This window comes from Pseudophryne corroboree, chromosome 6 (genome assembly GCF_028390025.1).
Source record: "Pseudophryne corroboree isolate aPseCor3 chromosome 6, aPseCor3.hap2, whole genome shotgun sequence".
In the NCBI taxonomy this organism is placed as follows: Eukaryota; Metazoa; Chordata; class Amphibia; order Anura; family Myobatrachidae; genus Pseudophryne; species Pseudophryne corroboree.
Genome location: NC_086449.1, coordinates 179757789 through 179829877, shown reverse-complemented (window position 1 = coordinate 179829877; position 72089 = coordinate 179757789).

Here is a 72089-nt window from a genome sequence, read left to right as displayed (position 1 = left end):
GATGAACTCCATCCATTTTTTCATTTATGTAAGAAATCTATTTTTCATGTGAACATTTTGTAATTAGCGCCATTTGGTGTACCTTATTGTTTCTTGTTTGTTTGATCTTGTGACGTGTGAGGAGTCACTTATAGGTTTACTAAGGCTGCAATTTACTATTGGCGCTGTGCACAAATATTATCCTTTTGAACAGTTCACCACCCAGGCTGACAAGACCTGAGTTATCCGCTTTGCAGCAGGATGACTGCTGTGATATTTCATCTTCCTCGCAAAGGACTGTTGGACAGTCAATTGCTTACTGGAAGTAGTACAAGTGGTCTTCCGACTTCCCCTCTGGGATGACGATCGACTCCCAGCAGCAACAACAGCAGCACCAGCAGCAGTAGGCGTTACACTCAAGGATGCATCGGAGGAATCCCAGGCAGGAGAGGACTCGTCAGACTTGCCAGTAACATGGCCTGCAGGACTATTGGCTTTCCTGTGTAAGGTGGAAATTGACACTGAGGGAGTTGGTGGTGTGGTTTGCAGGAGTTTGGTTACAAGAGGAAGGGATTTAGTGGTCAGTGGACTGCTTCCGCTATCATCCAAAGTTTTTGAACTTGTCACTGACTTCTGATGAATGCGGTCCAAGTGACGTATAAGGGAGGATGTTCCTAGGTGGTTAACGTCCTTACCCCTACTTATTACAGCTTGACAAAGGCAACACACGTCTTGAGACCTGTTGTCTGCATTTGTGTTGAAATAATTCCACACCGAAGTGGTGATTTTTTTTGTATTTTGACCAGGCATGTCAATGGCCATATTCGTCCCACGGACAACAGGTGTCTCCCCGGGCGCCTGACTTAAACAAACCACCTCACAATCAGAATCCTCCTTGTCAATTTCCTCCCCAGCGCCAGCAACACCCATATCCTCATCCTGGTGTACTTCAACAGTGACATCTTCAATTTGACTGTCAGGAACAGGACTGCGGGTGCTCCTTCCAGCACTTGCAGGGGGCGTGCAAATGGTGGAAGGTGCAAGCTCTTCCCGTCCAGTGTTGGGAAGGTCAGGCATCGCAACCGACACAATTGGACTCTCCTTGGGGATTTGTGATTTAGAAGAACGCACAGTTCTTTGCTGTGCTTTTGCCAGCTTAAGTCTTTTCATTTTTCTAGCGAGAGGATGAGTGCTTCCATCCTCATGTGAATCTGAACCACTAGCCATGAACATAGGCCAGGGCCTCAGCCGTTCCTTGCCACTCCGTGTCGTAAATGGCATATTGGCAAGTTTACGCTTCTCATCAGACGCTTTCAATTTTGATTTTTGGGTCATTTTACTGAACTTTTGTTTTTTGGATTTTACATGCTCTCTACTATGACATTGGGCATCGGCCTTGGCAGACGACGTTGATGGCATTTCATCGTCTCGGCCATGACTAGTGGCAGCAGCTTCAGCACGAGGTGGAAGTGGATCTTGATCTTTCCCTATTTTAACCTCCACATTTTTGTTCTCCATTTTTTAATGTGGGGAATTATATGCCAGTATCAATAGCAATGGCCTACTACTATATATACTGCGCACAACTGAAATGCACCACAGGTATGGATGGATAGTATACTTGACGACACAGAGGTAGGTAGAGCAGTGGCCTTCCGTACCGTACTGCTATATATACTGGTGGTCACTGTCAGCAAAACTCTGCACTGTACTCCTCCTACATAATATACTGGTGGTCCCCAGTGCCCACAATAAAGCAGTGTGAGCACAGATATATGCAGCACACTGAGCACAGATATGGAGTGTTTTTCAGGCAGACAACGTATACAGGTGGTCACTGGTCAGCAAAACTCTGCACTGTACTCCTCCTATATAAAACAGCTGCTCCCCAGTCCCCACAATTAAGCAGTGTGAGCACAGATATATGCAGCACACTGAGCACAGATATGGAGTGTTTTTCAGGCAGACAACGTATACTGGTGGTCACTGGTCAGCAAAACTCTGCACTGTACTCCTCCTATATAATACAGCTGCTCCCCAGTCCCCACAATTAAGCAGTGTGAGCACAGATATATGCAGCACACTGAGCACAGATATGGAGTGTTTTTCAGGCAGACAATGTATACTGGTGGTCACTGGTCAGCAAAACTCTGCACTGTACTCCTCCTATATAATACAGCTGCTCCCCAGTCCCCACAATTAAGCAGTGTGAGCACAGATAAATGCAGCACACTGAGCACAGATATGGAGTGTTTTTCAGGCAGACAACGTATACTGGTAGCCACTGGTCAGCAAAACTCTGCACTGTACTCCTCCTATATAATACAGCTGCTCCCCAGTCCCCACAATTAAGCAGTGTGAGCACAGATATATGCAGCACACTGAGCACAGATATGGAGTGTTTTTCAGGCAGACAACGTATACTGGTGGTCACTGGTCAGCAAAACTCTGCACTGTACTCCTGCTATATAATACAGCTGCTCCCCAGTCCCCACAATTAAGCAGTGTGAGCACAGATATATGCAGCACACTGAGCACAGATATGGAGTGTTTTTCAGGCAGACAACGTGTACTGTTGGTCACTGATCAGCAAAACTCTGCACTGTACTCCTGCTATATAATACAGCTGCTCCCCAGTCCCCACAATTAAGCAGTGTGAGCACAGATATATGCAGCACACTGAGCACAGATATGGAGTGTTTTTCAGGCAGACAACGTATACTGGTGGTCACTGGTCAGCAAAACTCTGCACTGTACTCCTCCTATATAATACAGCTGCTCCCCAGTCCCCACAATTAAGCAATAAGCAGCACAAATATTATTAATAAACGGAGGACGCCAGCCACGTCCTCTCCCTAACATTTCCAATGCACGAGTGAAAATGGCGGCGACGCGCGGCTGCTTATATAGAATCCGAATCTCGCGAGAATCCGACAGCGGGATGATGACGTTCGGGCGCGCTCGGATTAACCGAGCCATACGGGAGAATCCGAGTATGTCTCGGACCCGTGTAAAATGGGTGAAGTTCGGGGGGGGTTCAGTTTCCGAGGAACCAAACCCGCTCATCACTAGCGAAAGTATGCTACCTGGAAATGTATAGAGACACTAGAGATGAGCGCCTGAAATTTTTCGGGTTTTGTGTTTTGGTTTTGGGTTCGGTTCCGCGGCCGTGTTTTGGGTTCGAACGCGTTTTGGCAAAACCTCACCGAATTATTTTTGTCGGATTCGGGTGTGTTTTGGATTCGGGTGTTTTTTTCCAAAAACACTAAAAAACAGCTTAAATCATAGAATTTGGGGGTCATTTTGATCCCAAAGTATTATTAACCTCAAAAACCATAATTTACACTCATTTTCAGTCTATTCTGAATACCTCACACCTCACAATATTATTTTTAGTCCTAAAATTTGCACCGAGGTCGCTGTGTGAGTAAGATAAGCGACCCTAGTGGCCGACACAAACACCGGGCCCATCTAGGAGTGGCACTGCAGTGTCACGCAGGATGTCCCTTCCAAAAAACCCTCCCCAAACAGCACATGACGCAAAGAAAAAAAGAGGCGCAATGAGGTAGCTGTGTGAGTAAGATTAGCGACCCTAGTGGCCGACACAAACACCGGGCCCATCTAGGAGTGGCACTGCAGTGTCACGCAGGATGGCCCTTCCAAAAAACCCTCCCCAAACAGCACATGACGCAAAGAAAAAAAGAGGCGCAATGAGGTAGCTGACTGTGTGAGTAAGATTAGCGACCCTAGTGGCCGACACAAACACCGGGCCCATCTAGGAGTGGCACTGCAGTGTCACGCAGGATGGCCCTTCCAAAAAACCCTCCCCAAACAGCACATGACGCAAAGAAAAAAAGAGGCGCAATGAGGTAGCTGACTGTGTGAGTAAGATTAGCGACCCTAGTGGCCGACACAAACACCGGGCCCATCTAGGAGTGGCACTGCAGTGTCACGCAGGATGTCCCTTCCAAAAAACCCTCCCCAAACAGCACATGACGCAAAGAAAAAAAGAGGCGCAATGAGGTAGCTGTGTGAGTAAGATTAGCGACCCTAGTGGCCGACACAAACACCGGGCCCATCTAGGAGTGGCACTGCAGTGTCACGCAGGATGTCCCTTCCAAAAAACCCTCCCCAAACAGCACATGACGCAAAGAAAAAAAGAGGCGCAATGAGGTAGCTGACTGTGTGAGTAAGATTAGCGACCCTAGTGGCCGACACAAACACCGGGCCCATTTAGGAGTGGCACTGCAGTGTCACGCAGGATGTCCCTTCCAAAAAACCCTCCCCAATCAGCACATGATGCAAAGAAAAAGAAAAGAAAAAAGAGGTGCAAGATGGAATTATCCATGGGCCCTCCCACCCACCCTTATGTTGTATAAACAAAACAGGACATGCACACTTTAACCAACCCATCATTTCAGTGACAGGGTCTGCCACACGACTGTGACTGATATGACGGGTTGGTTTGGACCCCCCCCAAAAAAGAAGCAATTAATCTCTCCTTGCACAAACTGGCTCTACAGAGGCAAGATGTCCACCTCATCTTCACCCTCCGATATATCACCGTGTACATCCCCCTCCTCACAGATTATCAATTCGTCCCCACTGGAATCCACCATCTCAGCTCCCTGTGTACTTTGTGGAGGCAATTGCTGCTGGTCAATGTCTCCGCGGAGGAATTGATTATAATTCATTTTAATGAACATCATCTTCTCCACATTTTCTGGATGTAACCTCGTACGCCGATTGCTGACAAGGTGAGCGGCGGCACTAAACACTCTTTCGGAGTACACACTTGTGGGAGGGCAACTTAGGTAGAATAAAGCCAGTTTGTGCAAGGGCCTCCAAATTGCCTCTTTTTCCTGCCAGTATAAGTACGGACTGTGTGACGTGCCTACTTGGATGCGGTCACTCATATAATCCTCCACCATTCTATCAATGTTGAGAGAATCATATGCAGTGACAGTAGACGACATGTCCGTAATCGTTGTCAGGTCCTTCAGTCCGGACCAGATGTCAGCATCAGCAGTCGCTCCAGACTGCCCTGCATCACCGCCAGCGGGTGGGCTCGGAATTCTGAGCCTTTTCCTCGCACCCCCAGTTGCGGGAGAATGTGAAGGAGGAGATGTTGACAGGTCGCGTTCCGCTTGACTTGACAATTTTGTCACCAGCAGGTCTTTCAACCCCAGCAGACCTGTGTCTGCCGGAAAGAGAGATCCAAGGTAGGCTTTAAATCTAGGATCGAGCACGGTGGCCAAAATGTAGTGCTCTGATTTCAACAGATTGACCACCCGTGAATCCTTGTTAAGCGAATTAAGGGCTGCATCCACAAGTCCCACATGCCTAGCGGAATCGCTCCCTTTTAGCTCCTTCTTCAATGCCTCCAGCTTCTTCTGCAAAAGCCTGATGAGGGGAATGACCTGACTCAGGCTGGCAGTGTCTGAACTGACTTCACGTGTGGCAAGTTCAAAGGGCATCAGAACCTTGCACAACGTTGAAATCATTCTCCACTGCACTTGAGACAGGTGCATTCCATCTCCTATATCGTGCTCAATTGTATAGGCTTGAATGGCCTTTTGCTGCTCCTCCAACCTCTGAAGCATATAGAGGGTTGAATTCCACCTCGTTACCACTTCTTGCTTCAGATGATGGCAGGGCAGGTTCAGTAGTTTTTGGTGGTGCTCCAGTCTTCTGTACGTGGTGCCTGTACGCCGAAAGTGTCCCGCAATTTTTCTGGCCACCGACAGCATCTCTTGCACGCCCCTGTCGTTTTTTAAAAAATTCTGCACCACCAAATTCAAGGTATGTGCAAAACATGGGACGTGCTGGAATTTGCCCATATTTAATGCACACACAATATTGCTGGCGTTGTCCGATGCCACAAATCCACAGGAGAGTCCAATTGGGGTAAGCCATTCCGCGATGATCTTCCTCAGTTGCCGTAAGAGGTTTTCAGCTGTGTGCGTATTCTGGAAAGCGGTGATACAAAGCGTAGCCTGCCTAGGAAAGAGTTGGCGTTTGCGAGATGCTGCTACTGGTGCCGCCGCTGCTGTTCTTGCGGCGGGAGTCCATACATCTACCCAGTGGGCTGTCACAGTCATATAGTCCTGACCCTGCCCTGCTCCACTTGTCCACATGTCCGTGGTTAAGTGGACATTGGGTACAACTGCATTTTTTAGGAGACTGGTGAGTCTTTTTCTGACGTCCGTGTACATTCTCGGTATCGCCTGCCTAGAGAAGTGGAACCTAGATGGTATTTGGTAACGGGGGCACACTGCCTCAATAAATTGTCTAGTTCCCTGTGAACTAACGGCGGATACCGGACGCACGTCTAACACCAACATAGTTGTCAAGGACTCAGTTATCCGCTTTGCAGTAGGATGACTGCTGTGATATTTCATCTTCCTCGCAAAGGACTGTTGAACAGTCAATTGCTTACTGGAAGTAGTACAAGTGGGCTTACGACTTCCCCTCTGGGATGACCATCGACTCCCAGCGGCAACAACAGCAGCGCCAGCAGCAGTAGGCGTTACACGCAAGGATGCATCGGAGGAATCCCAGGCAGGAGAGGACTCGTCAGACTTGCCAGTGACATGGCCTGCAGGACTATTGGCATTCCTGGGGAAGGAGGAAATTGACACTGAGGGAGTTGGTGGGGTGGTTTGCGTGAGCTTGGTTACAAGAGGAAGGGATTTACTGGTCAGTGGACTGCTTCCGCTGTCACCCAAAGTTTTTGAACTTGTCACTGACTTATTATGAATGCGCTGCAGGTGACGTATAAGGGAGGATGTTCCGAGGTGGTTAACGTCCTTACCCCTACTTATTACAGCTTGACAAAGGGAACACACGGCTTGACACCTGTTGTCCGCATTTCTGGTGAAATACCTCCACACCGAAGAGCTGATTTTTTTGGTATTTTCACCTGGCATGTCAACGGCCATATTCCTCCCACGGACAACAGGTGTCTCCCCGGGTGCCTGACTTAAACAAACCACCTCACCATCAGAATCCTCCTGGTCAATAACCTCCCCAGCGCCAGCAACACCCATATCCTCCTCATCCTGGTGTACTTCAACACTGACATCTTCAATCTGACTATCAGGAACTGGACTGCGGGTGCTCCTTCCAGCACTTGCAGGGGGCGTGCAAATGGTGGAAGGCGCATGCTCTTCACGTCCAGTGTTGGGAAGGTCAGGCATCGCAACCGACACAATTGGACTCTCCTTGTGGATTTGGGATTTCAAAGAACGCACAGTTCTTTGCGGTGCTTTTGCCAGCTTGAGTCTTTTCAGTTTTCTAGCGAGAGGCTGAGTGCTTCCATCCTCATGTGAAGCTGAACCACTAGCCATGAACATAGGCCAGGGCCTCAGCCGTTCCTTGCCACTCCGTGTGGTAAATGGCATATTGGCAAGTTTACGCTTCTCCTCCGACAATTTTATTTTAGGTTTTGGAGTCCTTTTTTTACTGATATTTGGTGTTTTGGTTTTGACATGCTCTGTACTATGCCATTGGGCATCGGCCTTGGCAGACGACGTTGCTGGCATTTCATCGTCTCGGCCATGACTAGTGGCAGCAGCTTCAGCACGAGGTGGAAGTGGATCTTGATCTTTCCCTAATTTTGGAACCTCAACATTTTTGTTCTCCATATTTTAATAGGCACAACTAAAAGGCACCTCAGGTAAACAATGCAGATGGATGGATTGGATACTAGTATACAATTATGGACGGGCTGCCGAGTGCCGACACAGAGGTAGCCACAGCCGTGAACTACCGCACTGTACTGTGTCTGCTGCTAATATATAGACTGGTTGATAAAGAGATAGTATACTCGTAACTAGTATGTATGTATAAAGAAAGAAAAAAAAACCACGGTTAGGTCACTGGTATATACAATTATGGACGGGCTGCCGAGTGCCGACACAGAGGTAGCCACAGCCATGAACTACCGCACTGTACTGTGTCTGCTGCTAATATATAGACTGGTTGATAAAGAGATAGTATACTCGTAACTAGTATGTATGTATAAAGAAAGAAAAAAAAACCACGGTTAGGTCACTGGTATATACAATTATGGACGGGCTGCCGAGTGCCGACACAGAGGTAGCCACAGCCGTGAACTACCGCACTGTACTGTGTCTGCTGCTAATATATAGACTGGTTGATAAAGAGATAGTATACTCGTAACTAGTATGTATGTATAAAGAAAGAAAAAAAAACCACGGTTAGGTCACTGGTATATACAATTATGGACGGGCTGCCGAGTGCCGACACAGAGGTAGCCACAGCCGTGAACTACCGCACTGTACTGTGTCTGCTGCTAATATATAGACTGGTTGATAAAGAGATAGTATACTCGTAACTAGTATGTATGTATAAAGAAAGAAAAAAAAACCACGGTTAGGTGGTATATACAATTATGGACGGGCTGCCGAGTGCCGACACAGAGGTAGCCACAGCCGTGAACTACCGCACTGTACTGTGTCTGCTGCTAATATATAGACTGGTTGATAAAGAGATAGTATATTCGTAACTAGTATGTATGTATAAAGAAAGAAAAAAAAACCACGGTTAGGTCACTGGTATATACAATTATGGACGGGCTGCCGAGTGCCGACACAGAGGTAGCCACAGCCGTGAACTACCGCTCTGTACACTGGTTGATAAAGAGATAGTAGTATACTCGTAACAACTAGTATGACGACGGTATAAAGAATGAAAAAAAAACCACGGTTAGGTGGTATATAATACAATTATGGTTGGACGGACTGCCTGCCGAGTGCCGACACAGAGGTAGCCACAGCCGTGAACTACCGCACTGTACACTGGTTGATAAAGAGATAGTAGTATACTCGTAACAACTAGTATGACGACGGTATAAAGAATGAAAAAAAAACCACGGTTAGGTGGTATATAATACAATTATGGTTGGACGGACTGCCTGCCGAGTGCCGACACAGAGGTAGCCACAGCCGTGAACTACCGCACTGTACACTGGTTGATAAAGAGATAGTAGTATACTCGTAACAACTAGTATGACGACGGTATAAAGAACGAAAAAAAAACCACGGTTAGGTGGTATATATTATAATACAATTATGGATGGACGGACTGCCTGCCGAGTTCCGACACAGAGGTAGCCACAGCCGTGAACTACCGCACTGTACACTGGTTGATAAAGAGATAGTAGTATACTCGTAACAACTAGTATGACGACGGTATAAAGAACGAAAAAAAAACCACGGTTAGGTGGTATATATTATAATACAATTATGGATGGACGGACTGCCTGCCGAGTTCCGACACAGAGGTAGCCACAGCCGTGAACTACCGCACTGTACACTGGTTGATAAAGAGATAGTAGTATACTCGTAACAACTAGTATGACTATGACGACGGTATAAAGAAAGAAAAAAAAAACCACGGTTAGGTGGTATATAATACAATTATGGATGGACGGACTGCCTGCCGAGTGCCGACACAGAGGTAGCCACAGCCGTGAACTACCGCACTGTACTGTGTCTGCTGCTAATATAGACTGGTTGATAAAGAGATAGTATACAATACTACTAATATACTGGTGGTCAGGCACTGGTCACCACTAGTCACACTGGCAGTGGCACTCCTGCAGCAAAAGTGTGCACTGTTTAATTTTAATGTAATATTATTTATCATGTACTCCTGGCTCCTGCTATAACAAGTTAACAACCTGCAGTGCTCCCCAGTCTCCCCCACAATTATAAGCTTTATATACAATACATTGATGTGCAGCACACTGGGCTGAGCAGTGCACACAGACTGAGTCACTGTGTGACTGTGTATCGTTTTTTTCAGGCAGAGAACGGATATATTAAATAAAACAAACAACTGCACTGTCTCTGGTGGTCACTGGTCACTGTGGTCGTCAGTCACTAAACTCTGTCTGCACTCTGCACTCTCTTCTAATCTACAGTATCACAGCAATCTCTCTCTCTCTCTCTCTTCTAAATCTAATCTAAATGGAGAGGACGCCAGCCACGTCCTCTCCCTATCAATCTCAATGCACGTGTGAAAATGGCGGCGACGCGCGGCTCCTTATATAGAATCCGAGTCTCGCGATAGAATCCGAGCCTCGCGAGAATCCGACAGCGTCATGATGACGTTCGGGCGCGCTCGGGTTAACCGAGCAAGGCGGGAAGATCCGAGTCGCTCGGACCCGTGAAAAAAAAAGTGAAGTTCGTGCGGGTTCGGATTCAAAGAAACCGAACCCGCTCATCTCTAAGAGACACCCACCGGCAGCATTACAGATCCAAGCAACAAACACGCAGCTGTGATCGCGGATCCTTCAATAACAGATGTCTAAATAACCTTATGGGCATGCAGAACGGGCGCGGGAACTGAGAAGCTGGCTCCATGTGTTCTGCATACGAGATCACAAATGTAGACTGAGACACACCCTGAAAATGGTCATGACATGTCTGCATTTTTTATGCCACTCCCCGTAACTGCCCCCAAACAGTCCTTGACTGTCAATCACTTTGAGAATAAATCTGCACTGCGATCGGTATCGCTAAGGTGCCTAGGCGTGTGTGCAATGTGACAGTGATGTATGCACAGTCGGATGATGATCTCTCAATTGCGTATATATCGTCATTGCATACATTTATGAATCAGGACAATTTTTCAAGCAGCAGTATGCAATTCAAAGGCTGCAGGAAGGGAAATCACAATATAATGAAAGCAATAATACATTCACTTATTCTGTGATACCCATCACATTTATAGTGATCACCCAAACTTCACTGAACCAAGTGGACTGCAACAGACTACTGCCAGTGACAAAACATGTGCGGGCAATACATAGAAACACGTTGCAGTACTCTTGCTTCAGTGAATTTGTTGGTACTAGCAAATCCCAGCTATAATTTTCTAGAATGTCCCAGACAGTGACGGACTGGGGCCTCGATTCGGCCCTGGCATTTGTGTTCGGCACGCGCGTCACGGGGGGCACGCGCGTCACAGGGGGCGAGCCGCAAGACGTATGGGGGCGTGCCGCGAGTCATGGTGGCGTGTACTCGTGGCACGCCCCCATTACCATGGCGATGGCTGCTGGGGGGGGGACACGCCGTGAGTCCGAGGGTGTGGACTCGCAGCACGCCCCCATTTCCATGGAGACCATGGAGCCAGAGAGCCGGAGGCTGCGCTGCGTGCGGCCTTCCCGGCTCTCTGAGCGACCGAGTCGGCCCTTCTGGCATGTGCCAGAAGTGCCAGATGGCCAGTCCGGCCATGGTCCCAGATAAATGATAGCCAGAATCTACGGGCACACTTCCCCCTTTGTAAAACCTTACTTTGGTATTATCACTATTGATTGCAACTGATGATTATCAGGTGACATTTGCTTGCTTTTTCCTATGTGAAGAGCTGCCAGAGTGTGAAGAGGGATCCGTCTAGATCCCTCCACCTCTTTTGACTCTCGCTGGGCCTGATTCTGAGTCAGGTGGATCTCTGTACATGGACACCAATGGTAAGGTAGTATAAGTACAGACAGTAGCGTCAGAAGGCAGGTGCAGGGGGTGCGGCACGCACCCAGGTGTCACCCTCGAAAGGGGTGACACCAAAGTGCTGGCCCTTCTGCAGTGACAGGAGCCGAGTGCTACAGTGCGACAATCCTCTGCAGCACTTGGCTCCTGTCACAGATAAGGAGCTGGCACTGCATGCTGCCCAGTCTCCGGGGGCAGCCAGCATCTCCGGGGAAGCTGGACACGTCCCCGGAGTGAAGAAGAGGAGATCAGCAAAACGGCGCCCCTTTAAATTAGGCCACGCCTCCTTTCCACGGCTCTATCGGGGTGAGTGGGGCAGAGTGCGCACCGGGTGTCACCACACCTGGGGACGCCTCTGAGTACAGATGCCAATCTAAGCATTTTTGCATTTATGTCTGTCCTATTATGAGTTGGATGGAATAGGGCATTTTTAGGGTGGGCAGAGGGTGGTGACTATCCAATTATACATTTGGGGAAAACCTGTTTCTCATGGTTCTCTTGTACCTAGCAGGTGGTGCAGATGCAAATAATGATGCGGCAGCTGTTGTAAAATTAATGGAAGTCCTGGCTTTCCACTTGCAGAGGTACAAACCCCCACAATAGCCCTAAGAATTCTCGCAGGGCCAGACTGCCTGTCTGGCCCTTCTGGCTCTGTAAAATTTTGTAACATAATGTACCATGTAGCCATGGCAGCATCAATGGATGGCAGATTTGCTGTACTGCATAGATGGAATAACAGAATGCAGTGTACTGAGTGTGGTGAGCTACCTATCATGTGTGTGTGTGTGTGTGTGTGTGTGGGGGGGGGGGGGGGTGAGGCCACATGACAGAACACAAAACAGGCTCCACAGACATGTCAGCCTACCAGAAGTCTTCCTGGTGAGCCTTATGGCAAATCTGCCCCAAGCAAAAGGCATAGCTAATCTATAATGGGGACGCGGCAGTATCATGCTAGCGGTATGGCCACACCCATTGTGGGTGTAACTAATACTTGGAGTGCTGTGACACCCCATCTCTACTCCTAATGCCTAAAACTATGCATGCATTATCATATAGCACACTGTACTGCAGTCGGGCAAACATGCTGACTGGCAGGATGTTACTGTAGGACATTGTTTAAGAATCGTCACTATAATACTTAAATTAACACAGCTGTGAGGTATATTACCATTTCATTCTGACAAGTGACAACCAATACCCTTTCAATATCGTAAAAACGCAGATGGCCCAAATGTTTTTTTACTCAGCCGTGGTCCCGGATCATCACTTTCACTGGGGTGTCGGGACCGGAGCGCCAGCTAGCAGCAGTGCTTTCCCTGCAGGTACCCTCGGAGCAGCTTGCTCATTGTACTGCAGCCCGTGCAGCTCTTACCCGCTGACTGCACGCTGGCAGCTCTCCTGGTGCCCAGTTGACTGTCTCTCCACCTGCTCCACACTAGGAGAGTGTCTGTGTGTCCCCAAATTGCATCCTCTTAAATGACAGGCTTGTGAGCTCCTGCAAGCCCAGCGGTAGCACACCTCACCCGGCTACAGTACCAGCATGGGGCATACCGTCAGGGCATCACATGTAAGTGTTCTATGTGTGGATATACTCAGTGGCGTAACTAGAAATTTTTCTCCCCCAAGCCAAAAAATTCTTCGGCGCCCCCCCCCCCTTCATGCTCCATAATTGGGAGCAAGAAAGGGATAAATATGCGCGCGCCTCCGGCGCGCGCGCCAAAAAAGGGGCGTGGTTTTGTTGGAGTGGGCGTGGTTTTGCATAAAGGGGCGTGGCATTGCAGGAAAAGACTACCTTATACCCCAGTTTTGCAACCTGCACGCCCATACGTTGGCCACCACAGGAAAGAAAAATAATCCTGATTCATGCCCCTTACATTATTTGTCATTTTTCCTCCTTATAGTAATGCCCAGTATACATTATGCCACATACTGCAATGGCCCTTAGACATTATTCCACGCACAATAATGCACATGACACAATATGCACACACTGTAATGCCCCAGACACATTATGCCACACACCGTAATGCCTGTGACACATTATGACAGGAATCGCAATGCCCGTTATACATTATGCTACACACTGCAATGCCCCTGATACATTATAGCACATACAATGTCTGTGACACATTATGACACACACCGCAATGTCCGTGATACATTATGCCACACACTACAATGCCCGATACATTATAGCACATACAATGCCTGTGACACATTATGCCACACACTGCAATGACCTTGAGACATTATACCACAATGCCCGTGATATAGTATACCATACACCGTAATGCCTGTGACACATACCGCAATGCCCTGCCCGTTATACCCTATGCCACACATCGCAATGCCCGTTATGTATTATGCCACACTGCAATGACCCTGAGACATTATACCACATACCACAATGCCCGTGATATAGTATACCACACACCGTAATGCCTGACACATTATGACACACACCGCAATGTCCGTGATACATTATGCCACACACTGCAATGACCCTGAGACATTATACCACATATCACAATGCCCGCGATATAGTATACCATACACCGTAATGCCTGTGACACATTATGACACACACCGCAATGTCCGTGATACATTATGCCACACACCGTAATGCCCAATACACATTAAGTCCTACAGTAAGGCTTCTAATTACTTTTCAATTACCTGCTCGTTGTCAGGGGTTTCATGCACTGGGTGTCATGCTCGTTGCCAGGGGTTTCATGCTCTTGGTTCCATGCACGGTGCCAGGGGTTTTCATGCTCAGGGTGTCATGCTCGTTGCCAGGGGTTTCATGCACTGGGTGTCATGCTCGTTGCCAGGGGTTTCATGCACTGGGTGTCATGCTCGTTGCCAGGGGTTTCATGCACTGGGTGTCATGCTCGTTGCTAGGAGGTAGTCCTTGTTGCTAGGGCTGTGCTCCCAGTGCCACATATGTCCCCAGTGCCAGATATTCCCCCACGGTGCCAGGTACTTACATGCCCCAGTGCCAAATATAGTCGTCGTCCCCATGTGCCAGGTACACATATACCCCCCCAGTGCCACATATGCCCCCAGTGCCAGATATTACCCCCCAGTGCCACATATGCCCCCAGTGCCAGATATGCCCCCAGTGCCATATATTCCCCCCCAGTGCCAAATATGCCCCCAGTGCCATATATGCCCCCAGTGCCAGATATTCCCCCCCAGTGCCAAATATTCCCCCCAGTGCCATATATGCCCCAGTGCCAGATATCCCCCCCCAGTGCCATATATGCCCCCAGTGCCAGATATTCCCCCCAGTGCCATATATGCCCCCTGTGCCATATATGCCCCCAGTGCCAGATATGCCCCCCCAGTGCCATATATGCCCCCAGTGCCAGATATCCCCCCCCCCAGTGCCAGATATGCCCCCAGTGCCAGATATTCCCCCCAGTGCCAGAAATGCCCCAGTGCCAGATATTCCTCCCCCCCCCCCGTGCCATATATGCCCCCAGTGCCAGATATTTACCCCCCCCCCCCCGCCGTCGCTTTTTGGAGGGACACGGAGGGCACAGCTCGTCTCTCCTGTGTCCCTCCTGCTGCATCATCTCCGGCGGCCGCGGGTCTAATAGGGGGAAGTGCCGGTTCGTGAGCCAATTAGAGCTCACGGACGGCACTTCCCCCTATTAGACCCGCGGCCGCCGGAGATGATGCAGCAGGAGGGACACAGGGAGGCGCGCTGTGTGCCCTCCGTGTCCCTCCAACAAGCGGCGGAGGGAAGGAGACTGCAGACTGACATGCGGACGCTCGTCCGCATGTCAGTCTGCTGTAAATCAGTGGCGCCCCCGCAGCCCCTCGCCCCCAAGCCACCGCGAGGACTGCGGGGGCAGTAGTTACGCCACTGGATATACTGTATATGTGTGTGTTTCTATGTGTTTGTATGAGTGTATGTATGTGCTCTATGTGTGTGTATATGTAGGTGTGTTTGTGTTCTATGTTTGTGTGTTTTATGTGTTTGTGTATATGTGTTATACAGTATGTGTGTGTGATTACTATGTATGTGTGTTTGTGTTCTATGTGTGTGTTTATATGTAGGTGTGTATGTGTTCTATGTTTTTGTGTTCTATGTGTGTGTATATGTAGGTGTGTGTGTGTGTTCTATGTGTGTGTGTGTTCTATGTGTTTGTGTTATATGTGTGCCTTTGTGTGCATTTTTATGTGTGTTTGTGTTCTGTGTGTGTGTGTACAGTATATGTAGGTGTGTGTTCTATGTGTTTGTGTGTATGTGTTATAGGTTTGTCTCTGCATGTATTTGTACGTGTTCTATGTGTGTGTGAAACTCACTCACCACCCCTTCCCCTACAAAACCTGCATTTACTCCTAACAACCATGTACGGAACCCCTCTTCCCCCCCCCCCCCCTCCCAGGAAAATCCTGCGTTTGCCCCTGCTTTTGGTGGAATTTACTGAAGGTGCACCACAGAAAGGATCTTGCACTTAAGGGCCCTACAGATTTAGCGATGTCAGCGATTTGGATGATGGTGGTCATTCCGAGTCGTTCGTTAGCTGCAATCGTTCGTTGTGCAGCGATGAGGAAAAAACACGCACTTCTGCGCATGCATCTGCGGCGCAATGCGCATGCGCGACGTACTTTCACAATGGCCAATGTAGTTTCACACAAGGTCTAGTGAAGCTTTTCAGTCGCACTGCTGACCGCAGAGTGATTGACATGAAGTGGGCGTTTCTGGGTGTCAACTGACCGTTTTCAGGGAGTGTTTGAAAAAACGCAGGCATGCCAGGAAAAATGCAGGCGTGGCTGGGCAAATGCAGGGCGTGTTTGTGACGTCAAAACAGGAACTGAACAGTCTGAAGTGATCGCAAGCGCTGAGTAGGTCTGAAGCTACTCTGACACTGCACAAACTTAATTTGTAGCCGCTGTGCGATCCTTTAGTTCGCACTTCTGCTAAGCTAAAATACACTCCCAGTGGGAGACGGCATAGCGTTTGCACGGCTGCTAAAAACTGCTAGCGAACGAACAACTCGGAATGACCACCGATGATCGATCTGAATGATGATCGTTATCGTCCAAATTGACTTGCATTGAAAAACAATGGAAAACCAAGGATAAACGACTGCGAGGATACACATCGTTCATTGTCAGTGCCTCCACACTAAACGATATGAACGATATATCGTTCATTTATGAACAATATAGTTCATATCGCCCGTCAACGTCGCTTAGTGTGTAGGCCCCAGTAGATAACAGGTACTGTATACTGTATAGCTCCTCAGTAGACATGTAGACCTGCTATATACTGTACATAATTGTGATCTTTGCATATTCCTCTGTTGTGGCTAAACCAACTCTATTATCATCATATGTACTGTAGGTGGCAGATTTGACAGGATATTAATTATGCAGCACCAGCTGCTGTAATAATATCTAGCAAATTTCCCTTTGGGAACAAATTCTGTGTTTAAGTCACTTTGACTGGAAGGCGGTGTCATTTGTCATAATGACCATGCTCTGTATGGTGTACTGTAGATAATTTATTTTGAAAACGTCTGTATTATAATAAGTCATCCTCCTCCCTGATGGATAATCAACCTGAATCAAGGCGGCTACTCACAATCGTTATATGCAACCTATTTATGTGTAAGGAAAGTTGAGAGAGAAAGACTACTGGATTCTGACAGATATATGTGTTCGTTTTAAGGCCCGTACACACTGGTCGATATATCGTCCGTTCTCTTGAACGGCCGATATATCGCGGGACCGTCGGCCAGTATGTACGGCCGATACGTCTGTGAACGTCGTTCACAGACGTATCGCGTCGGCCGTGCAGCACAGCCGACGGCCAATATATTTATCGATATATTGGCGTGTCGCTGTGTGCGTTGACCGCCCGTACACATGCTGCGGCGGCCGGCGGTAATTGACAGCTGAACTGGGCGGGCGTGTGTACACGCCCGCCCAGTTCATGACGTCTGTCCCCGACGGATCGGGCAGTGTGTATGCTCAACACACTGCCCGATCTGTCCATAGATATATCTGCAGATCAATTGATCTGCAGATATATCTATTAGTGTGTACCCACCTTTACCTATGAAACCTTACAAATTTTCTTCTTGATTGTATGTTTGCCACTTTTTATGTCTTCAACACTTTTTAAGAAGATAAAATCTGATTATGTTTCTACTCTCCCATGTGTTTGCCACTGTTTGTGAAACACATCATACATCATTACCTTCGAATAAAGCTTCAATTTCCCTACATTTGATCCTCTCTCTCTACAAAAGGAGCAATCTAAACACTAAACCCTTCTGGAATTGACACATTTGTAGCTGCTTTTATATGCGTGTAAGAAGCTGTCTCTTCACTAGCTGACAACTGCTAAAATGGATCCATCGCAGTTATACACAAAGGAGACAGCCATTATGTGGAATGAGCCAATATTTAGCAAATATTCAGTCACCTCACTGGTAAGCATAAGGCACACAGTGGCAGCTAATTTGCTCCTCATGCCTCGGGGATGTGAAAAATTCCTATTGAATTATTAGATTGCATTATTAAAACTGTACATCCAACCTTCTGTAGAAAGTTCCAGCTCCACTGAGGGTATAGATAATAGTTCCTGTTCAAGCTATCCCTTACTGTATGCCAGGAGTTCCCAGACCTGGTCATCAAGACACCCTAATGGTCCAGGCTTTAAGAATAATGATGCATTAGTACCTCAGTCAATTTGATTTATCCATCTGTGCTCAGACATAGATATCCTTAAAATCTGGATTGTTAGTGAGTGGCAAACGTTGGATTTCTAGACAGGGGTTTCCAACTGCTTGATTTCTGAGTGCATGTGGCCAGTCCATGAAGAGGGCATAATTATCACTTAAGCAGCTATAACACGCATCATACAAAGTGCAATGTGCTGTATGTCATAATTCCGACACAAACAGGGCCAGCGATGACAGTAACCCATTAGATGTGGCAGTAGGGGCATCCTGTCTGAACTGAATGCTTTATATCAGATGTGGTCACCAATCCAGCTAGTCTGGGTGAGCAGCAGAAGAATAATTAATCCTATAGACGGTCTATAGTAGAGCAGCCCTAACAGTGCATGTTTTTTCCTAGTTGGTGCACACACATGTATTAATTACTGGCTGACACACATAGGCGTGGGTAGCTAATTTTATTAGGGGGTGCACCGCCTTTTGGGCATGTCTAACACTATTTTACATTCTCTCAGTAAAATGACATGGCTTAATCTAATTTCTCCCTAGTTCCTAGTAGATATAATACACCCAAGAGAAACAAAATGAAATATAATGGTGAGACTACCGGCCAGTACTGCATAACCCTGAGTCCTAGCTGCCGCTTCACCCTATCACTGCTTACACTTCCCCAACCTATCTCTGACCCAGTGGCGGAACTAGAGTGTGTTGGGCCTAGATCCATATGGATTCTCCACACACACACACACACACACACACACACACACACACACACACACACACACACACACCACCCCTTGCACACACCCCCAGCACCTACACACCGATTTTGAGTCGGCCACTCTGAAAAGAAATGGGGAAATTTTACACAAGTTTAAAATTTACACATGTGCCTTCAGAGCCATACTTGCACGTCAAACCCCTCTTCTGCAGGACACCAGCATTTGTCACACATGATCTCATGCTCACCAGCTACTGACAGTAGTGCCTCTTATTCACAGAGTCAACATACACATTATGCCACACAGTGTGAGCCGAAATTCACATTATGCCACACAGTATGAGGTGAAATTCACATAAAACCACTCACAGTTACAGACCGTACTGCTGAACTGCTGGCTGATTCATTAAGTCAATGAATTTGATTGAATTTGTCCTCCTCTGGTATGCTGCTCTTCCACAGTGGCATTGGCGTGGCAAATGAGAAGCGAGAGCGTGGGCCAGTGCGGGGGCATTACATCATCATGTCACATAGCACAGTTAGAGGAGGAGCTGGGAGGAGGTTTATGCGCTCCCATGATTAACCCAGGAACCTGGCCTCCAGGGACTACTAATACAGTACTGATCAGCAGGGTAATAGTGATTAAAATAATTATTTCAATTAAGCTCCAGCGTCTCCCAGTGGGGCTTTCTTATGTTCTGCAGACAATGGGGCTAAAGCAGAATTGACCAAAAAATATCAGGAATAGTAACTTACTGTCTGTCTCAGGGACAGAGACTCTGTTGAGCCATATCAACAGAATGTGTTGTCCGGCGGCTCCGCGTCACTCTGAGATGAATACTCCCTGTGGCATGGACTGAAAGGACAGGTGGGCTGGAGGAGAACATGGGCGGGCATGCGGGCTGGAGGAGAGAACGGGCGAGAGGGCGGGCTGGAGAGAGCGGGTGGGTGTTTGGAGAGCACGGGGGTGGGTGGAGACCGCGGATGAGTGAGGTTCAGGTGGGCTGGAGGAGAGCAGGGGCAGGTTGGAGTAGAGTGCAGGCGGTTGGCAGAGCTGGAGGAGAGGAAGGGAAAGAGAGAGCGGAAGGGAGAGGGAGAGCTGAAGGAGAGCACGGGCGGCCTTGAGGAGAGCACTGGCAGTCAGGCGGGCTGGGTGAGAGCACCGGCAGTTGGTTGGGCTGGCGGAGAGCATGGGCGCGCGTGCGCTGTATAACGTCAGTCCCCCTGTGAGGTCGCCGGCCACTCAGCATTTATTATCGGCGGGGCGGGCGGCTGGCAAAGCAAGTGCAGTGGGAGGCACAGGATTGTTCTGCAGGCTGGGATCCGATCGCACGTTCAGCAATCACAATGTTGAGCAAGCCTGGAGTGTAGGGAGTGCCGGACATTAGGGGGTGCCTGTGCGCACCAGGCACCCCCCGTGCGCACGCCTATGCTGACACATTTTAAAAGATCCACCAGTGTTGCTAATTATTTTATTTGTAATACTGAGGAGATCTTTAAAATATGCAGCTCTAGTAAAATTATGTTATATATAACTGCTATAGTGGTCAAGGTGAGGGATAGAGAGGGGGTTTTCCAGGCAAATGGAAACCCCCCCTGCTTACGCCTATGGTTAGGGAATCTTGAAGACAGAGTTTGAGAACCACTGCTGTATGCTATCTGTTATTTATATATATATATATATATACATACATACATACATACATACATACTGCACAATGGCTTGGCACTCCAGACGAACACGCAGCGGCTCAGGTGCCTTCCTAAATAAATTAATAGCTTCTGGTATCTTATTAGTAAGAACGAGGTGGCACTTCGATGGTTTGAAGTGTTTAGTCAATCTTCATGATAAATCTGTCAACGTTTCAAGGTCCGCAGACCTTTTCGTCAGGACGTTTAACATACAGTAGGTGTCAAAAGTGAAACAAATAAAACAAAAAAAATGTCCTGACGAAAAGGTCTGCGGACCTTGAAACATTTCCGGATTTATCATAAAGATTCACTATACTTATTTAAACTTCTAACCATCGGAGTGCCGCCTCGTTCTTGCTAGTAAGATACAAGAAGCTATATATAGATATATATATATATATATATATATACAGCAAATGGTATCGGCAGCACACGGTGAAATAACGACACAAGGAGTCAGGATAAACTGCAACGTTTCGATGTGTATTACATCGTCATCAGGCACAAACAATACAATAACTAGACTCTGCTCACCTTATATCCCCACCATGTGTAGCGCTAGCCACGGCGTCCGGAACAAGGAAGTCTGACGCCCACAGATGACGTCATCTCCCCCCGTCCGTTGCCGTGGTGACCTAAACAAAAACAATATTGTGAAATAAAAACAACAGCAGCACGGAGTTTCACACAGGCACAGTACAAATTTTTTTTACTTTAAATAGACATCGATACATGAACAATGCTATATACTTAGATTACTACAGACCAGTGCATTTGTATATATGAGACACCATCGAAACAATGCATTAGATGAATGCGTGCAAAAGAGAGAGGGTATCGGAATTAGAGATGAGCGGGTTCGGTTCCTCGGAATCCGAACCCGCCCGAACTTCATTTTTTTTTACACGGGGCCGAGCGACTCGGATCTTCCCGCCTTGCTCGGTTAACCCGAGCGCGCCCGAACGTCATCATCCCGCTGTCGGATTCTCGCGAGGCTCGGATTCTATCGCGAGACTCGGATTCTATATAAGGAGCCGCGCGTCGCCGCCATTTTCACACGTGCATTGAGATTCATAGGGAGAGGACGTGGCTGGCGTCCTCTCCGTTTATAGAGAAGAGAGTGAGACTAGAGTAGAGAGAGACACAGTAGTAATTTTGGGGAGCATTAGGAGGAGTACTACTACTTGCTGAAGTGATAGATAGATAGATAGTGTGACTGTATAATGTATATCTGACTTGTGGGGGAGACACTGACAGTGGGGAGCAGTTAGAGTCTGAGAGCAGGACTCAGGAGTACATATAACGTACAGTGCACACTTTTGCTGCCAGAGTGCCACACTGCCATTGTGACCACACTGACCACCAGTATAATATATATTGTGATTGTCTGCTTAGGAGTACTACTTGCAAGTTGCTGATAGTGTGACCAGTGACCTGACCACCAGTTTAATAATCACCACCAGTTTAATATATATATATATATATATATATATATATATATAATTGTATATAATATATATATAATATTGTATACCACCTACCCGTTTTTTTTTTTCTTTCTTCTTCTTTATACATACTACTATAGTAGCTTACTGTAGCAGTCTGCGGTGCTGCTGAGCTGACAGTGTCCAGCAGGTCCGTCATCAGTCATTACATAATAAATATATATACCTGTCCGGCTGCAGTACTAGTGATATTATATATATATTGATTTCATCTCATTATCATCCAGTCTATATTAGCAGCAGACACAGTACGGTAGTCCACGGCTGTAGCTGCCTCTGTGTCGGCAGTCGCTCGTCCATCCATAATTGTATACCACCTACCCGTGGTTTTTTTTTTCTTTCTTCTTTATACATACTACTATAGTAGCTTACTGTAGCAGTCTGCGGTGCTGCTGAGCTGACAGTGTCCAGCAGGTCCGTCATCAGTCATTACATAATAAATATATCTACCTGTCCGGCTGCAGTACTAGTGTGATATTATATATATATATATTGATTTCATCTCATTATCATCCAGTCTATATTAGCAGCAGACACAGTACGGTAGTCCACGGCTGTAGCTACCTCTGTGTCGGCAGTCGCTCGTCCATCCATAATTGTATACCACCTACCCGTGGTTTTTTTTTTCTTTCTTCTTTATACATACTACTATAGTAGCTTACTGTAGCAGTCTGCGGTGCTGCTGAGCTGACAGTGTCCAGCAGGTCCGTCATCAGTCATTACATAATAAATATATCTACCTGTCCGGCTGCAGTACTAGTGTGATATTATATATATATATATATTGATTTCATCTCATTATCATCCAGTCTATATTAGCAGCAGACACAGTACGGTAGTCCACGGCTGTAGCTACCTCTGTGTCGGCAGTCGCTCGTCCATCCATAATTGTATACCACCTACCCGTGGTTTGTTTTTTTTTCTTTCTTCTTTATACATACTACATAGTAGCTTACTGTAGCAGTCTGCGGTGCTGCTGAGCTGACAGTGTCCAGCAGGTCCGTCATCAGTCATTACATAATAAATATATCTACCTGTCCGGCTGCAGTACTAGTGTGATATTATATATATATATATTGATTTCATCTCATTATCATCCAGTCTATATTAGCAGCAGACACAGTACGGTAGTCCACGGCTGTAGCTACCTCTGTGTCGGCAGTCGCTCGTCCATCCATAATTGTATACCACCTACCCGTGGTTTTTTTTTTTCTTTCTTCTTTATACATACTACTATAGTAGCTTACTGTAGCAGTCTGCGGTGCTGCTGAGCTGACAGTGTCCAGCAGGTCCGTCATCAGTCATTACATAATAAATGTATCTACCTGTCCGGCTGCAGTACTAGTGTGATATTATATATATATATATATTGATTTCATCTCATTATCATCCAGTCTATATTAGCAGCAGACACAGTACGGTAGTCCATGGCTGTAGCTACCTCTGTGTCGGCAGTCGCTCGTCCATCCATAATTGTATACCACCTACCCGTGGTTTTTTTTTTCTTTCTTCTTTATACATACTACTATAGTAGCTTACTGTAGCAGTCTGCGGTGCTGCTGAGCTGACAGTGTCCAGCAGGTCCGTCATCAGTCATTACATAATAAATATATCTACCTGTCCGGCTGCAGTACTAGTGTGATATTATATATATATATATTGATTTCATCTCATTATCATCCAGTCTATATTAGCAGCAGACACAGTACGGTAGTCCACGGCTGTAGCTACCTCTGTGTCGGCAGTCGCTCGTCCATCCATAATTGTATACCACCTACCCGTGGTTTTTTTTTTCTTTCTTCTTTATACATACTACTATAGTAGCTTACTGTAGCAGTCTGCGGTGCTGCTGAGCTGACAGTGTCCAGCAGGTCCGTCATCAGTCATTACATAATAAATATATATACCTGTCCGGCTGCAGTACTAGAGATATTATATATATATATATTGATTTCATCTCATTATCATCCAGTCTATATTAGCAGCAGACACAGTACGGTAGTCCACGGCTGTAGCTACCTCTGTGTCGGCAGTCGCTCGTCCATCCATAAGTATACTAGTATCCATCCATCTCCATTGTTTACCTGAGGTGCCTTTTAGTTGTGCCTATTAAAATATGGAGAACAAAAATGTTGAGGTTCCAAAATTAGGGAAAGATCAAGATCCACTTCCACCTCGTGCTGAAGCTGCTGCCACTAGTCATGGCCGAGACGATGAAATGCCAGCAACGTCGTCTGCCAAGGCCGATGCCCAATGTCATAGTACAGAGCATGTAAAATCCAAAACACCAAATATCAGTAAAAAAAGGACTCCAAAATCTAAAATAAAATTGTCGGAGGAGAAGCGTAAACTTGCCAATATGCCATTTACCACACGGAGTGGCAAGGAACGGCTGAGGCCCTGGCCTATGTTCATGGCTAGTGGTTCAGCTTCACATGAGGATGGAAGCACTCAGCCTCTCGCTAGAAAAATGAAAAGACTCAAGCTGGCAAAAGCACCGCAAAGAACTGTGCGTTCTTCGAAATCCCAAATCCACAAGGAGAGTCCAATTGTGTCGGTTGCGATGCCTGACCTTCCCAACACTGGACGTGAAGAGCATGCGCCTTACCACCATTTGCACGCCCCCTGCAAGTGCTGGAAGGAGCACCCGCAGTCCAGTTCCTGATAGTCAGATTGAAGATGTCAGTGTTGAAGTACACCAGGATGAGGAGGATATGGGTGTTGCTGGCGCTGGGGAGGAAATTGACAAGGAGGATTCTGATGGTGAGGTGGTTTGTTTAAGTCAGGCACCCGGGGAGACACCTGTTGTCCGTGGGAGGAATATGGCCGTTGACATGCCTGGTGAAAATACCAAAAAAATCAGCTCTTCGGTGTGGAAGTATTTCAACAGAAATGCGGACAACATTTGTCAAGCCGTGTGTTGCCTTTGTCAAGCTCTAATAAGTAGGGGTAAGGACGTTAACCACCTCGGAACATCCTCCCTTATACGTCACCTGCAGCGCATTCATAATAAGTCAGTGACAAGTTCAAAAACTTTGGGCGACAGCGGAAGCAGTCCACTGACCAGTAAATCCCTTCCTCTTGTAACCAAGCTCACGCAAACCACCCCACCAACTCCCTCAGTGTCAATTTCCTCCTACCCCAGGAATGCCAATAGTCCTGCAGGCCATGTCACTGGCAATTCTGACGATTCCTCTCCTGCCTGGGATTCCTCCGATGCATCCTTGCGTGTAACGCCTACTGCTGCTGGCGCTGCTGTTGTTGCTGCTGGGAGTCGATGGTCATCCCAGAGGGGAAATCGTAAGACCACTTTTACTACTTCCACCAAGCAATTGACTGTCCAACAGTCCTTTGCGAGGAAGATGAAATATCACAGCAGTCATCCTGCTGCAAAGCGGATAACTGAGGCCTTGGCATCCTGGGTGGTGAGAAACGTGGTTCCGGTATCCATCATTACTGCAGAGCCAACTAGAGACTTGTTGGAGGTACTGTGTCCCCGGTACCAAATACCATCTAGGTTCCATTTCTCTAGGCAGGCGATACCGAAAATGTACACAGACCTCAGAAAAAGAGTCACCAGTGTCCTAAAAAATGCAGCTGTACCCAATGTCCACTTAACCACGGACATGTGGACAAGTGGAGCAGGGCAGGGTCAGGACTATATGACTGTGACAGCCCACTGGGTAGATGTATGGACTCCCGCCGCAAGAACAGCAGCGGCGGCACCAGTAGCAGCATCTCGCAAACGCCAACTCTTTCCTAGGCAGACTACGCTTTGTATCACCGGTTTCCAGAATACGCACACAGCTGAAAACCTCTTACGGCAACTGAGGAAGATCATCGCGGAATGGCTTACCCCAATTGGACTCTCCTGTGGATTTGTGGCATCGGACAACGCCAGCAATATTGTGTGTGCATTAAATCTGGGCAAATTCCAGCACGTCCCATGTTTTGCACATACCTTGAATTTGGTGGTGCAGAATTTTTTAAAAAACGACAGGGGCGTGCAAGAGATGCTGTCGGTGGCCAGAAGAATTGCGGGACACTTTCGGCGTACAGGCACCACGTACAGAAGACTGGAGCAACACCAAAAACGCCTGAACCTGCCCTGCCATCATCTGAAGCAAGAAGTGGTAACGAGGTGGAATTCAACCCTATATATGCTTCAGAGGTTGGAGGAGCAGCAAAAGGCCATTCAAGCCTATACAATTCAGCACGATATAGGAGGTGGAATGCACCTGTCTCAAGCGCAGTGGAGAATGATTTCAACGTTGTGCAAGGTTCTGCTGCCCTTTGAACTTGCCACACGTGAAGTCAGTTCAGACACTGCCAGCCTGAGTCAGGTCATTCCCCTCATCAGGCTTTTGCAGAAGAAGCTGGAGACATTGAAGGAGGAGCTAACACGGGCCCTCATTCCGAGTTGATCGGTCGCAATGCGAATGTAGCAGAGTTACACACGCTAAGCCGCCGCCTACTGGGAGTGTATCTTAGCTTCTTAAAAGTGCGACCGAAGTAATCGCAATATTGCGATCACAAACCTCGTAGCAGTTTTAGAGTAGCTTCAGACTTACTCTGCCTGTGCGATCAGTTCAGTGCTTGTCGTTCCTGGTTGACGTCACAAACACACCCAGCGTTCGCCCAGGCACTCCCACCGTTTCTCCGGCCACTCCTGCGTTTTTTCCGGAAACGGTAGCGTTTTCAGCCACACGCCCCTAAAACGCCGTGCTTCCGCCCAGTAACACCCATTTCCTGTCAATCACATTACGATCGCCGGAGCGATGAAAAAGCCGTGAGTAAAATTACTTTCTTCATAGCAAAGTTACTTGGCGCAGTCGCAGTGCGAACATTGCGCATGCGTACTAAGCGGATTTTCATTGCGATGCGATGAAAAATACCGAGCGAACAACTCGGAATGAGGGCCACGGAGCAATTCCGCTAGGCATGTGGGACTTGTGGATGGAGCCCTTAATTCGCTTAACAAGGATTCACGGGTGGTCAATCTGTTGAAATCAGAGCACTACATTTTGGCCACCGTGCTCGATCCTAGATTTAAAACCTACCTTGGATCTCTCTTTCCGGCAGACACAAGTCTGCTGGGGTTCAAAGACCTGCTGGTGAGAAAATTGTCAAGTCAAGCGGAACGCGACCTGTCAACATCTCCTCCTTCACATTCTCCCGCAACTGGGGGTGCGAGGAAAAGGCTCAGAATTCCGAGCCCACCCGCTGGCGGTGATGCAGGGCAGTCTGGAGCGACTGCTGATGCTGACATCTGGTCCGGACTGAAGGACCTGTCAACGATTACGGACATGTCGTCTACTGTCACTGCATATGATTCTCTCCCCATTGAAAGAATGGTGGAGGATTATATGAGTGACCGCATCCAAGTAGGCACGTCACACAGTCCGTACTTATACTGGCAGGAAAAAGAGGCAATTTGGAGGCCCTTGCACAAACTTGCTTTATTCTACCTAAGTTGCCCTCCCACAAGTGTGTACTCCGAAAGAGTGTTTAGTGCCGCCGCTCACCTTGTCAGCAATCGGCGTACGAGGTTACTTCCAGAAAATGTGGAGAAGATGATGTTCATTAAAATGAATTATAATCAATTCCTCCGTGGAGACATTGACCAGCAGCAATTGCCTCCACAAAGTACACAGGGAGCTGAGATGGTGGATTCCAGTGGGGACGAATTGATAATCTGTGAGGAGGGGGATGTACACGGTGATATATCGGAGGATGATGATGAGGTGGACATCTTGCCTCTGTAGAGCCAGTTTGTGCAAGGAGAGATTAATTGCTTCTTTTTTGGTGGGGGTCCAAACCAACCCGTCATTTCAGTCACAGTCGTGTGGCAGACCCTGTCACTGAAATGATGGGTTGGTTAAAGTGTGCATGTCCTGTTTATACAACATAAGGGTGGGTGGGAGGGCCCAAGGACAATTCCATCTTGCACCTCTTTTTTCTTTAATTTTTCTTTGCGTCATGTGCTGTTTGGGGAGTGTTTTTTGGAAGGGCCATCCTGCGTGACACTGCAGTGACACTCCTAGATGGTTTAAAAGGAGAATGTGTGGTTTTTGCGCTATCTCCTGTTGTGATAGGGTGAAATCACTATGTAGGTGAATCAAGATGAGTTCACAGTTTGTAGTTCCAAGAAAATGCCCAAAAAACGTAATTTCCCTTATTCTTTCTGTTGAGTCATCGGTTCTCCAAATCCTTCTTCAATTTTGGTTCAGAGGGATATTAATTCTTCATCTCCAATGTATAAAAAGAAGAGATAGGAGAAACCGCAATAGTGTAACTCAATTTTAATAAGAATAAAGGTAATAAAACATATGGCTGGCAGCGTACCTTAAAATAAGGTGTATATAACACACCAAGTCTCGTGTATGAAATGTCTGTGGTGAATCCCTGGTATGAGAATCCCTTCAGAATCCAAAGATGGGTCGCTGTCCAGACAGATGCTGTTGGTGAACAGCATTTCATACACGAGACTTGGTGTGTTATATACACCTTATTTTAAGGTACGCTGCCAGCCATATGTTTTATTACCTTTGTTCTTAATAAAATTGAGTTACACTATTGCGGTTTCTCCTATCTCTTCTTTTTATACATTGGAGATGAAGAATTAATATCCCTCTGAACCAAAATTGAAGAAGGATTTGGAGAACCGATGACTCAACAGAAAGAATAAGGGAAATTACGTTTTTTGGGCATTTTCTTGGAACTACAAACTGTGAACTCATCTTGATTCACCTACATAGTGATTTCACCCTATCACAACAGGAGATAGCGCAAAAACCACACATTCTCCTTTTAAACTATATTTTGGCCCTACAGGTGGGCTTAGAGGTTTTTGCAGCTCTCCGTTTGAAGCACCAAATTTACACTTGTTTTTTGTACACTCCTAGATGGGCCAGGTGTTTGTGTCGGCCACTAGGGTCGCTTATCTTACTCACACAGCTACCTCATTGCGCCTCTTTTTTTCTTTGCGTCATGTGCTGTTTGGGGAGTGTTTTTTGGAAGGGCCATCCTGCGTGACACTGCAGTGCCACTCCTAGATGGGCCAGGTGTTTGTGTCGGCCACTAGGGTCGCTTAGCTTACTCACACAGCTACCTCATTGCGCCTCTTTTTTTCTTTGCGTCATGTGCTGTTTGGGGAGTGTTTTTTGGAAGGGCCATCCTGCGTGACACTGCAGTGCCACTCCTAGATGGGCCCGGTGTTTGTGTCGGCCACTAGGGTCGCTTATCTTACTCACACAGCTACCTCATTGCGCCTCTTTTTTTCTTTGCGTCATGTGCTGTTTGGGGAGTGTTTTTTGGAAGGGCCATCCTGCGTGACACTGCAGTGCCACTCCTAGATGGGCCCGGTGTTTGTGTCGGCCACTAGGGTCGCTTAGCTTAGTCATCCAGCGACCTCGGTGCAAATTTTAGGACTAAAAATAATATTGTGAGGTATTCAGAATAGACTGAAAATGAGTGGAAATTATGGTTTTTGAGGTTAATAATACTTTGGGATCAAAATGACCCCCAAATTCTATGATTTAAGCTGTTTTTTAGTGTTTTTTGAAAAAAACACCCGAATCCAAAACACACCCGAATCCGACAAAAAAAATTCGGTGAGGTTTTGCCAAAACGCGGTCGAACCCAAAACACGGCCGCGGAACCGAACCCAAAACCAAAACACAAAACCCGAAAAATTTCAAGTGCACATCTCTAATCGGAATGAGAGAGAGGGAGATTTAGGATAAGAGCGGGAATAAGAGAAAGAGAGAAGAAAGAGCGAGCGAGGGAGATGGTGTCAGGGAGAGAGAGAGGGGGGATAGAGAGGGAAAGAGAAAGGGAAAGAGAGGGGAGAGAGGCAGAGAGAGATAAGAAAGAGAAAGGGTGTCAGGGAGAAAGAGAGGCAGGAAAGAGAGGAGGTGTCAGATAGAGAGGGTGTCAGGGAGAGAAAGAGAGGCTATAAGGAAGAAAGAGAAGGATGTTGCTAGAGAGAGAGAGGGGGCATCATGCAGAGATAGAGGATCAAGAAAGAGAGAGAGCGAGAGAGAAGTTGCCAAGTGGAGAGGGTGTCAGGGAAAGAGAGGGAATTTAAGAAAGAGAGTGAAAAGCAAGAGAAAGGAGAAAGAGGTGTCAGGGAAAGAGAGAGTGGGGAAGAGGGGAAGGAGAGACAGAGAGAGGAGCAAGAGAGAGAGAGAGAGAGAGAGAGAGAGTGTGTCAGGGAGAAAGAGAGAAGTGGGAGAGAGAGAGGGTGTCAGGGAGAGAGCCAGAGAGTGTGCATTAGGAAGAGTGAGATGGGATTCATGGGTGTATGGGGAATGGGGTGAAAGAGAGAGGGGAGCAAGAGAGAGACAGACAGGGTGTCAGGGAGAGAGGGAGAAGGTGGGGCAGCGAGCAGAAGAGTGTCAGAGGGTGTCAGGGAGAGAGTGGCGGAGAGAGGGTAGCAAGAGAGTGTGCCTAGGAGAGAAAGAGCGACAGGAAAGAGAGAGAGAGAGGGCAGAGCAAGAGAGAGAGAAGGAGAAAGAGGGTGTCAAAGAGAGGGGGGAGAGGGTGTTAGAGAGACGGGGGAGAGAGGGTATCGGAAAAAGAGAGGGAGTGAGAGCGGGTGGGAGTGAGAGAGAGAGCATCATGGAGGGAGAGAGACAGAGAGAGGGGAGCAAGAGAGAGGGAGAGAGAGAGAGAGAGAGAGAGAGAGAGAGGGGGAGAGGAGCAATATAGAGAGGAAGAGAGTGAGGGAGGGGGACTGAGTGAAAGAGACACTATCTGTTACTGGCTGCAACACAGGTCCCAGCCAGGTAGGAGCAGAGTGGGCCGTGGCAGCCTTTGCTGCAGTGTAATGGCCTCCAATGTGTGCAGTACCTGGGTGACCACCCCATCTGTCCTGTCTATAATCTGGCCCTGCACATGTGCCACAATGTTCTGAGGCTAGAGATGTGTGTGCCAGCCCATTACTAGAGATGAGCGCCTGAAATTTTTCGGGTTTTGTGTTTTGGTTTTGGGTTCGGTTCCGCGGCCGTGTTTTGGGTTCGAACGCGTTTTGGCAAAACCTCACCGAATTTTTTTTGTCGGATTCGGGTGTGTTTTGGATTCGGGTGTTTTTTTCAAAAAACACTAAAAAACAGCTTAAATCATAGAATTTGGGGGTCATTTTGATCCCAAAGTATTATTAACCTCAAAAACCATAATTTCCACTCATTTTCAGTCTATTCTGAATACCTCACACCTCACAATATTATTTTTAGTCCTAAAATTTGCACCGAGGTCGCTGTGTGAGTAAGATAAGCGACCCTAGTGGCCGACACAAACACCGGGCCCATCTAGGAGTGGCACTGCAGTGTCACGCAGGATGTCCCTTCCAAAAAACCCTCCCCAAACAGCACATGACGCAAAGAAAAAAAGAGGCGCAATGAGGTAGCTGTGTGAGTAAGATTAGCGACCCTAGTGGCCGACACAAACACCGGGCCCATCTAGGAGTGGCACTGCAGTGTCACGCAGGATGGCCCTTCCAAAAAACCCTCCCCAAACAGCACATGACGCAAAGAAAAAAAGAGGCGCAATGAGGTAGCTGTGTGAGTAAGATTAGCGACCCTAGTGGCCGACACAAACACCGGGCCCATCTAGGAGTGGCACTGCAGTGTCACGCAGGATGTCCCTTCCAAAAAACCCTCCCCAATCAGCACATGATGCAAAGAAAAAGAAAAGAAAAAAGAGGTGCAAGATGGAATTGTCCTTGGGCCCTCCCACCCACCCTTATGTTGTATAAACAAAACAGGACATGCACACTTTAACCAACCCATCATTTCAGTGACAGGGTCTGCCACACGACTGTGACTGATATGACGGGTTGGTTTGGACCCCCCCCAAAAAAGAAGCAATTAATCTCTCCTTGCACAAACTGGCTCTACAGAGGCAAGATGTCCACCTCATCTTCACCCTCCGATATATCACCATGTACATCCCCCTCCTCACAGATTATCAATTCGTCCCCACTGGAATCCACCATCTCAGCTCCCTGTGTACTTTGTGGAGGCAATTGCTGCTGGTCAATGTCTCCGCGGAGGAATTGATTATAATTCATTTTAATGAACATCATCTTCTCCACATTTTCTGGATGTAACCTCGTACGCCGATTGCTGACAAGGTGAGCGGCGGCACTAAACACTCTTTCGGAGTACACACTTGTGGGAGGGCAACTTAGGTAGAATAAAGCCAGTTTGTGCAAGGGCCTCCAAATTGCCTCTTTTTCCTGCCAGTATAAATACGGACTGTGTGACGTGCCTACTTGGATGCGGTCACTCATATAATCCTCCACCATTCTATCAATGTTGAGAGAATCATATGCAGTGACAGTAGACGACATGTCCGTAATCGTTGTCAGGTCCTTCAGTCCGGACCAGATGTCAGCATCAGCAGTCGCTCCAGACTGCCCTGCATCACCGCCAGCGGGTGGGCTCGGAATTCTGAGCCTTTTCCTCGCACCCCCAGTTGCGGGAGAATGTGAAGGAGGAGATGTTGACAGGTCGCGTTCCGCTTGACTTGACAATTTTGTCACCAGCAGGTCTTTCAACCCCAGCAGACCTGTGTCTGCCGGAAAGAGAGATCCAAGGTAGGCTTTAAATCTAGGATCGAGCACGGTGGCCAAAATGTAGTGCTCTGATTTCAACAGATTGACCACCCGTGAATCCTTGTTAAGCGAATTAAGGGCTGCATCCACAAGTCCCACATGCCTAGCGGAATCGCTCCCTTTTAGCTCCTTCTTCAATGCCTCCAGCTTCTTCTGCAAAAGCCTGATGAGGGGAATGACCTGACTCAGGCTGGCAGTGTCTGAACTGACTTCACGTGTGGCAAGTTCAAAGGGCATCAGAACCTTGCACAACGTTGAAATCATTCTCCACTGCGCCTGAGACAGGTGCATTCCACCTACTATATCGTGCTCAATTGTATAGGCTTGAATGGCCTTTTGCTGCTCCTCCAACCTCTGAAGCATATAGAGGGTTGAATTCCACCTCGTTACCACTTCTTGCTTCAGATGATGGCAGGGCAGGTTCAGTAGTTTTTGGTGGTGCTCCAGTCTTCTGTACGTGGTGCCTGTACGCCGAAAGTGTCCCGCAATTCTTCTGGTCACCGACAGCATCTCTTGCACGCCCCTGTCGTTTTTTAAAAAATTCTGCACCACCAAATTCAAGGTATGTGCAAAACATGGGACGTGCTGGAATTTGCCCATATTTAATGCACACACAATATTGCTGGCGTTGTCCGATGCCACAAATCCACAGGAGAGTCCAATTGGGGTAAGCCATTCCGCGATGATCTTCCTCAGTTGCCGTAAGAGGTTTTCAGCTGTGTGCGTATTCTGGAAAGCGGTGATACAAAGCGTAGCCTGCCTAGGAAAGAGTTGGCGTTTGCGAGATGCTGCTACTGGTGCCGCCGCTGCTGTTCTTGCGGCGGGAGTCCATACATCTACCCAGTGGGCTGTCACAGTCATATAGTCCTGACCCTGCCCTGCTCCACTTGTCCACATGTCCGTGGTTAAGTGGACATTGGGTACAACTGCATTTTTTAGGACACTGGTGAGTCTTTTTCTGACGTCCGTGTACATTCTCGGTATCGCCTGCCTAGAGAAGTGGAACCTAGATGGTATTTGGTAACGGGGGCACACTGCCTCAATAAATTGTCTAGTTCCCTGTGAACTAACGGCGGATACCGGACGCACGTCTAACACCAACATAGTTGTCAAGGACTCAGTTATCCGCTTTGCAGTAGGATGACTGCTGTGATATTTCATCTTCCTCGCAAAGGACTGTTGAACAGTCAATTGCTTACTGGAAGTAGTACAAGTGGGCTTACGACTTCCCCTCTGGGATGACCATCGACTCCCAGCGGCAACAACAGCAGCGCCAGCAGCAGTAGGCGTTACACGCAAGGATGCATCGGAGGAATCCCAGGCAGGAGAGGACTCGTCAGAATTGCCAGTGACATGGCCTGCAGGACTATTGGCATTCCTGGGGAAGGAGGAAATTGACACTGAGGGAGTTGGTGGGGTGGTTTGCGTGAGCTTGGTTACAAGAGGAAGGGATTTACTGGTCAGTGGACTGCTTCCGCTGTCACCCAAAGTTTTTGAACTTGTCACTGACTTATTATGAATGCGCTGCAGGTGACGTATAAGGGAGGATGTTCCGAGGTGGTTAACGTCCTTACCCCTACTTATTACAGCTTGACAAAGGGAACACACGGCTTGACACCTGTTGTCCGCATTTCTGGTGAAATACCTCCACACCGAAGAGCTGATTTTTTTGGTATTTTCACCTGGCATGTCAACGGCCATATTCCTCCCACGGACAACAGGTGTCTCCCCGGGTGCCTGACTTAAACAAACCACCTCACCATCAGAATCCTCCTGGTCAATTTCCTCCCCAGCGCCAGCAACACCCATATCCTCCTCATCCTGGTGTACTTCAACACTGACATCTTCAATCTGACTATCAGGAACTGGACTGCGGGTGCTCCTTCCAGCACTTGCAGGGGGCGTGCAAATGGTGGAAGGCGCATGCTCTTCACGTCCAGTGTTGGGAAGGTCAGGCATCGCAACCGACACAATTGGACTCTCCTTGTGGATTTGGGATTTCGAAGAATGCACAGTTCTTTGCTGTGCTGCTTTTGCCAGCTTGAGTCTTTTCATTTTTCTAGCGAGAGGCTGAGTGCTTCCATCCTCATGTGAAGCTGAACCACTAGCCATGAACATAGGCCAGGGCCTCAGCCGTTCCTTGCCACTCCGTGTGGTAAATGGCATATTGGCAAGTTTACGCTTCTCCTCCGACAATTTTATTTTAGGTTTTGGAGTCCTTTTTTTACTGATATTTGGTGTTTTGGATTTGACATGCTCTGTACTATGACATTGGGCATCGGCCTTGGCAGACGACGTTGCTGGCATTTCATCGTCTCGGCCATGACTAGTGGCAGCAGCTTCAGCACGAGGTGGAAGTGGATCTTGATCTTTCCCTAATTTTGGAACCTCAACATTTTTGTTCTCCATATTTTAATAGGCACAACTAAAAGGCACCTCAGGTAAACAATGGAGATGGATGGATTGGATACTAGTATACAATTATGGACGGGCTGCCGAGTGCCGACACAGAGGTAGCCACAGCCGTGAACTACCGCACTGTACTGTGTCTGCTGCTAATATATAGACTGGTTGATAAAGAGATAGTATACTCGTAACTAGTATGTATGTATAAAGAAAGAAAAAAAAACCACGGTTAGGTGGTATATACAATTATGGACGGGCTGCCGAGTGCCGACACAGAGGTAGCCACAGCCGTGAACTACCGCACTGTACTGTGTCTGCTGCTAATATATAGACTGGTTGATAAAGAGATAGTATACTCGTAACTAGTATGTATGTATAAAGAAAGAAAAAAAAACCACGGTTAGGTGGTATATACAATTATGGACGGGCTGCCGAGTGCCGACACAGAGGTAGCCACAGCCGTGAACTACCGCACTGTACGGTGTCTGCTGCTAATATAGACTGGTTGATAAAGAGATAGTATACTCGTAACTAGTATGTATGTATAAAGAAAGAAAAAAAAACCACGGTTAGGTGGTATATACAATTATGGACGGGCTGCCGAGTGCCGACACAGAGGTAGCCACAGCCGTGAACTACCGCACTGTACTGTGTCTGCTGCTAATATAGACTGGTTGATAAAGAGATAGTATACTCGTAACTAGTATGTATGTATAAAGAAAGAAAAAAAAACCACGGTTAGGTGGTATATACAATTATGGACGGGCTGCCGAGTGCCGACACAGAGGTAGCCACAGCCGTGAACTACCGCACTGTACTGTGTCTGCTGCTAATATATAGACTGGTTGATAAAGAGATAGTATACTCGTAACTAGTATGTATGTATAAAGAAAGAAAAAAAAACCACGGTTAGGTGGTATATACAATTATGGACGGGCTGCCGAGTGCCGACACAGAGGTAGCCACAGCCGTGAACTACCGCACTGTACTGTGTCTGCTGCTAATATAGACTGGTTGATAAAGAGATAGTATACTCGTAACTAGTATGTATGTATAAAGAAAGAAAAAAAAACCACGGTTAGGTGGTATATACAATTATGGACGGGCTGCCGAGTGCCGACACAGAGGTAGCCACAGCCGTGAACTACCGCACTGTACTGTGTCTGCTGCTAATATATAGACTGGTTGATAAAGAGATAGTATACTACTAATATTATATATACTGGTGGTCAGGTCACTGGTCACTAGTCACACTGGCAGTGGCACTCCTGCAGCAAAAGTGTGCACTGTTTAATTTTAATATAATATTATGTACTCCTGGCTCCTGCTATAACCTATAACTGGCACTGCAGTAGTGCTCCCCAGTCTCCCCCACAATTATAAGCTGTGTGAGCTGAGCAGTCAGACAGATATATAATATATATAGATGATGCAGCACACTGGCCTGAGCCTGAGCAGTGCACACAGATATGGTATGTGACTGACTGAGTCACTGTGTGTATCGCTTTTTTCAGGCAGAGAACGGATATATTAAATAAACTGCACTGTGTGTCTGGTGGTCACTCACTATATAATATATTATGTACTCCTGGCTCCTGCTATAACCTATAACTGGCACTGCAGTAGTGCTCCCCAGTCTCCCCCACAATTATAAGCTGTGTGAGCTGAGCAGTCAGACAGATATATATAATATTATATATAGATAATAGATGATGCAGCACACTGGCCTGAGCCTGAGCAGTGCACACAGATATGGTATGTGACTGAGTCACTGTGTGCTGTGTATCGCTTTTTTCAGGCAGAGAACGGATTATAAATAAAACTGGTGGTCACTGGTCACTATCAGCAAAACTCTGCACTGTACTGAGTACTCCTAATGCTCCCCAAAATTAGTAAATCAAGTGTCTCTCTAATCTATTCTAAACGGAGAGGACGCCAGCCACGTCCTCTCCCTATCAATCTCAATGCACGTGTGAAAATGGCGGCGACGCGCGGCTCCTTATATAGAATCCGAGTCTCGCGATAGAATCCGAGCCTCGCGAGAATCCGACAGCGTCATGATGACGTTCGGGCGCGCTCGGGTTAACCGAGCAAGGCGGGAAGATCCGAGTCGCTCGGACCCGTGAAAAAAAACATGAAGTTCTGGCGGGTTCGGATTCAGAGAAACCGAACCCGCTCATCTCTACCCATTACTGCTGTTATTGGTTTTGGTTCTAATTCGTCATTTTGAATTTGGTTTTGCCAAAACTGCCTCATTTTTATAGCAGTTTATAGCAGATCTATGAAACATTGCCACACAGCAATGGCAGAAAAGAAATGAATGTTCTTCTGCATTAAACTTTCCCTTTTTTAGAGGTGTTTTCTTTTACCACTGTAAAATATTGGTTGTTTGATTTCAGATGCCCTCACTTAAACCCTCTATTCCCTTGGGCATTAGGTTTAGTACACGGCATTGAAGGACTAGTTTCATCATGACTGGTGTCAGCAGCTGAAACACTAGTATTTGGTTGCTGCTGAGGGATGTAGTCAGGTGACCGGGGGTCAGGATCCCAGCGGTTAGCAAACTGATCCCGGGATCCCAATTGCCAGAATGCCAGCAGGGGGCCTAGGGCTATTCCCACTCGTGGGTATCCACGACACCCATAGAGTGGGAATAGAACCTGTTGCGAGTGCAGCGAGCCACCGAGCCCGCAAGGGGCTTTGTTCCACTCGCACCCTGCCAGCATCCTGGCGGCCATGATCCCGGCGTCGGTATGCTGACTGCCGGGATCTCGACCACCAGTCACCCGACCCCAACCCTCTGCTCCTGCTCTTCTCTCAACTGATCATTAGGGGCTATACAGACCTAGGCTCAATGTATCAGACATCTGCGCATGCGCTGTAACCGCATAGGGCATGCGCGGACTTTCATATGCGATCGCATCCCAAAAGGCAGTCATTGTCATTTTTGGGGCATCCAGATGACTTTACCTGCTTTTCCTGGGATGGGAAACATGGCAGCAGTGAGCATGTATACGCAGCCTGGCTGGGTATACAGGGGTTGGTCTCTATTTGCTGCTTTCTGTGATGTGGTCGCAATTGAATTACAATTGCATCGCTGGGTGGCACTACATATGCTGGGCGGACCCCAGCATTTGGTTTTATCATTAGTAGTTTTTGTTATTTTTGCAAAACTGCTACTGACTCTGAATAACCCCCATTATCCATATTGATGAACACAAAGTAGTAGCACAAACAATAGAACAATATATATATTTTTTTTACTACTTGTTTTTGCAAGTAATGGCTCACAACGTATAGCAGCGCTTATATGTGTGCAAGCAAACGCAGTGGGTGACGACGCACACAGGTTGAACAAACAAAACCAACTAATATTTTTACTTTTTTAAACTTTTTATTACCTTTTTTAAAATATTTTTCACAAATGACACTGTGGAGTCACACAGCTTATATTTATTGTGAACGCAGTGGCGTATGGCCTGCGGAGTTACATTGCAGCACCAGTGTGACACACACAATAGATGTATAACTAAATTCCTGCATGCTAAAAAATAATAAACAATGATTTTCTAACTGCCTGTACTGTAAATCTAGTTTGCCCAATATTACACTAAGGGGATAGAATGGAGTGGACAGATAGGTCAGCTCAGCACTGGTGAGAATGGACACAGTGGACAGCTCAGTCACTGGAGTTGATGGACACAGCAGAGCACAGCAGCAGCCACTCAAGATAATGGACACAGAACAAGCACACTAGCAGCCACTGACTAGAGAGGATGGACAGTGGACACAGCAGCAGCAACTGAGTGTGGATGGACAATGAACACAGCACAGCAGCCACTGAGAGTGGATGGGCAATGGACACAGCACAGCAGCAGAAGACACTGAGAGTGGATTGACAGTGGACACAGCAGCAGCCACTGAGAGTGGATGGACAGTGGACTCATCACAGCAGCAGCAGCCACTGAGAGTGGATGGACAATGGACACAGCAGCAGCCACTGAGAGTGGATGGAAAATGGACACAGCAGCAGTCACTGAGAGTGGATGGGCAGTGGACACAGCAGCAGCCACTGAGAGTGGATGGACAATGAACACAGCACAGCAGCCACTGACAGTGGATGGGCAATGGACACAGCACAGCAGCAGGAGACACTGAGAGTGGATGGACAGTGGACACAGCAGCAGCCACTGAGAGTGGATGGACAGTGGACTCATCACAGCAGCAGCAGCCACTGAGAGTGGATGGACAATGGACACAGCAGCAGCCACTGAGAGTGGATGGACAGTGGACACAGCAGCAGCCACTGAGAGTGGATGGACAGTTGGCATAGCAGCAGCCACTGAGAGTGGATGGACAGTGGACATAGCAGCAGCCACTGAGTGGATAGACAGTTTACACAGCAACAGCAACTGAGAGTGGATGGACAGTGGACACAGCAGTCGATGGAGACAGCACAGCAGCCAGCACAGAAGTGGGCAGTGAGAAATGGCACCTGAATCACTTGTATGGAATTCAAAACTCATAAGGGATCTGACACCGGCTACTGTCATTTTGCCTTGTTTTACAGTGGGCGGCAGATCTGTGTGTCAGGTCCGGATTCCTCGGGTTGGGTAAGTTCGGGTGGGCTCGGATCTCTGGGATCTGAGCCTGCTCCTCTCTAAATGAGGCACGTACACCGGTTGCTGCCAACTGGCTGAGAGGAGTGCAGGTGACCCCTCCCTGCAGAACCCAACCCACAGTCCCCTGACCGCCAATTGTGAAGACACTTAGCCTAAAACCTGCCTGGTAAAATGACCTACACAATGGTGAAAACTAGAGATGAGCGCCTGAAATTTTTCGGGTTTTGTGTTTTGGTTTTGGGTTCGGTTCCGCGGCCGTGTTTTGGGTTCGAACGCGTTTTGGCAAAACCTCACCGAATTTTTTTTGTCGGATTCGGGTGTGTTTTGGATTCGGGTGTTTTTTTCAAAAAACACTAAAAAACAGCTTAAATCATAGAATTTGGGGGTCATTTTGATCCCAAAGTATTATTAACCTCAAAAACCATAATTTACACTCATTTTCAGTCTATTCTGAATACCTCACACCTCACAATATTATTTTTAGTCCTAAAATTTGCACCGAGGTCGCTGTGTGAGTAAGATAAGCGACCCTAGTGGCCGACACAAACACCGGGCCCATCTAGGAGTGGCACTGCAGTGTCACGCAGGATGTCCCTTCCAAAAAACCCTCCCCAAACAGCACATGACGCAAAGAAAAAAAGAGGCGCAATGAGGTAGCTGTGTGAGTAAGATTAGCGACCCTAGTGGCCGACACAAACACCGGGCCCATCTAGGAGTGGCACTGCAGTGTCACGCAGGATGGCCCTTCCAAAAAACCCTCCCCAAACAGCACATGACGCAAAGAAAAAAAGAGGCGCAATGAGGTAGCTGACTGTGTGAGTAAGATTAGCGACCCTAGTGGCCGACACAAACACCGGGCACATCTAGGAGTGGCACTGCAGTGTCACGCAGGATGTCCCTTCCAAAAAACCCTCCCCAAACAGCACATGACGCAAAGAAAAAAAGAGGCGCAATGAGGTAGCTGTGTGAGTAAGATTAGCGACCCTAGTGGCCGACACAAACACCGGGCCCATCTAGGAGTGGCACTGCAGTGTCACGCAGGGTGTCCCTTCCAAAAAACCCACCCCAATCAGCACATGATGCAAAGAAAAAGAAAAGAAAAAAGAGGTGCAAGATGGAATTATCCTTGGGCCCTCCCACCCACCCTTATGTTGTATAAACAAAACAGGACATGCACACTTTAACCAACCCATCATTTCAGTGACAGGGTCTGCCACACGACTGTGACTGATATGACGGGTTGGTTTGGACCCCCCCCAAAAAAGAAGCAATTAATCTCTCCTTGCACAAACTGGCTCTACAGAGGCAAGATGTCCACCTCATCTTCACCCTCCGATATATCACCGTGTACATCCCCCTCCTCACAGATTATCAATTCGTCCCCACTGGAATCCACCATCTCAGCTCCCTGTGTACTTTGTGGAGGCAATTGCTGCTGGTCAATGTCTCCGCGGAGGAATTGATTATAATTCATTTTAATGAACATCATCTTCTCCACATTTTCTGTTTGTAACCTCGTACGCCGATTGCTGACAAGGTGAGCGGCGGCACTAAACACTCTTTCGGAGTACACACTTGTGGGAGGGCAACTTAGGTAGAATAAAGCCAGTTTGTGCAAGGGCCTCCAAATTGCCTCTTTTTCCTGCCAGTATAAGTACGGACTGTGTGACGTGCCTACTTGGATGCGGTCACTCATATAATCCTCCACCATTCTATCAATGTTGAGAGAATCATATGCAGTGACAGTAGACGACATGTCCGTAATCGTTGTCAGGTCCTTCAGTCCGGACCAGATGTCAGCATCAGCAGTCGCTCCAGACTGCCCTGCATCACCGCCAGCGGGTGGGCTCTGAATTCTGAGCCTTTTCCTCGCACCCCCAGTTGCGGGAGAATGTGAAGGAGGAGATGTTGACAGGTCGCGTTCCGCTTGACTTGACAATTTTGTCACCAGCAGGTCTTTCAACCCCAGCAGACCTGTGTCTGCCGGAAAGAGAGATCCAAGGTAGGCTTTAAATCTAGGATCGAGCACGGTGGCCAAAATGTAGTGCTCTGATTTCAACAGATTGACCACCCGTGAATCCTTGTTAAGCGAATTAAGGGCTGCATCCACAAGTCCCACATGCCTAGCGGAATCGCTCCGTGTTAGCTCCTCCTTCAATGCCTCCAGCTTCTTCTGCAAAAGCCTGATGAGGGGAATGACCTGACTCAGGCTGGCAGTGTCTGAACTGACTTCACGTGTGGCAAGTTCAAAGGGCATCAGAACCTTGCACAACGTTGAAATCATTCTCCACTGCACTTGAGACAGGTGCATTCCACCTACTATATCGTGCTCAATTGTATAGGCTTGAATGGCCTTTTGCTGCTCCTCCAACCTCTGAAGCATATAGAGGGTTGAATTCCACCTCGTTACCACTTCTTGCTTCAGATGATGGCAGGGCAGGTTCAGTAGTTTTTGGTGGTGCTCCAGTTTTCTGTACGTGGTGCCTGTACGCCGAAAGTGTCCCGCAATTCTTCTGGCCACCGACAGCATCTCTTGCACGGCCCTGTCGTTTTTTAAAAAATTCTGCACCACCAAATTCAAGGTATGTGCAAAACATGGGACGTGCTGGAATTGGCCCAGATTTAATGCACACACAATATTGCTGGCGTTGTCCGATGCCACAAATCCACAGGAGAGTCCAATTGGGGTAAGCCATTCCGCGATGATCTTCCTCAGTTGCCGTAAGAGGTTTTCAGCTGTGTGCGTATTCTGGAAAGCGGTGATACAAAGCGTAGCCTGCCTAGGAAAGAGTTGGCGTTTGCGAGATGCTGCTACTGGTGCCGCCGCTGCTGTTCTTGCGGCGGGAGTCCATACATCTACCCAGTGGGCTGTCACAGTCATATAGTCCTGACCCTGCCCTGCTCCACTTGTCCACATGTCCGTGGTTAAGTGGACATTGGGTACAGCTGCATTTTTTAGGACACTGGTGACTCTTTTTCTGAGGTCTGTGTACATTTTCGGTATCGCCTGCCTAGAGAAATGGAACCTAGATGGTATTTGGTACCGGGGACACAGTACCTCCAACAAGTCTCTAGTTGGCTCTGCAGTAATGATGGATACCGGAACCACGTTTCTCACCACCCAGGATGCCAAGGCCTCAGTTATCCGCTTTGCAGTAGGATGACTGCTGTGATATTTCATCTTCCTCGCAAAGGACTGTTGAACAGTCAATTGCTTACTGGAAGTAGTACAAGTGGGCTTACGACTTCCCCTCTGGGATGACCATCGACTCCCAGCGGCAACAACAGCAGCGCCAGCAGCAGTAGGCGTTACACGCAAGGATGCATCGGAGGAATCCCAGGCAGGAGAGGACTCGTCAGACTTGCCAGTGACATGGCCTGCAGGACTATTGGCATTCCTGGGGAAGGAGGAAATTGACACTGAGGGAGTTGGTGGGGTGGTTTGCGTGAGCTTGGTTACAAGAGGAAGGGATTTACTGGTCAGTGGACTGCTTCCGCTGTCACCCAAAGTTTTTGAACTTGTCACTGACTTATTATGAATGCGCTGCAGGTGACGTATAAGGGAGGATGTTCCGAGGTGGTTAACGTCCTTACCCCTACTTATTACAGCTTGACAAAGGGAACACACGGCTTGACACCTGTTGTCCGCATTTGTGGTGAAATACCTCCACACCGAAGAGCTGATTTTTTTGGTATTTTCACCTGGCATGTCAACGGCCATATTCCTCCCACGGACAACAGGTGTCTCCCCGGGTGCCTGACTTAAACAAACCACCTCACCATCAGAATCCTCCTGGTCAATTTCCTCCCCAGCGCCAGCAACACCCATATCCTCCTCATCCTGGTGTACTTCAACACTGACATCTTCAATCTGACTATCAGGAACTGGACTGCGGGTGCTCCTTCCAGCACTTGCAGGGGGCATGCAAATAGTGGAAGGCGCATGCTCTTCACGTCCAGTGTTGGGAAGGTCAGGCATCGCAAACGACACAATTGGACTCTCCTTGTGGATTTGGGATTTCAAAGAACGCACAGTTCTTTGCGGTGCTTTTGCCAGCTTGAGTCTTTTCAGTTTTCTAGCGAGAGGCTGAGTGCTTCCATCCTCATGTGAAGCTGAACCACTAGCCATGAACATAGGCCAGGGCCTCAGCCGTTCCTTGCCACTCCGTGTGGTAAATGGCATATTGGCAAGTTTACGCTTCTCCTCCGACAATTTTATTTTAGGTTTTGGAGTCCTTTTTTTTCTGATATTTGGTGTTTTGGATTTGACATGCTCTGTACTATGACATTGGGCATCGGCCTTGGCAGACGACGTTGCTGGCATTTCATCGTCTCGGCCATGACTAGTGGCAGCAGCTTCAGCACGAGGTGGAAGTGGATCTTGATCTTTCCCTAATTTTGGAACCTCAACTTTTTTGTTCTCCATATTTTATAGGCAGAACTAAAAGGCACCTCAGGTAAACAATGGAGATGGATGGATTGGATACTAGTATACAATTATGGACGGACTGCCACGGTTAGGTGGTATAAAAAAACCACGGTTAGGTGGTATATATTATAATAATAATACAATTATGGATGGACGGACTGCCTGCCGACTGCCGACACAGAGGTAGCCACAGCCGTGAACTACCGCACTGTACACTGGTTGATAAAGAGATAGTAGTATACTCGTAACAATTAGGATGACACTATGACGGTATAAAGAATGAAAAAAAAACCACGGTTAGGTGGTAGGTATATAATAATAAATAATACAATTCTGGTCGGACGGACTGCCTGCCGTGTGCCGACACAGAGGTAGCCACAGCCGTGAACTACCGCACTGTACACTGGTTGATAAAGAGATAGTAGTATACTCGTAACAATTAGGATGACACTATGACGGTATAAAGAATGAAAAAAAAAACCACGGTTAGGTGGTAGGTATATAATAATAAATAATACAATTCTGGTCGGACGGACTGCCTGCCGTGTGCCGACACAGAGGTAGCCACAGCCGTGAACTACCGCACTGTACACTGGTTGATAAAGAGATAGTAGTATACTCGTAACAATTAGGATGACACTATGACGGTATAAAGAATGAAAAAAAAACCACGGTTAGGTGGTAGGTATATAATAATAAATAATACAATTCTGGTCGGACGGACTGCCTGCCGTGTGCCGACACAGAGGTAGCCACAGCCGTGAACTACCGCACTGTACACTGGTTGATAAAGAGATAGTAGTATACTCGTAACAATTAGGATGACACTATGACGGTATAAAGAATGAAAAAAAAACCACGGTTAGGTGGTAGGTATATAATAATAAATAATACAATTCTGGTCGGACGGACTGCCTGCCGTGTGCCGACACAGAGGTAGCCACAGCCGTGAACTACCGCACTGTACACTGGTTGATAAAGAGATAGTAGTATACTCGTAACAATTAGGATGACACTATGACGGTATAAAGAATGAAAAAAAAAACCACGGTTAGGTGGTAGGTATATAATAATAAATAATACAATTCTGGTCGGACGGACTGCCTGCCGTGTGCCGACACAGAGGTAGCCACAGCCGTGAACTACCGCACTGTACACTGGTTGATAAAGAGATAGTAGTATACTCGTAACAATTAGGATGACACTATGACGGTATAAAGAATGAAAAAAAAAACCACGGTTAGGTGGTAGGTATATAATAATAAATAATACAATTCTGGTCGGACGGACTGCCTGCCGTGTGCCGACACAGAGGTAGCCACAGCCGTGAACTACCGCACTGTACACTGGTTGATAAAGAGATAGTAGTATACTCGTAACAATTAGGATGACACTATGACGGTATAAAGAATGAAAAAAAAACCACGGTTAGGTGGTAGGTATATAATAATAAATAATACAATTCTGGTCGGACGGACTGCCTGCCGTGTGCCGACACAGAGGTAGCCACAGCCGTGAACTACCGCACTGTACACTGGTTGATAAAGAGATAGTAGTATACTCGTAACAATTAGGATGACACTATGACGGTATAAAGAATGAAAAAAAAACCACGGTTAGGTGGTAGGTATATAATAATAAATAATACAATTCTGGTCGGACGGACTGCCTGCCGTGTGCCGACACAGAGGTAGCCACAGCCGTGAACTACCGCACTGTACACTGGTTGATAAAGAGATAGTAGTATACTCGTAACAATTAGGATGACACTATGACGGTATAAAGAATGAAAAAAAAAACCACGGTTAGGTGGTAGGTATATAATAATAAATAATACAATTCTGGTCGGACGGACTGCCTGCCGTGTGCCGACACAGAGGTAGCCACAGCCGTGAACTACCGCACTGTACACTGGTTGATAAAGAGATAGTAGTATACTCGTAACAATTAGGATGACACTATGACGGTATAAAGAATGAAAAAAAAAACCACGGTTAGGTGGTAGGTATATAATAATAAATAATACAATTCTGGTCGGACGGACTGCCTGCCGTGTGCCGACACAGAGGTAGCCACAGCCGTGAACTACCGCACTGTACACTGGTTGATAAAGAGATAGTAGTATACTCGTAACAATTAGGATGACACTATGACGGTATAAAGAATGAAAAAAAAACCACGGTTAGGTGGTAGGTATATAATAATAAATAATACAATTCTGGTCGGACGGACTGCCTGCCGTGTGCCGACACAGAGGTAGCCACAGCCGTGAACTACCGCACTGTACACTGGTTGATAAAGAGATAGTAGTATACTCGTAACAATTAGGATGACACTATGACGGTATAAAGAATGAAAAAAAAAACACGGTTAGGTGGTAGGTATATAATAATAAATAATACAATTCTGGTCGGACGGACTGCCTGCCGTGTGCCGACACAGAGGTAGCCACAGCCGTGAACTACCGCACTGTACTGTGTCTGCTGCTAATATAGACTGGTTGATATTTAAAGAGATATTAGTAGTATACAACAATACTATACTGGTGGTCAGGCACTGGTCACCACTCCTGCAGCAAAAGTGTGCACTGTTAATTAATATAATTGTACTCCTGGCTCCTGCTAACAACCTGCAGTGCTCCCCAGTCTCCCCCACAATTAATTATAAGCTTTTAATTTATACATTGATGACTGTGCAGCACACTGGGCTGAGCTGAGTGCACACAGACTGAGTCACACTGTGTGACTGACTGTGCTGTGTATCGTTTTTTTTTTCAGGCAGAGAACGGATATAGCAGAGAGAAGTGAACGGATATATTATATTAAATAAAAGTTAACTAGCAACTGCACTGGTCACTGACTGTGGTAAACTAACTCTGTCTGCGACTCTGCACAATCTCTCTCTCTCTATCTAATCTATCTCTATTCTAATGGAGAGGACGCCAGACACGTCCTCTCCCTATCAATCTCAATGCACGAGTGAAAATGGCGGCGACGCGCGGCTCCTTATATAGAATCCGAGTCTCGCGATAGAATCCGAGCCTCGCGAGAATCCGACAGCGTCATGATGACGTTCGGGCGCGCTCGGGTTAACCGAGCAAGGCGGGAAGATCCGAGTCGCTCGGACCCGTGAAAAAAAACATGAAGTTCGGGCGGGTTCGGATTCCGAGGAACCGAACCCGCTCATCTCTAGTGAAAACCGCATCTCAATCGGTTTAGTGGTTTTGGAGTTTATTGCAATCAGACAAACAAACAATCAAACAAACAAACAAACAAATAAACAGAAGTTCTAATTTATAAGATGTATAGATGGAAGACAGATACATACATAAAGACACAAAGTAGTGTGAACCCCTATACATGCTGACTGCATTGTTGTATCTAGTTCAGGACTGCATTATAGCAGGCGTTCTGCACATGTAGAGAACTAATGTACACATACTTTTTTTTAATACATAATATTACATAATACAAAAGTTACACCACTCATGATTATCAATTCATGCAAATTGTATTCCTCCATCTAAGTTTAAGCGCCCATACTGTATACACTGCATTTACTGATAAGCATAATCAGAGCATTAACTTATTTGTGCTCATGTTTTTTTATCTAATTTCAGGGCACGTTTTCCCATCCTCTCTTTTTTAAGGCATATTAAAAATAGGCAATAATACATCTAATATACTTTGACTTCAGCAGGGCGATAATGTAGTGTGTGTTCTGCCTCACATTTCAGAATCCTAATATCGGGCAGCACAGTGATCGGGGGAAAACAAATTTAAAACATGATAAAGGCCGCGGCAGATGCTATCCATAATGCTAACAACTTGTCATAAGCTGAGATGTATTTTGTGTCCTGTGGGAATGAGATGTCTCATTTCTCCTCATTGTACGGCTGTAACGTTTATTGTCTCTGAGCCGTGTGTACGAGGTGTAGTTATTCACTTCTCTGATGTGATTTGTCAGAATGGAAAGCTTCCAATTTAGGCAGCGCCTGACTCTACTGCACTAGAATGTAAACAACAGCCAATCAGTAGCCTGGATAACTCATTAGTGAAATGAGAGACATACTGTATATGTTGATGTAATGGAGTCTCTAGAACTGTTCAAAGGTATGGAGGAAATGAGAGGAGACTATAGAGTATAGAGTCAATAACACGCAACGTTAAGAGTGCAGCCACATGTACTGTATTCTGCCTTGATTTTATCTCTGTTGTCTCAATACAGGTTTCTTTGGCACAAGAGTGTTTGGCATTTCAGGAATAACCTATTTTGGCTCACATAGAACTACAGAACTGTTATTTCACTTGTATGTCCAATTAAATTCAATGGCAAATCAATATTACTAAAGCACTCAATACTGGATCAATGATACAAAAGAAATATAAATGTTGACAATAGCCAGCAGCGGCTCCTACTTTGGTGGAGGAGGGGGGCTGCCGCTGGTGTGCTGCTGGGTCCCTCCTACGCGCCACTGGGTCCTTTGTCCCCGCCGCCAGCTGGGTCCTGGCACCTCTACAAAGTAGTTCTCAGATTCCGGGACCGGTGCATGCACAGTAGAGGTGACGGTACTGCGCATGTGCAAACCCCTGGCTTTTATGGACCACATTGGCTACAGTCTGAAGAAGCCAGCTAGGGCTGCCCGAAAGGCAGAGAGCTAGCTCTCTGCTAATCACAGCCTGGTCTGGCAGTCCTGGAGGGAGGAAACACTTCCCAGTGGGACTGCCTGTAGTGTCTCTGACTGGTAGGTAGGGCTTTCAATAGGCAGTCACTGTGAAGCCAGTGAAGTCTCATGAACTCTGTGATGAAGTGGCAGATTTTACCTGGGGGCTGCAGTCCTGCAGCCCATAGGTAAAATATGCAACTGGTTATGGCACAAAACCCTGCAAAAATAGTAGTTTGTGGTCTCATAGCCAGAAGTCCTGTAAATCACATATGCTGGCCCCAGTAATAGTTGTTGGTTGTCCAGCTATAAATGGATGGAATCATTTGAATATGCATGGGCTGATGATTACAACCAGTCAGCCACCTGGGGAGCTGTATTCACAAGCATCTGTCAAAACATGTGCACTTTCAACTTTGTGGTGCTGATAGTGTGTTTGATGATAGTCTGGTCACAATGGTCAAACTGCACGTAAACTGGAGACAGTGATGTAAAATAGCTATAAGATAGTGTGTTCACCACAGTAAACTCTCCCACTTGGTCACACTCTAAAGAGCACAAAACTTGAACACACTGGAAAAAAAAGCAGTTTTATTTATTTATTATTTATTTATTAACAGTTTCTTATATAGTGCAGCATATTCCGTTGAACTTTACAATGATATAACAAACCTGGGTAAAAACAAACATTCATAGAGGTAGGAAGTCCCTGCTCGCAAGCTTACAATCTATAGGGAAATAGGCATGGATACACAAGGATAGGTGCTATCTATTGCATAGTTGTCCACCAGATTGCAAAGGTTCTTGGTGGGCTGCATGATATGGTCATACAGCAATGATGAACCGGGGTCAGGAGAAAGGGAAAGTGAAGGATGAGAAGACATGTGAGGATATGTGTGGACTGTGCAGATTGGATGCAACTTGATAGGAAAGTTTATGAAAGTTATGTGGGCGGTTCTGGAATTTGATATGCTTGCCTGAAGAGGTGAGTTTTCAGGGAACGCTTGAAGGTTTGGAGACTAGAGGAGAGTCTTATTTTGCGTGGTAGGGCATTCCACAGAGTGGGTTCAGCCCGAAGAAAGTCCTGCAATCGTGAGTGGAAGCGAGTAATAAGTGTGGATGAGAGACTCAGATCTTGTGAAGAGCGAAGAGGTCGAGTTGGGAGATATTTTGAGATAAGCAAAGTGATGTACGTTGGTGTAGTTTGGTTAATGGCCTTGGGGGGTCATTCTGACCCAATCGCACGCTGCAGTTTATCGCAGCGGTGCGATCGGGTCAGAACTGCGCATGCCAGATGGCTGAAGGCCGTCAGGCCGCTACGATCGCCTCTGCCTGATTGACAGGCAGAGGCGGTCGCTGGGCGGGCGGAACGGCGGTGTTTGGCCGCCGTTTTGTGGGCGTGGTTCAGCCAACGCAGGTGTGGCTGGACCAAACGGGGGCGGGCCGCAGCGGCTGCATGACGTCAAACGCAGCTGCTGCAGGCCGGGAAGCGATGAGTAGCTCCCGGCCAGCACACTAAAGCTGCGCTGGTCAGAAGCTACTCTTGAAGTGCAAAGGCATCGCCGCTGTGCGATGTCTTTGCACTTCTGCGGAGGGGGGGGCTGGCACTGACATGAGGGGCGGGATAGCCCTGTACTGGGCGTCCCCCCGCATGTCAGTGTGAATGATCGTAGCTGTGCTAAATTTAGCACAGCTACGATCATCTCGTAATGACCCCCCTTGTGTGTGAGTAAAAGTATTTTATATTGAATACGGTAGAATACAGGTAACCAATGGAGGGACTGACAGAGTGGATCTGCAGACGATGAATGTAGAGCGAGAAAAATTAGCCTCGCAGCTGCATTCAGAATGGATTGTAGTGATGAGATTCTTGTTTTGGTAAGACCAGTAAGAAGACTATTGTAGTAATCAATGCGGGAGATAATGAGAGCATGGATTAGAGTTTTAGCAGTGTCTTGTGTAAGGAATGGTCGTATCTTGGATATATTTTTTTAGATGCATGTAACATGAATTTGAGATATATTGAATGTGGAGAACAAAGGACAGATCAGAGTCAAGGATGACACCTAGGCAGTGAGCTTGTGGGGTAGGGTTGATTGTCGAGTTTTCAGACATCAGGTTGGTAACTAATATTGACCGGTGGAAATATAATTAACTGTTTTTGAAATATTAAGTTTGAGGTGGCGAGATGTCGTCCAGGATGGAATGGCAGAAAGGCATTCAGTGACACGGCCCAGTACAGATAGAGACAAATCAGGGGAGGATAGGTAGATTTGAGTATCATCTGCGTACAGATGATACTGGAATCCAAAAGAGCTGATTAGTTTACCAAGAGATGAGGTATAGATAGAGAAAAAGCAAAAAGAGATGGCACTGCGCTAACAGAAAGGTGCACTTACTTTACTATGAATGCTGCTCAGGAAAGGAATGCGGAATCACTACCTAATTCCGCTGTTCAAACAAGAAATACAAAAAGGTTTATTCCCAGCGCAAAATTAGTAAAGATGAGTGACACGTGTATAATAAAAGATAGTTACTTTAATCTAGAAGAAAATTTCATAAAAATGCATATCTTGTAATGTTTAGCATAGGTGCAAGAGTCCTCTGTAATTATCTATAAATAATGTACAATGAAAAACACCATATGGCAGGAACTGTATATAAAAACTAAGGATTATAAATGTCAATAAAACACCTATTACCGGTAAACACAAAGACAGACTACATAAAACACATAGAACACGAAAAAGTGCTAAAGGCCCAGATGTTCACAGTCTGTTAACGTGAGCTGTGCATGTATATAGCTTAGTGGAACATATGGGCAGTCAGAGAAAGTGCACTGTTTAGCGGCTTATCCTCTCTGTTATAGCTCAAGATTTTTTTGTAGGAGCAACTTCCGATAGGCAATGTGTGGATGTAGGATAAGAAGACAGAGATCATAAGTCCACATTTGGCTCAATCAGTCTTATCAAAGCACATATTGTCAGATGTAATCCGAAAAAGGGGCATATACAATTGGCCTCAAAGGGTTAGAAATACCTCAGCATTCACTGCGGCCAAAGTCCTTTGCTGCTGGAGTAGGGATCCAAGGTGTGTTATCCCCCTTAGACAGGTGAGTCCGGAGTCCGCCGGCGGAGATCCTGCGTGAGTCGTTTCTCAGCGCTGAGCGGCAATGTGCAGGATCGATTAGATCTGTAATCGACGCGTTTCACCTTCGGTAAGGCTTCCTCAGGAGAGCAGATAAATCCACCCAGGCATCGTCCCGTCTATTTAATGAGGTTACACGTAACGGCGTTGTGTCGCACTTCCGGTATGACGTGCGTTCCATAGTTGTTCCATATCCTAGATTTGCGCTCCAAAGCTGGTATTTGTGTCATAGTTCCGGTATGACATGCGTTCCACAGTAATTCCATATCCTAGATTTGCGTTCCAAACCCGGTGTTTGACTTCCGGTAATGTATATAGTATCATCAAATTGCGTTCCAAAGCCGGTATTTGACCTCCGGTATTACATATGCTGTGTGGACATGAGATTTCTCCTTCAATTAGCATTCCAATGGTGATATATTAGTCTAAAAAAACTATCTACCTAGTTATATTATCTTTTCTATAGGTGTTACTATTGGGTTCACTACACACAAAGGACAAAACAGACATACAACAAACATTGCTAAATATAAAATGCTCATCCATAAAAGAAAATAATTTTTTAATAAAAGAAATTTAATAAAAAAATAAGAATTTACTTACCGATAATTCTATTTCTCGTAGTCCGTAGTGGATGCTGGGGACTCCGTAAGGACCATGGGGAATAGCGGCTCCGCAGGAGACAGGGCACAAAAGTAAAAGCTTTAGGATCAGGTGGTGTGCACTGGCTCCTCCCCCTATGACCCTCCTCCAAGCCTCAGTTAGGATACTGTGCCCGGACGAGCGTACACAATAAGGAAGGATTTTGAATCCCGGGTAAGACTCATACCAGCCACACCAATCACACTGTACAACCTGTGATCTGAACCCAGTTAACAGCATGATAACAGCGGAGCCTCTGAAAAGATGGCTCACAACAATAATAACCCGATTTTTGTAACAATAACTATGTACCAGTATTGCAGACAATCCGCACTTGGGATGGGCGCCCAGCATCCACTACGGACTACGAGAAATAGAATTATCGGTAAGTAAATTCTTATTTTCTCTGACGTCCTAAGTGGATGCTGGGGACTCCGTAAGGACCATGGGGATTATACCAAAGCTCCCAAACGGGCGGGAGAGTGCGGATGACTCTGCAGCACCGAATGAGAGAACTCCAGGTCCTCCTCAGCCAGGGTATCAAATTTGTAGAATTTTGCAAACGTGTTTGCCCCTGACCAAGTAGCAGCTCGGCAAAGTTGTAAAGCCGAGACCCCTCGGGCAGCCGCCCAAGATGAGCCCACCTTCCTTGTGGAATGGGCATTTACATATTTTGGCTGTGGCAGGCCTGCCACAGAATGTGCAAGCTGAATTGTACTACACATCCAACTATCAATCATCTGCTTAGAAGCAAGAGCACCCAGTTTGTTGGGTGCATACAGGATAACAGCAAGTCAGTTTTCCTGACTCCAGCCGTCCTGGAAACCTATATTTTCAGGGCCCTGACAACATCTAGCAACTTGGAGTCCTCCAAGTCCCTAGTAGCTGCAGGTACCACAATAAGCTGGTTCAGGTGAAACGCTGACACCACCTTAGGGAGAAACTGGGGACGAGTCCGCAGCTCTGCCCTGTCCTAATGGACAATCAGATATGGGCTTTTGTGAGACAAAGCCGCCAATTCTGACACTCGCCTGGCCGAGGCCAGGGCCAACAGCATGGTCACTTTCCATGTGAGATATTTCAAATCCACAGATTTGAGCGGTTTAAACCAATGTGATTTGAGGAATCCCAGAACTACGTTGAGATCCCACAATGCCACTGGAGGCACAAAAGGGGGTTGTATATGCAGTACTCCCTTGACAAACTTCTGGACTTCAGGAACTGAAGCCAATTCTTTCTGGAAGAAAATCGACAGGGCCGAAATTTGAACCTTAATGGACCCCAATTTTAGGCCCATAGACACTCCTGTTTGTAGGAAATGCAGGAATCGACCGAGTTGAAATTCCTCCGTGGGGGCCTTCCTGGCCTCACACCATGCAACATATTTTCGCCAAATGCGGTGATAATGTTGTGCGGTCACCTCCTTCCTGGCTCTGACCAGGGTAGGGATGACCTCTTCCGGAATGCATTTTTCCCTTAGGATCCGGCGTTCAACCGCCATGCCATCAAACGCAGCCGCGGTAAGTCTTGGAACAGACATGATCCTTGCTGAAGCAAGTCCCTTCTTAGTATCTCTTGAAGTTCCGGCTACCAAGTCCTTCTTGGCCAATCCGGAGCCACGAGTATAGTTCTTACTCCTCTCCGTCTTAAAATTCTCAGTACCTTGGGTATGAGAGGCAGAGGAGGGAACACATACACCGACTGGTACACCCACGGTGTTACCAGAGCGTCCCAGCTATTGCCTGAGGGTCTCTTGACCTGGCGCAATACCTGTCCAGTTTTTTGTTCAGACGGGACGCCATCATGTCCACCTTTGGTCTTTCCCAACGGTTCACAATCATGTGGAAGACTTCCAGATGAAGTCCCCACTCTCCCGGGTGGAGGTCGTGCCTGCTGAGGAAGTCTGCTTCCCAGTTGTCCACTCCCGGAATGAACACCGCTGACAGTGTTATCACATGATTTTTCGCCCAGCGAAGAATCCTTGCTGCCATTGCCCTCCTGCTTCTTGTGCCGCCCTGTCTGTTTACGTGGGCGACTGCCGTGATGTTGTCCGACTGGATCAGCACCGGTTGACTTTGAAGCAGAGGTCTTCCTAGGCTCAGAGCATTGTAAATTGCCCTTAGCTCCAGTATATTTATGTGGAGAGAAGTCTCCAGACTTGACCACACTCCTTGGAAATTCCTTCCCTGTGTGACTGCTCCCCAGCCTCTCAGGCTGGCATCCGTGGTCACCAGGACCCAGTCCTGAATGCCGAATCTGCTGCCCTCTAGTAGATGAGCACTCTGCAGCCACCACAGAAGAGACACCCTTGTTCTTGGAGACAGGATTATCCGCTGATGCATCTGAAGATGCGATCCGGACCATTCGTCCAGCAGATCCCACTGAAAAATTCTTGCGTGAAATCTGCCGAATGGAATCGCTTCGTAAGAAGCCACCATTTTTCCCAGGACTCTTGTGCATTGATGCACTGACACTTGGCCTGGTTTTAGGAGGTTTCTGACTAGCTCGGATAACTCCCTGGCTTTCTCCTCCGGGAGAAACACCTTTTTCTGGACTGTGTCCAGAATCATCCCTAGGAACAGCAGACGTGTCGTCGGAATCAGCTGCGATTTTGGAATATTTAGAATCCACCCGTGCTGTCGTAGAACTACTTGAGATAGTGCTACTCCGACCTCCAACTGTTCTCTGGACCTTGCCCTTATCAGGAGATCGTCCAAGTAAGGGATAATTAAGACGCCTTTTCTTTGAAGAAGAATCATAATTTCGGCCATTACCTTGGTAAAGACCCGGGATGCCGTGGACAATCCAAACGGCAGCGTCTGAAACTGATAGTGACAGTTCTGTACCACGAACCTGAGGTACCCTTGGTGAGAAGGGCAAATTGGGACATGGAGGTAAGCATCCTTGATGTCCAGGGACACCATATAGTCCCTTCTTCCTGGTTCGCTATCACTGCTCTGAGTGACTCCATCTTGATTTGAACCTTTGTATGTAAGTGTTCAAAGATTTCAGATTTAGAATAGATCTCACCGAGCCGTCTGGCTTCAGTACCACAAATAGTGTGGAATAATACCCCTTTCCTTGTTGTAGGAGGGGTACTTTGATTATCACCTGCTGGGAATACAGCTTGTGAATTGTTTCCAATACTGCCTCCCTGTCGGAGGGAGACGTTGGTAAAGCAGACTTCAGGAACCTGCGAGGGGGAGACGTCTCGAATTTCCAATCTGTACCCCTGGGATACTACTTGTAGGATCCAGGGGTCCACTTGCGAGTGAGCCCACTGCGCGCTGAAACTCTTGAGACGACCCCCCACCGCACCTGAGTCCGCTTGTACGGCCCCAGCGTCATGCTGAGGACTTGGCAGAAGCGGTGGAGGGCTTCTGTTCCTGGGAAGGGGCTGCCTGCTGCAGTCTTCTTCCCTTTCCTCTACCCCTGGGCAGATATGACTGGCCTTTTGCCCGCTTGCCCTTATGGGGACGAAAGGACTGAGGCTGAAAAGACGGTGTCTTTTTCTGCTGAGATGTGACTTGGGGTAAAAAAGGTGGATTTTCCAGCTGTTGCCGTGGCCACCAGGTCCGATGGACCGACCCCAAATAACTCCTCCCCTTTATACGGCAATACTTCCATGTGCCGTTTGGAATCTGCATCACCTGACCACTGTCGTGTCCATAAATATCTTCTGGCAGACATGGACATCGCACTTACTCTTGATGCCAGAGTGCAAATATCCCTCTGTGCATCTCGCATATATAGAAATGCATCCTTTAAATGCTCTATAGTCAATAAAATACTGTCCCTGTCAAGGGTATCAATATTTTCAGTCAGGGAATCCGACCAAGCCACCCCAGCGCTGCACATCCAGGCTGAGGCGATCGCTGGTCGCAGTATAACACCAGTATGTGTGTATATACTTTTTAGGATATTTTTCAGCCTCCTATCAGCTGGCTCCTTGAGGGCGGCCGTATCTGGAGACGGTAACGCCACTTGTTTTGATAAGCGTGTGAGCGCCTTATCCACCCTAGGGGGTGTTTCCCAACGCGCCCTAACTTCTGGCGGGAAAGGGTATAACGCCAATAATTTTCTATCGGGGGAAACCCACGCATCATCACACACTTCATTTAATTTATCTGATTCAGGAAAAACTACAGGTAGTTTTTTCACACCCCACATAATACCCTTTTTTGTGGTACTTGTAGTATCAGAAATATGTAACACCTCCTTCATTGCCCTTAACATGTAACGTGTGGCCCTAATGGAAAATACGTTTGTTTCTTCACCGTCGACACTGGATTCAGTGTCCGTGTCTGTGTCGACCGACTGAGGTAAATGGGCGTTTTAAAGCCCCTGACGGTGTTTGAGACGCCTGGACAGGTACTAATTGGTTTGCCGGCCGTCTCATGTCGTCAACCGACCTTGCAGCGTGTTGACATTATCACGTAATTCCCTAAATAAGCCATCCATTCCGGTGTCGACTCCCTAGAGAGTGACATCACCATTACAGGCAATTGCTCCGCCTCCTCACCAACATCGTCCTCATACATGTCGACACACACGTACCGACACACAGCACACACACAGGGAATGCTCTGATAGAGGACAGGACCCCACTAGCCCTTTGGGGAGACAGAGGGAGAGTTTGCCAGCACACACCAAAACGCTATAATTATACAGGGACAACCTTATATAAGTGTTTTCCCTTATAGCATCTTAATATATTATAATATCGCCACATAAAATGCCCCCCCTCTCTGTTTTAACCCTGTTTCTGTAGTGCAGTGCAGGGGAGAGCCTGGGAGCCTTCCTAGCAGCGGAGCTGTGTAGGAAAATGGCGCTGTGTGCTGAGGAGAATAGGCCCCGCCCCCTTTTCGGCGGGCTTCTTCTCCCGTTTTTCTGACAACCTGGCAGGGGTTAAATACATCCATATAGCCCCAGAGGCTATATGTGATGTATTTTTAGCCAGCATAGGTACTTTCATTGCTGCCCAGGGCGCCCCCCCCAGCGCCCTGCACCCTCAGTGACCGTTGGTGTGAAGTGTGCTGAGAGCAATGGCGCACAGCTGCCGTGCTGTGCGCTACCTTAAGAAGACTGGGAAGTCTTCAGCCGCCGATTTCTGGACCTCTTCTCTCTTCAGCATCTGCAAGGGGGTCGGCGGCGCGGCTCCGGTGACCCATCCAGGCTGTACCTGTGATCGTCCCTCTGGAGCTAGTGTCCAGTAGCCTAAGAAGCCAATCCATCCTGCACGCAGGTGAGTTCACTTCTTCTCCCCTAAGTCCCTCGTTGCAGTGAGCCTGTTGCCAGCAGGACTCACTGAAAATAAAAAACCTAACAAAACTTTTACTCTAAGCAGCTCTTTAGGAGAGCCACCTAGATTGCACCCTTCTCGGCCGGGCACAAAAACCTAACTGAGGCTTGGAGGAGGGTCATAGGGGGAGGAGCCAGTGCACACCACCTGATCCTAAAGCTTTTACTTTTGTGCCCTGTCTCCTGCGGAGCCGCTATTCCCCATGGTCCTTACGGAGTCCCCAGCATCCACTTAGGACGTCAGAGAAATATAATTTTCATATGAAAGTATTATGATATAATTTCTAGCAATACATAGAGAAATAAAAACTTTATTTTTTTGTATATATCTTATCATAAAAAAGTGAACACACTATGACTGATGTCCATTAAATGGATCATTTGGAGGGTAAGTACTAAAGGAGAATAATTCAGAAGATCTTATTTGTTATATTATTTTGTTTTATGTTAAAAAGGGATTAAGGTCGAAATCGATGTTTAGACCTTTAGGTAGTAACGTTCCCATTTTGTAAATTAATTTGGTTTCTTCTTTTATAAGGTGTTCCTCTAATTTGCCCCCCCTCCAAGGTGTAGTAATTTTCTTCAAACCTATAAATTGTAACATGTGTGGATTCGCATTATGTTTCTCCTGAAAGTGTATAGGAATGCTGTATTCCTTTTTTTTATTTTTTATATTACAAAGATGTTCCTGAATTCTAATGTGAAGTTTACGCTTCATCTGGCCTATATACTGTAGGCCACAGGGACAATGGAGTAGATAAACAACTCCAGTGCTAACACAGCTTATCCGTTCCTTGATCTTAAAGTCAATACCATTTGAAAATGAGGTAACGGATTCGACAATTCTGATAGAATTGGATCTGGTTGTTCGCTCGTTGCCGAGTTTTGCTATATTGCGATTAGTCGCTTACTGCGCATGCGCAATGTTCGCAGTGCGTATGCGCCAAGTAAATTTGCTTAAAAGATTGGTATTTTACTCACGGCTTAACGAAGAAATGTCTGTAACGAAGACATTTCATCTGAAATCATGTCAAAAACAGATTAGTGTTTGGCCTATGGCAGGATAGTCCGAACAAGCATCCAAAAAAAAAAAAACCTCTTTGTTTTTTGCATGAGATCTTTGCCAGTTTTCCAAACAGACTTTCATCTACAGTAGGAATCATTTCCTGAATATGTAATTTCAGTATATATGCTATATCTTCTATAATTACTGGTCAACTTCTTCAAATGGTGCCCTCATTCTAGGTAAATGGAGGTGTGGAGCATTACTGGACCAATAAGCAAAACTTAGGTAAGGGACTGGTGATTCTATTGTAATAGTCCTTTTACGCTAAACAGATCAGAGAAGGGACCTCTTTTGAGCATGCAGGGTCTTGTAATTAGTACACCCCCTCACCATATGGGTGGTGTATCGCAATATCCTCAGTGTGAAAATGATCACTGGGCATGAGAAATTATTGTTAGATAAAATGCACGAGTACAGCAAAAGATGGGCTATTCATCAGTTTCCCTGGGTCCATCAAGGCATAGGGCCTAGAGCTATGGTAGCTGGGTAGGTTGTCAGAAGAAGACTAAACCCATCCATAATCAAAGTAGGGTCACTTCTCTATATGTTACTTGATAGATCTGATAAAACTATACATGCAATAATAAAAAATGAACAATGCCAAGATCAAGCCGAATCTAATAAATGTAATTATTACCCTTTTGTACCCAAGCAAAAGTGCAACTCACTTCATCATGGCACCACTCTCTTATGTGAGATTACACCATAACAACCATGATGTTGCAATTCGCAATGATACAGTAACTGGTGAAGTGGGTTTGACCCAGGAGATTTCGACTATGGGGTAAGTTTATCAAAGTTTTGAGTAAGATAAAGTGGAGAAAGATAAAAAAGAAGGATATGTACTAAACCTTGGGGAGAGATAAAGTGGAGAGAGATAATGGGGTCTATGGGGGTAATTCTGAGTTGATCGCAGCAGCAAGTTTGTTAGCAATTAGGCAAAACCATGTGCACTGCAGGGGGGCAGATATACCATTTGCAGAGAGAGTTAGCTTTGGGTGGGCTATTTTGTTTCTGGCAGGGTAAATACTTGCTGCTTTATTTTTACACTGCAATTTAGATTTCAGTTTGAACACACCCCACCCTACCAAATCTAACTCTCTGTGCACATGTTATATCTGCCCCTCCTGCAGTGCACATGGTTTTTCCCAACTGCTAACAAATTTGCTGCTGCAATCAACTTAGAATTAGGCCCTATGTACTAAGCAGTAGAGAGAGATAAAGTACCAGCCAATCAGCTCCTAATTGCCATGTAACAGGCTAAAAATTATAGGAGCTGATTAGTTGGTACACTATCTCTTTCCACTTAATTACTGTCCACGGCTTAGTACATCTGCCCCAAGTTACCAACCGTTCAACTCCTAAATGTCATTATACAGGCTGTGTTTAAAAAACAATAGTTAGGAACTGATTGGTTGGTATTTTATCGTTCTCCAATTTATCTCTCTGCAAGCTGTGATACATCTCCCCTATGGCAGACATCCCAAAAATTCAGGAGTGTCCCAGAATGTCCAGAGGAACAGACAAGTATGTTGTTAACCCAAGCCATAATTCTAAATCTACACTAATCCATAGTCCATGCTTTAATTTGAGATTTACATTAGACCAAACCCTAATCCAAGCTGTAACCTAACTGAAATGGTTAAAAACCTAGCAGAGCTGTGACTGACCTCCAGACTCCAAAATTCTAAAAATGTCTAAAGCAGCCCCAGCATAATTTGTATCAGTGGAAACATATGGATTTATTTTCAGTACTAGTACTGCTCTCTTGACAAGACAATTGTAGTTTTTTGGGGGCCCATATACTGTATATCTGGGTTCAGTATTGTTTTAAAGTTGTTAGTGTAAAGTGGTCTGTGTGCAAATCACCACAGGACTCTGGAGAGCTGCAGAAGTGTGTCTTTACTCGCTGCAATCTTGCTCAATAATAGCTGCAGAGGAACTTCCTGTATAACACACACTTCCTGTAAGACAAAGTGGATGGCAATCATTTTCACATTTATATGCAAATGAAATACACTTTTGCCATTAATAATTATGAGAGGCAGGAGGCCCAATAACCATTGTAAACCCAGATGAATTCCTGTTTTATTACCTACATGCATATAGCGGGTCCCAGGTTTGCAAACAGTCGCAGATTTGTGCGAGAGCTGTTAATCACTCTCAGCAAGAAAATAGGAAACTACCTAAACTTTATGCCTTATTAATGTGACTGTTCTTATGATCATAATGCAGCTATTATTATTTTTGTTTAAAATTAATATGGTTTGGGTATAATTACAATTGCTAAGTGCTGTATTAAAAAAAGAACCCATAGACGCGGAACATAGTTTATCATCTGAACAGATGTAAGTGATTGTTATTTATTAATTATATTGTATTTCTTTTGTATTTGCCCATTTAGTAATGAAGAATAGGTCTAATTAACTGTCTACGTGAAAATGTGCTGGATCTGCAATAACATTTTACTAGTCCAGTGCAAGTTTCTGCACTTTGGGGGTCCTTCTGACCCGATCGCACGCTGCAGTTTATCGTAGTGGTGCGATTGGGTCAGTACTGCGCATGCACCGGCGCCGCAGTGCGCCGACGCATGCCGGACGGCCTAAGGCTGTCGATGCCTAGCGATCGCCTCTGCCTGTTTGACAGGCAGAGGCGGTCGCTGGGTGGCAGGGGGCTGGACGGCGGCGCTAAGCCGCCATTTAAGGGGTGCAGTCCGGCCAACGCAGGTGTGATCGGACAAGGGCAGCAAAGAGGTTCTCCCATCCAGCTGCAGGAGCTGCGCTGGCCGGGAGCTACTCCTGAAATGTAAAAGCATCGCCGCTGTCCGATGCTTTTGCACTCCTGCGGGGGCGGCACTGACATGCGGGGCGGACTTGCCCTGTGCTGGGCATCCCCCCGCATGTCTGAGTGCTTGATCGTAGCTGTGCTAAATTTAGGACAGCTACGATCAACTTGGAATGACCCCCTTTGGCACAATGTAATCCGTGATGAGCAACCTACAATGGTGCGTAATTAGGACATGGGGTAAAATATATATTCATTTTCAAATATATTGATAAACTTACTATAACATTCTACTTTTTAGGAAAACTACAAGAACCATTAATTTCAGAAATAATATATTGCACTAGCTCATAGACTGGGAAAGTCTCCTCTCATATAAACTCATGACATTTTAAAAAGATATATTAGACACGTACTGTTGTAGGCAGGTAGCTTATAACAACAAAAGCTGTAGAATTAAAAAGAAATCAATGTCGCTAAATAAGAAAGTATCAGAAGTGACACAGTAAAAATAGAACCGACACAATATTAAACTGGAAGGGGACAAGAAGGCATTAAACAAATACAGGAAAAGTAACATAGGACACCAAGATAGAAACTGAAAAATAGATTGCTAAAAAATAAGGCTAATCCTGAGTATATAATTAAAATAGAAATGATTCTGCTGGAGATAAAGGAGTACATTTACTAAGCATTGATAAGAGCAGCGAAGTGAGCCAGTGGAGAAGTTGCCCATGGCAACCAATCAGCACTGAAGTAACATCTATAATTTGCATACTATAAAATGATAAAGAGCTGCTGATTGGTTGATGGGGAAATTTCTCCACTGGCTCACTTCTCCACTCTTATCACTGTTTAGTAACTGTACCCCAAAGAGAGATTTGACATCTTAAATACATTCTTTTCAAGGGTGTTTATTAGAGATGAGCGGGTTCGGTTTCTCTGAATCCGAACCCGCCAGAACTTCATGTTTTTTTTCACGGGTCCGAGCGACTCGGATCTTCCCGCCTTGCTCGGTTAACCCGAGCGCGCCCGAACGTCATCATGACGCTGTCGGATTCTCGCGAGGCTCGGATTCTATCGCGAGACTCGGATTCTATATAAGGAGCCGCGCGTCGCCGCCATTTTCACACGTGCATTGAGATTGATAGGGAGAGGACGTGGCTGGCGTCCTCTCCGTTTAGAATAGATTAGAGAGACACTTGATTTACTAATTTTGGGGAGCATTAGGAGTACTCAGTACAGTGCAGAGTTTTGCTGATAGTGACCACCAGTTTTATTTATAATCCGTTCTCTGCCTGAAAAAAGCGATACACAGCACACAGTGACTCAGTCACATACCATATCTGTGTGCACTGCTCAGGCTCAGGCCAGTGTGCTGCATCATCTATTATCTATATATAATATTAAATATATCTGTCTGACTGCTCAGCTCACACAGCTTATAATTGTGGGGGAGACTGGGGAGCACTACTGCAGTGCCAGTTATAGGTTATAGCAGGAGCCAGGAGTACATAATATATTATATAGTGAGTGACCACCAGACACACAGTGCAGTTTATTTAATATATCCGTTCTCTGCCTGAAAAAAGCGATACACACAGTGACTCAGTCAGTCACATACCATATCTGTGTGCACTGCTCAGGCTCAGGCCAGTGTGCTGCATCATCTATATATATTATATATCTGTCTGACTGCTCAGCTCACACAGCTTATAATTGTGGGGGAGACTGGGGAGCACTACTGCAGTGCCAGTTATAGGTTATAGCAGGAGCCAGGAGTACATAATATTATATTAAAATTAAACAGTGCACACTTTTGCTGCAGGAGTGCCACTGCCAGTGTGACTAGTGACCAGTGACCTGACCACCAGTATATATAATATTAGTAGTATACTATCTCTTTATCAACCAGTCTATATTAGCAGCAGACACAGTACAGTGCGGTAGTTCACGGCTGTGGCTACCTCTGTGTCGGCACTCGGCAGCCCGTCCATAATTGTATATACCACCTAACCGTGGTTTTTTTTTCTTTCTTTATACATACATACTAGTTACGAGTATACTATCTCTTTATCAACCAGTCTATATTAGCAGCAGACACAGTACAGTGCGGTAGTTCACGGCTGTGGCTACCTCTGTGTCGGCACTCGGCAGCCCGTCCATAATTGTATATACCACCTAACCGTGGTTTTTTTTTCTTTCTTTATACATACATACTAGTTACGAGTATACTATCTCTTTATCAACCAGTCTATATATTAGCAGCAGACACAGTACAGTGCGGTAGTTCACGGCTGTGGCTACCTCTGTGTCGGCACTCGGCAGCCCGTCCATAATTGTATATACCACCTAACCGTGGTTTTTTTTTCTTTCTTTATACATACATACTAGTTACGAGTATACGATCTCTTTATCAACCAGTCTATATATTAGCAGCAGACACAGTACAGTGCGGTAGTTCACGGCTGTGGCTACCTCTGTGTCGGCACTCGGCAGCCCGTCCATAATTGTATATACCACCTAACCGTGGTTTTTTTTTCTTTCTTTATACATACATACTAGTTACGAGTATACTATCTCTTTATCAACCAGTCTATATATTAGCAGCAGACACAGTACAGTGCGGTAGTTCACGGCTGTGGCTACCTCTGTGTCGGCACTCGGCAGCCCGTCCATAATTGTATATACCACCTAACCGTGGTTTTTTTTTCTTTCTTTATACATACATACTAGTTACGAGTATACTATCTCTTTATCAACCAGTCTATATTAGCAGCAGACACAGTACAGTGCGGTAGTTCACGGCTGTGGCTACCTCTGTGTCGGCACTCGGCAGCCCGTCCATAATTGTATATACCACCTAACCGTGGTTTTTTTTTCTTTCTTTATACATACATACTAGTTACGAGTATACTATCTCTTTATCAACCAGTCTATATATTAGCAGCAGACACAGTACAGTGCGGTAGTTCACGGCTGTGGCTACCTCTGTGTCGGCACTCGGCAGCCCGTCCATAATTGTATATACCACCTAACCGTGGTTTTTTTTTCTTTCTTTATACATACATACTAGTTACGAGTATACTATCTCTTTATCAACCAGTCTATATATTAGCAGCAGACACAGTACAGTGCGGTAGTTCACGGCTGTGGCTACCTCTGTGTCGGCACTCGGCAGCCCGTCCATAATTGTATATACCACCTAACCGTGGTTTTTTTTTCTTTCTTTATACATACATACTAGTTACGAGTATACTATCTCTTTATCAACCAGTCTATATATTAGCAGCAGACACAGTACAGTGCGGTAGTTCACGGCTGTGGCTACCTCTGTGTCGGCACTCGGCAGCCCGTCCATAATTGTATATACCACCTAACCGTGGTTTTTTTTTCTTTCTTTATACATACATACTAGTTACGAGTATACTATCTCTTTATCAACCAGTCTATATATTAGCAGCAGACACAGTACAGTGCGGTAGTTCACGGCTGTGTCTACCTCTGTGTCGGCACTCGGCAGCCCGTCCATAATTGTATACTAGTATCCAATCCATCCATCTCCATTGTTTACCTGAGGTGCCTTTTAGTTGTGCCTATTAAAATATGGAGAACAAAAATGTTGAGGTTCCAAAATTAGGGAAAGATCAAGATCCACTTCCACCTCGTGCTGAAGCTGCTGCCACTAGTCATGGCCGAGACGATGAAATGCCAGCAACGTCGTCTGCCAAGGCCGATGCCCAATGTCATAGTACAGAGCATGTCAAATCCAAAACACCAAATATCAGTAAAAAAAGGACTCCAAAACCTAAAATAAAATTGTCGGAGGAGAAGCGTAAACTTGCCAATATGCCATTTACCACACGGAGTGGCAAGGAACGGCTGAGGCCCTGGCCTATGTTCATGGCTAGTGGTTCAGCTTCACATGAGGATGGAAGCACTCAGCCTCTCGCTAGAAAAATGAAAAGACTCAAGCTGGCAAAAGCAGCACAGCAAAGAACTGTGCATTCTTCGAAATCCCAAATCCACAAGGAGAGTCCAATTGTGTCGGTTGCGATGCCTGACCTTCCCAACACTGGACGTGAAGAGCATGCGCCTTCCACCATTTGCACGCCCCCTGCAAGTGCTGGAAGGAGCACCCGCAGTCCAGTTCCTGATAGTCAGATTGAAGATGTCAGTGTTGAAGTACACCAGGATGAGGAGGATATGGGTGTTGCTGGCGCTGGGGAGGAAATTGACCAGGAGGATTCTGATGGTGAGGTGGTTTGTTTAAGTCAGGCACCCGGGGAGACACCTGTTGTCCGTGGGAGGAATATGGCCGTTGACATGCCAGGTGAAAATACCAAAAAAATCAGCTCTTCGGTGTGGAGGTATTTCACCAGAAATGCGGACAACAGGTGTCAAGCCGTGTGTTCCCTTTGTCAAGCTGTAATAAGTAGGGGTAAGGACGTTAACCACCTCGGAACATCCTCCCTTATACGTCACCTGCAGCGCATTCATAATAAGTCAGTGACAAGTTCAAAAACTTTGGGTGACAGCGGAAGCAGTCCACTGACCAGTAAATCCCTTCCTCTTGTAACCAAGCTCACGCAAACCACCCCACCAACTCCCTCAGTGTCAATTTCCTCCTTCCCCAGGAATGCCAATAGTCCTGCAGGCCATGTCACTGGCAATTCTGACGAGTCCTCTCCTGCCTGGGATTCCTCCGATGCATCCTTGCGTGTAACGCCTACTGCTGCTGGCGCTGCTGTTGTTGCCGCTGGGAGTCGATGGTCATCCCAGAGGGGAAGTCGTAAGCCCACTTGTACTACTTCCAGTAAGCAATTGACTGTTCAACAGTCCTTTGCGAGGAAGATGAAATATCACAGCAGTCATCCTACTGCAAAGCGGATAACTGAGTCCTTGACAACTATGTTGGTGTTAGACGTGCGTCCGGTATCCGCCGTTAGTTCACAGGGAACTAGACAATTTATTGAGGCAGTGTGCCCCCGTTACCAAATACCATCTAGGTTCCACTTCTCTAGGCAGGCGATACCGAGAATGTACACGGACGTCAGAAAAAGACTCACCAGTGTCCTAAAAAATGCAGTTGTACCCAATGTCCACTTAACCACGGACATGTGGACAAGTGGAGCAGGGCAGGGTCAGGACTATATGACTGTGACAGCCCACTGGGTAGATGTATGGACTCCCGCCGCAAGAACAGCAGCGGCGGCACCAGTAGCAGCATCTCGCAAACGCCAACTCTTTCCTAGGCAGGCTACGCTTTGTATCACCGCTTTCCAGAATACGCACACAGCTGAAAACCTCTTACGGCAACTGAGGAAGATCATCGCGGAATGGCTTACCCCAATTGGACTCTCCTGTGGATTTGTGGCATCGGACAACGCCAGCAATATTGTGTGTGCATTAAATATGGGCAAATTCCAGCACGTCCCATGTTTTGCACATACCTTGAATTTGGTGGTGCAGAATTTTTTAAAAAACGACAGGGGCGTGCAAGAGATGCTGTCGGTGGCCAGAAAAATTGCGGGACACTTTCGGCGTACAGGCACCACGTACAGAGGACTGGAGCACCACCAAAAACTACTGAACCTGCCCTGCCATCATCTGAAGCAAGAAGTGGTAACGAGGTGGAATTCAACCCTCTATATGCTTCAGAGGTTGGAGGAGCAGCAAAAGGCCATTCAAGCCTATACAATTGAGCACGATATAGTAGGTGGAATGCACCTGTCTCAAGTGCAGTGGAGAATGATTTCAACGTTGTGCAAGGTTCTGATGCCCTTTGAACTTGCCACACGTGAAGTCAGTTCAGACACTGCCAGCCTGAGTCAGGTCATTCCCCTCATCAGGCTTTTGCAGAAGAAGCTGGAGGCATTGAAGAAGGAGCTAAAAGGGAGCGATTCCGCTAGGCATGTGGGACTTGTGGATGCAGCCCTTAATTCGCTTAACAAGGATTCACGGGTGGTCAATCTGTTGAAATCAGAGCACTACATTTTGGCCACCGTGCTCGATCCTAGATTTAAAGCCTACCTTGGATCTCTCTTTCCGGCAGACACAGGTCTGCTGGGGTTGAAAGACCTGCTGGTGACAAAATTGTCAAGTCAAGCGGAACGCGACCTGTCAACATCTCCTCCTTCACATTCTCCCGCAACTGGGGGTGCGAGGAAAAGGCTCAGAATTCCGAGCCCACCCGCTGGCGGTGATGCAGGGCAGTCTGGAGCGACTGCTGATGCTGACATCTGGTCCGGACTGAAGGACCTGACAACGATTACGGACATGTCGTCTACTGTCACTGCATATGATTCTCTCAACATTGATAGAATGGTGGAGGATTATATGAGTGACCGCATCCAAGTAGGCACGTCACACAGTCCGTACTTATACTGGCAGGAAAAAGAGGCAATTTGGAGGCCCTTGCACAAACTGGCTTTATTCTACCTAAGTTGCCCTCCCACAAGTGTGTACTCCGAAAGAGTGTTTAGTGCCGCCGCTCACCTTGTCAGCAATCGGCGTACGAGGTTACATCCAGAAAATGTGGAGAAGATGATGTTCATTAAAATGAATTATAATCAATTCCTCCGCGGAGACATTGACCAGCAGCAATTGCCTCCACAAAGTACACAGGGAGCTGAGATGGTGGATTCCAGTGGGGACGAATTGATAATCTGTGAGGAGGGGGATGTACACGGTGATATATCGGAGGGTGAAGATGAGGTGGACATCTTGCCTCTGTAGAGCCAGTTTGTGCAAGGAGAGATTAATTGCTTCTTTTTTGGGGGGGGTCCAAACCAACCCGTCATATCAGTCACAGTCGTGTGGCAGACCCTGTCACTGAAATGATGGGTTGGTTAAAGTGTGCATGTCCTGTTTTGTTTATACAACATAAGGGTGGGTGGGAGGGCCCAAGGACAATTCCATCTTGCACCTCTTTTTTCTTTTCTTTTTCTTTGCATCATGTGCTGATTGGGGAGGGTTTTTTGGAAGGGACATCCTGCGTGACACTGCAGTGCCACTCCTAGATGGGCCCGGTGTTTGTGTCGGCCACTAGGGTCGCTAATCTTACTCACACAGTCAGCTACCTCATTGCGCCTCTTTTTTTCTTTGCGTCATGTGCTGATTGGGGAGGGTTTTTTGGAAGGGACATCCTGCGTGACACTGCAGTGCCACTCCTAGATGGGCCCGGTGTTTGTGTCGGCCACTAGGGTCGCTAATCTTACTCACACAGCTACCTCATTGCGCCTCTTTTTTTCTTTGCGTCATGTGCTGTTTGGGGAGGGTTTTTTGGAAGGGACATCCTGCGTGACACTGCAGTGCCACTCCTAGATGGGCCCGGTGTTTGTGTCGGCCACTAGGGTCGCTTATCTTACTCACACAGCGACCTCGGTGCAAATTTTAGGACTAAAAATAATATTGTGAGGTGTGAGGTATTCAGAATAGACTGAAAATGAGTGTAAATTATGGTTTTTGAGGTTAATAATACTTTGGGATCAAAATGACCCCCAAATTCTATGATTTAAGCTGTTTTTTAGTGTTTTTTGAAAAAAACACCCGAATCCAAAACACACCCGAATCCGACAAAAAAAATTCGGTGAGGTTTTGCCAAAACGCGTTCGAACCCAAAACACGGCCGCGGAACCGAACCCAAAACCAAAACACAAAACCCGAAAAATTTCAGGCGCTCATCTCTAGTGTTTATAAAGGAGGAACATGCTAGAAAATATGTTGTATAGAAATAACCAGAGCAGGCTCTAGTCAATTTGATGCCCCAGGCAAGATTTTGCTTGGTACACCCTAGCACCGCCTCTAGTTCCGCATCTGACCCAGCACCCCTCAGGCAGTGGGGCCCACAGGGGTTTTTCCTTGTGCCCCTATGGACCAGTCCAACACTGCATAATGCCACACAGTTATGCACCTTACACATTTGCCCCACATTAGTAATGCCCATAATACACAAAATTTCCACACAGTAATACACCGTCATTGGCGTTTCTATAATGGATGCAATGTGTGTGATGCACACGGCCCCTGGGTCCAGGAGGGTCCCACACTGCACACATTACATTCTTGTTTTTATGACATACCTTTCTGGAATCCTGGATCAGAGCTGCAGCTGCGGTACAAAATTGCTACCAACATGGCGCCGTGCATGCGCAGTAGAGATTTAGACTCTGGAACATGGCGGACGCAATGTTTCCAGAGGGTGTGCATGCGCAGTATACTCTGTCATAATACCAGCATTTACTGCACTTCTAAGAGGAGGCGGCCCACCCGGAGACTGCACACGGGCACCATCTTCTGTTGAAACGCCCCTGTGCACCATACACATATACCCCACATTAGTAATGCTAGTAGCCTTTTTATAAAACTTACTTTTGCTTGCTGGCAGTCACTCTATCTGACCCTGCAGCTCCCTGGATCCCTGACAGCGCTTTGTGAGGTGGGGGTGGCAGGCTGGGTGGCACCGTGGCTGTAGGGAGACAGTGTCCCTGAAAAGGCCCATGGGAGGAGGAGCTGCTGCTGCTGGTCATGTGCAGCAGCCCTCCTCCCGCAGCCATTTCTGCTGCCCTCACTGGCTGTTCCTGGCCCGTCAGCTCCCGCTGCTGAGAGCTCCAATTGCGGTAGCCAGCCCAAAGCGGTACCTCCTCCCAGGAGCAGATCTAGAAGAAAATGACAGGGGAGGCACAATGATAGGGGGAAGGGGGAGTGTTCAGCTTGTGTATCACGGCATGCAACTCGTATTTGCGGGGTGGGTGCATGCTTGCACTCTAACCCACAAAAGGGGCATATCCTCGCTACAAGGGATGTGTCCTTACAGGGTATGCCGTCCTTTGCAAGTCTCACCCCTTATTTTTGCTTTTTGGACACAAATAAATGTGTCCAGATACTGTGCACATGCTGGTTGGACACAGATAGCCAGGCCATCTTGCTGGATGGATACAGATGGCAGCAATGTCCAGATACTGCCATACTGCTGGTTACACAAAAAGACCAGCAACAAAACTGTCCACTCTCTCCACTGTTGAGTGCGTTTGCTGGTGCCAGTTACCACGACAAATGCATGCACTTTATTTGATACTGTGAGAGATATGCTCTGACCAGTAGCGGCTCTTGCCACGGGCAAGCAGGACTTTTGCCCGGGGCGCCGCTGTCCCGGGGGCGCTGTGGTGGTTTTGAAAAGGTCCTCTCCGCGAAGGGAATCTAGACGTGCAGTGAGGTAGCATCTAGTTTCTCTTCGCGGAGAGGACCTTTCTGTGCAGCGCTGTGGGAGAGACGTCATGACGTCTCTCCCATAGCTGAGAGAAGCAGCGCCGGAGACAGAGTGCACTGGTCGGGAACAGTAACGGAGCTGGTAAGTATTTTTTTTTTTTACTAGGTGCACAGCTACTTTTGGGCACTACTAATGGAGGCACTTTCGCCCTGGGTGCCACAAGGTCTAGAACCGGCCCTGGCTCTGACCTTCAGTCTGACGCATCTGAAAGTCATGCTGCACTGACATTTCATATAGAAATAGGGCAACCTATTGACCACGTTATAGTGCTGGGGGCAGGAATATTCTATGGTGTGGACTGACTGAGAAATAAAGTGTTGGGAGAACACTGCCCACATTACATCCCTGCAGACACCAGGGCTTTGCACAGGTATAAGGGACACACACAGGATGACAGGGTCCCCCTCCCCCATGTGCACACTTTAAGCACAAGCAGTATAGGTGATGTCAGTATTATCTGGAATAGTCTGCAAAATACACATGTGGTATCATAGTAAATACCTTACATAGTGAATATATCACAGTGAGGTCCAGGAATTGCAGTCTCCGGGCATGTGCATTCTCTGTCTCTCACAAGTCACTCATGCTGAGTGTAAAGGACGGTCTGTACTCTACTTGCCAAATCTAATCAACAGTGTATAAAGTGTAAGCAACAGTGTTGGTAAAGCAGAAATAGTTTGCAGATTGTCCCATACTCTCTCCCAGAATGAGATACTGGAGGCCTATTGCCCTAGGCAATTGCTTATATTGGCTATAACTAAGGCCGGCTCAGGTAATAAGCACGCCCTTAGATAACTCAGGATTTAGTGACAATACTGTACATCTATTGCGATAGTATGATAGATAAATGACATGGCACAGGGTTTATCCAAACTGAAGTGAGCTGGTTGTTTGCCTCTGCAGAAGCTAAGAGACCATCCTCAAACCACAGCAGACATGGAGAGGGGATCTCTTGGAAGGCAGTTCTTTTTGACGCAGGCAGAATGTTGTTTATCGACCATAAACTACCAAAATGTAGCTTACCCT